Genomic DNA, 68,706 nt, shown 5'->3' with positions numbered 1-68,706 from the left:
TGTGGGCCCTGCCAGGCAAGCCGCTTCCCAGCCAGCCTCTATTTCCCCGTCATGCCAGTGGGCCCAGGAGGATGCTGGAGGAGGGGACAATGGCAGAGACATAGGCCAGGCCTGGTTCCTGGACCAGGGGACCTTGACCTCCGGCTACAGAATTCTGGAGGTGCTTGTTTAAAATGCAGATTCCAACTCCAGGCTCCTTGGGTAGGGCTCAGGATTCTGTCTTTAGGTGATGTTAGAGCCTGGGTCAGACAGACCTGGATCCTGTCCCAGAGTGGTGACCGTCAGTGAATTGCTAAGCCTCTCTGAGCCCCGGTTGCCTCATGTGAGTCTCCCCTTTGTCGGTTGTTGTGGGATTAAGTGGGAGGCTGTGCGATGCCAGGCCAGAGCCAGCCCCGCTGGCAGGCAGTTGGTAGGTCCTAAGCCCTTCGTAAGCACAGAGGAGCAAAGCTTCTTAAAAATAGGAAACCATAGAATTTGGGGCCTGGGATGGAACAGGGAGATCTTGTGCAGGGGTTTTAGTCTTGGCCTGCGGCTGGCCTGCAAAGGCTCTGTGGTTTAGGTTCAATATGTGTGCCAGCGGAGGGTCATCAGAGCCTCTGGGGTGTGAGGCCCAGGTAAGGTTCAGGTGGTGCTCAGCCTTTCGAAGCCCGAGGCCCAGAGCAGTGTGACCTCCAGAGGACACATCATGGGCGTGGATGTTAGTTGGAGTGTTTAAAAATCGCTCACAGAAAAGAAAAGGCTATGTGTGTGTCTGCCTGAGTTTAGAGTCCTGTCTTTGTGCTCCATCTCTGTCACATCTGCCCTCCCATCCCCCGAATCTGGTCGCCTCTCTGACTCTGGCTGCCCAGGTGTCCCTGGAGGGTAGAGCCAGGCAAGGCTTCTAAGGGACCTGGGGGCCTTTCCAGCTTCATCTTCATTTCTGGGTCTTACCATCAGCTTTCTTACCTGGCTCTCCTTCCCTGTCTCACAACAAACGTGGTGGATTCCTCCTTCAGAGTTCATCCTAATGTCACTTCTTCCAGAAAGCCTTCCCTGACCTGCCCCTTGACATCGTCCTTCCTAGTGGAATGCAGATCTTTCTCCCTCACCAGGGCAGGGACCACGTGTGTGTTTTCCAGCTCTATGGCCCCAGCCCTCCACCCACAAGGCCCAGGCCTGGCACAGGGCGCTTGGTGAAGGCCCCTCCATGGAACACCTGGTGAATGGCTTGCTCTCCGCTCCCCTCCCCTCCCCCAGATCAGCCGCATAGAGTACATCCACTCCAAGAACTTCATCCACCGGGACGTCAAGCCCGACAACTTCCTCATGGGGCTAGGGAAGAAGGGCAACCTGGTCTACATCATCGACTTTGGCCTGGCCAAGAAGTACCGGGACGCCCGCACCCACCAGCACATCCCCTACCGGGAAAACAAGAACCTGACTGGCACTGCCCGCTATGCCTCCATCAACACCCACCTGGGCATCGGTGAGCAAGCCAGGCCCGCAGCAGAGCGCACCTGTGGCTACTGGCCAGGACCTGGCTTTCTCGAGCCCTCCCGCCCCCACCTTGGTTGGAGGCCTCTGGGCACTTTTCTAGTGAGCCTCACTGAGAAAGTCCCCTCCCCACCTGTCCCCAAGCCTGGCCCTAATCCGGACCGTGCAGAGTTGGGTCTTCCCCCTCACATGCCTGGCTTCCCCCTCACCGCAGCCCCGCGGGTTGGCGAGGACGTTTCCCTGCTGTGCAGGCTCAGGCTTCACACAGGCTGCCCAAGGTTGTGCAGCTGAGTGAGTGCCAAAGCCGAGTTTGACCCCAGCTTTGATGCCAAAACTTGTGCCCTCTCCACGGGGCGGGCCAGGCAAGGAGGCTGTGAGTGCCCACTCATAGTCATTGAATGGCTAAGTGCCTGAGCTGGAAAAACTAGGCCCATATTGAGTTGAGAAAGCTCTGCCGCGGGCCCCTTCTCCGTAGGAGGGAGATAGTAGCAGTACCTGTTTAAAACAGGGCTGCAGCGAGCCAGCATGTGATGGGGGTGTGGGGTACACAGTGAGGAGCACGACCGGGAGGAAGAGCTAGGGGCCTGAGTGGACCCTGTCCCTCACCTTGCCCTCGATTCTCTGTGCAGAGCAGAGCCGTCGAGATGACCTGGAGAGTCTGGGCTACGTGCTCATGTACTTCAACCTGGGCTCCCTGCCCTGGCAGGGCCTCAAAGCAGCCACCAAGCGCCAGAAGTACGAGCGGATCAGTGAGAAGAAGATGTCAACACCCATTGAGGTCCTCTGCAAAGGCTACCCCTGTGAGTAGCCCAGAGTGGCCTGGGGACCCCCGAGGCCCTTTCTTTGGGGAAGATAAGGCCACAGGAAGCCCGTGCAGGACTACCACAGCCTTGGCGCCAGAGCATTAATCACGGGCTCTCTGCTGCTGCTCAGGCACAGCTGGGAGGCCTGGGCTTCCCTGGCCTGGCTCCTCTGTCCCCAGTGTCCCCAGCCCAGGTTCTTGCCTTAGCTCCCAGGGCCCTCCCCCCAACCCCGACTCTGTTCAGGAGCAAGTGGAAGTTTTCCTCCTGTTGCTTAGGTTGTGTTGGGAGGTCCCGTCAGGCTCCTGAATGTCCTTTGAGTGTATCACAGCCATTGTTCTGTGGTCTCTGTGATCCCCAAAGAGCTTGGGAAGGGCAGGTGAAGGGACTCTTGCCCACTGTCCGCAGGTCTTCACTCCTCCCGTTTTCAGAGGCTCTGCTCTCAGGCAGGCTGGGGTTTTATCCCCACAGGGGACCGTAGTTCTTTTGTCTCTTCATCCTGTCCCCCCTAGACTGAAAGTATTTGCAGGGACAGCGAGTGGCTATAATGGCCCTGCGGGGGTGGGGGGGCCTCTGGGAGCACGGCCTCACGGCAGCCTCCTCTGTCCCCCGTGACTCCACCAGCCGAGTTCTCAACATACCTCAACTTCTGCCGCTCCCTGCGGTTCGACGACAAGCCCGACTACTCCTACCTGCGCCAGCTCTTCCGCAACCTCTTCCACCGGCAGGGCTTCTCCTACGACTATGTCTTCGACTGGAACATGCTCAAATTCGTGAGTCACCGGGAGGCCAAGGCGGGCTTGGGGGACTGGACAGGGAAGGCCCTGCCTCCTAGGGCCAGAGTGACCCGGTGGCGGGCAGGCCTCCCAGCATGCGGGAGGTACGAGCTGGACAGTGCGGCCAAGCTCACTGGGGTCCCAGAGCCCCCTGACCCCAGCCTCCTCAGTGCTGACAGCATGCGCCACCACTGCCAGCAGGGCCCAGGCAGGGTGCTGTCTCCCGCCAGACCGAGGAGGACCTGGCTTGGCCTCGAGTCCCTCCTGGGTGCGTGTGGCGGGGCCTGGCTGGTGCTGGTGGGCCCCCCTGCTGCCTTGGCCCTTGCCTACGCCGCCCTGCTGCTCTTGTTCTGCACGTCCCAGGCGGCTGCCTCCGCCGTGGCCCCTCTGGCCGTCCTGGACCCTTTCATAGTGGTGTCTTTCTTCTTGGTCGTGGGACCCTGGGTCTTGCTAGGCAGCTGTTTTGTCTCCCTCTTTTAAGGGTCCTGGGGGTGGGGTGGGGAGCAGCGTTCCTCAGCCGTGCCTGGAGCTCCGGAATCTGTGAAATTGTATGTCTTGTTTCACGTCTCTTCTGGAAAAGGGGGCTTCCTCGAGCCAGGCTCAGCCCCGTGACAGTGAAGCTATTGCACCATTCTGTCCCCGCCCCTGTCCCTGTGCCGGGCCCACGCTCCCACCTACGTACTGGTAAGGACCTCTGAGGCCCAGCCTTTCCATGATTTGCTACTTGGCCGGTGAGCGCGAGAGGCCGAGCCTCAGCTGTGCTCTCTTTGTCCCTTCCAGGTGCCCGGCGCCCCTGGGCACCCAGGGCCCCCCAGATAGGCCCATGGAGGAGGTGGAGGAGCTGCCCCCCCAAAACTACTGGCCTGTGGTCTGGACTCCAGGGCCCCATTTCTGACGTCGCCAGGTGCGCCTGAGCCCGTTGGGGCCAGGCCTGAGAAAGCGTCCTCTGGGACAATGGGGGGACCCCCTGTTCCCGAGAGGTGGCAGTGCAGAGGAGAGGGCATGGTAGAAAAGGCCCTGCCTCTGGATTCTCGGGAATGAAGCAGCCGCCGCAGGGCCAGGACAGAGCCTGGAGGAGAGGTGACGGCCACTGCCCAGAGGGGCCTGGTGGGAACGGGCACCGGGAGCAGCCTCACGGCTAGAGCCCAGCAGTGGCCTCTGTAATGAACCTGAACTCATTAAACACCTACCCTGCTTCATCCTGGTGTGCCTCTGCCTTCATGCGGGCCGCGGCCCACTCTGCCACGTGCTCAGCAGCGAGGCTTCGTTCTCCTGGACGCTGAGGTCGGCACGCTGGGCTTGGGCTCCTCTTCTCTCTGGGTTTCAGACAGCGGCCTGGTCCTGTTCCCTAATGGGTGGGACAGAGGTTAGGCAGAAGACGGGGGTCTCACAGGCTAAGGACTTGAGGGAGAAGCCTCTGTTGCCCTCCAGTGCAGGAGTAGGGGTGGGAGATGGGCAGGGGTGGGGTGCGCCTTGTCTTTCACCCCAAACCTTCTGGATTGGAGGGTGGCCCAGGGCACCTGGGGCCAGCTCTTCTCACCTTAAGGCATTGGGCGCTGGGCATTTACTCATCGTGAGAAAAAGTCATTCCTGACTCTGATTCTGCGATGGCCTCAACCCTTCGGCTCAGCACAGCTCCAAGAATGGATTTTTCAGTCCCCAGACCTCTGCTGTCCAAAATGGTAGCCGCTGGCTACATGTGGCTAATTTTTAACTAATTAAAATTAACCAAAGTTGAAAATGTAGTTCCTCAGTCACATTGGACACATTTCAAGTTCTCAGGAGCCACAAGTAGCTGACTAGTGGCCACCACGTCCAGCAATGCAGATGTGACCATTGCCTTCATCATCCCAGAAAGTTCTCTGGACAGCGCTGCTCTAGATGCCTCTGTTACGGAGCCTCTCACAGGACTGTCCAGCCACCAAGATCTCTTCTGGAGCCAAGCCAGGAGTACTCTCCCCACCTATTGCTGGCACTGTGACCCCCCTTCCTGGGGTCCCCCTTGGGGCAGGTCCTGGAGTCAGAAGCTGGGCAGCGGCACCTACAGCGTTTTCCTCCACTGTTCTCTGGCCCATCGCTACTCGACCGCTTCTAGCAGCCCCTGGCAGGAACATCTGCAGGACATGCAGTCGGAACCTTCCATGCCCTTCACACCGAGGCCAGAGCCCCCCCATACCACCCCGTCCTGAGGACTCCCTCGCTAGCACCTGGCAGCAAGCAGGACCCTCTGCTGGGCGCCAGCCGCCTGCAGACTCTCCCATGGGGAGGATCCTGCCCTTGACCTCCTTGGAGTGGCTCCCCGTGGTGTTCGGCATCGGGGCACTGGGATCCCTGGAGCCCTGGCGCCTGGATGCTGCTCTCAGCACACACGGCCACCGTGTTCCAAGGTCTGGCCAGTGGCCAGGGAGAAATTCACAGCTGAGGACAGGTCCATACAGCAGGGGCGGATGCCTGTGTGATGTTGCTGAACTTTTGTGTTTTCTTTTGGGGAAATAAAGTCCGAGAAAGGTCCCTGGTGTGCATTTCTTGAGGCGTTGCTTGGGTTGGATTGAAATGGGGAGAGTAGGTTACCTCCTCTGAGGTGGGCATTGGCCTGAGCCTGCTGGAGCCGCAGGGCTGCGCACCTTGGAGCAAATCACTTGGCCTCAGTTTCCCCAGCTTGGGGACGAGTTCAACCTGCCTTGCAGAGCCGATGTGGCCCTGTCCACAGAAGGTTTAATAAGGAGGGGCCATAGCTCTTATTTATCCCTCGGGCTCTGCTGTGGTTCTAGCTGAGTCACCCTTTGCTACCCTCTAACTGAATGGGTGGGATCCCAGGGTAAGGGCCAGAGGTCAGGAGCTGGAGCCCTGGGGCTCCCAGGCCTGCCCAACAGGCTTCTGGGTGGGAGGATAGGGAAATGTGCTCCTAGCATTCTGCTAAGGCAGGTCTCTGAACAGCATCTTGGCGTGCAGAGAGCAGAGTGTGACCAGGTGGCAGAGGCCTGGGTTCAGACCCTGGCTCTGGAGCTGTGTGGCCCCAGGCAGTCATGAGGCTCTCTGGGCCTTGGTGCCTCACTGGGGTTCAGGGATCATCTTGATCCTAGCCACCACTTCCCGGAGTTAGGACGGAGCCCAGCCCTGCCCCATTTCTTGGTCAGTCCCCTGGGAGAGACGGGTTGCAGAAGCCCTACCCCACGGCCCACGAGCAGGCCCCCAACTCAGCCTACAGCTCTCTCCTCCACAGATGCGGCCCCCCTTCTGCCAGCCCCCCGCCCTTCTCTGTGGACGCCCCCAGGACCAACTAGGTAACGCAGCGGGCGCTGCCCCCTTGCCTGCTCTTCTCTGGGCCTTTCTGGTTTCCTCCCACACAGGGGCCCCAGGGGCTCAGGGAACCTCTTCTTCCTCCACGGGGCCCCTAGCCCCATCTTTTTCTCCAGCTCCCCCTGAGCCCCTGTCCCAAGGCAGGTAGCATCTGTGGGTCCCCTGGGCCTCCTGGCTGTGGCCGCCACAGCACCTGCCAGAAGCCATTGCAGGTCCCAGGGCAGGGAAAGGACAGCCCTCTCGTGAAAAGAGTGCCTGGCTGTGCACCAGGAGACCTGGTTCGAGTACCAGCCCCACCTTCAACTAGTGTGACTGGGTCTGTCCCTTCCCCTCTCTGGACACCCCTTCCCCATCTGCCAGTGGGCCTCTGAGCACCTGCCCTGCTCAGTTTGGAAACCCTGAGGGGCTGAAAGCTCTGGGTACACAGAGGGGGCCAGGGCAGGTCCTAGCTCCAGGTCAGGAGGGCCAAGGGGTGTCCTTGGTCATTCTGGAGACATCAGCCCTCCTGGCTCTGATTCCAGCCCCATGAGACGGAGGCAGACTGACCTCCCTCTGACTCTCGGCTGCCTGCTTTCCCCTCCGGGTGGTTGTGTGTCTTCGTTTCTCTGCTGTACAATTGTGGATCATGGTTTTTACTCTGTTGGGAGGAGGCTGGACCGGAGGGTTTCTGAGATGCCCACCCGGCCTCCCCTGCTCTGCCCTGTGGGGTGCTGGGGCCCAGAGCACCCTGGCCTACCAGGGCTGACATCTCATCCCGCGTCCCTGCAGGGTGCATCCCGGAACCCCGAGGACGTGGACCGGGAGCGGCGAGAACACGAGCGCGAGGAGAGGATGGGGCAGCTGCGGGGGTCCACGACCCGGGCCCTGCCCCCTGGCCCCCCCACGGGGGCCACAGCCAACCGGCTCCGCAGTGCAGCCGAGCCTGTGGCCTCCACCCCAGCCTCCCGCATCCAGCAAGCTGGTGAGCAGGGGCCTCGGGCAGTGGGGGGCCCGGGGGGCTGGGGGCTCTGTTAGTGCCCACTCTGAGGGTGGCTTCCCCTGCCTCGTCCTCTAGGCAATACGTCTCCCAGAGCGATCTCACGGGTCGACCGGGAGAGGAAGGTGAGTATGAGGCTGCACAGGGGCGCGCCCGCCAACGTCTCGTCCTCAGACCTCACTGGGCGGCAAGAGGTCTCCCGGATCCCAGCCTCACAGGTGAGCTGCCCCCACCCAGCCACTCCCAGCCCCTCTGCGGCGCATGGCTGAGCTGCAGACCCTTGGCTCTGTTCTGTTCTCCCCTGACTCTCATAACCTTGGAGCAGGCCCCTTTCCTAGAGCCCAAAGTTCGTCTGATTTACTCCAGAGGCCTAATTGGCCCCATTGAGCAGAGTCAGAAATCAGGGTTCAGAGAAGTAACTTGCCCCAGCGGGTGGTGGAGCCGGGATCCAGCCTTCACTGCTGGGGGCCCAGCCCCAGGGGCAGCAGGGACTTGGAGATGAGGTGCTCATGGTCCCTGCCAACAGGCAGCCCCCCAAGAGCCCCCGTCAGCACTGGCGAGAGAATGGGATGGAGGGCTCGGTGAGGGCCCATCCCGTGGCTCTACTTAAGGGCCGTGTTTGAACTAAGACAGTTGGGAACTGGGAAGGGGGCATCCCTGGTTGCCCAGGGTCGGTGGGCGGGAGACCTGCCCTCCTACTGCCTGTGGGGGAGGGGCCTCCACTCTGGTGTGGCCTGGAGCAGTCAGTTGGGCCCCAATCTTATTTACAAAACAGGGACATCCCGGGGTCATGGGATCATACATGCCTTCCCCTGTCTTGAGGGGCTTGGTGGGTGTGGGGTGGAGCGCCACAGTGGGGACAGACTTGCCAAATCACTGTTGTTGGCAGCTGAGGGACTTGACTTGAAGCTTGTGCCCCCATCTTTCCCCCCCTCCCCAAAGACAAGCGTGCCATTTGACCATCTCGGGAAGTGAGGAGTGCCACCATCGGACCAGTGTTTGCTTAGGTGAGTCGGTGTCTGCTGCAGACACAGCCCAGCCTGGCTGGTCTAGAAATACCCATGGCCCCAGGAGGAGACTGGTGTGTTATGGAAAGGGTCCAGGCAGTGGCGGATGGTACCAGGTCCCCCAAAACCACGAGATCTCAAGGGAGGACTGAGGCTTCTTCTGAGCAGGCCTGGCCCCACGCTGATTAATTTCTGCTGGAAAACCCTTTCCTTGCCCTTGGGCCAGTCTTCCAGCCCCCTTTGCCTTAACATAGTCTGGAAAGTTGGTTCCTAGCAGAGACAGGGTCATGGGCCCACACTCTGACCTGCCCAAGGCTCTTACTTGGCCTCTGGGCTGTTACGCAGGTTAATTCATGCAACGTACTTAGAACCGGGCTGTTGACTTAAGAGTTCACCTGCCGTGGGGAAAGGCCCTCATTGGCTTCTGCAGGGCCAGGAGGGGCCCTCTGGCAAGTGTGAGCCTCAGTAGTTCTTCTGTGCCTGCATGAGGCCTTGAGTTGGTGTAGAGTACTTCACTCTGGGGCTGGCTTGGGGGAGGGGTGGTGGCTGCAGGTTCCTTGGGTATGTGAGGGGACGGTCTGAGCGCCTTGGGGAAGAGGCGTGTGCTGGTAGGCAGTAGTTTACACATCAGGGGACTCAGCCTCACGCCAGGACACACTGAGTGTGACTGTCTTCGCAGAACTTCATCCACAGAGAGAGCAGAGGCATGAAGTGGATCTCGGGCGCAGGAACGGGCCGTCCGCAGGGGGCAGCTGTGGCCAGGGGAGCGGCTCACCCGGCAGGCGGAGGAGGGAGGGAGGATCTGTTTCCTTCTCATACAAATGGAGCCGCTCCGTGTCCTGGGCCTTCAGCCAGGTTCTGGGGCCCAGAGAGGACGAACGGGGGACAAGAAGAGAGGAGCTGGCAGACAGGTAGCTAGAGGCAACTGTGCACCTAACCTGTGCTCTCTTCCCCTTCTAGTGTCTTCACTGTATTTTCTTTTTAAAAAAACAATAAAAAAAAAAAGATGGAAAAAAAACCACTCAAAAGGAAAAAACCCAGCACAAAACCGACGATGGATTTTGTTTCTTTGATTTTTTTGCCAATGGCAAGAAGATGGGATGCCCTTAGCACCGAGGATCCTTGCTCCCTGGCATCCGGGCTGCCCAGCCAACACTCTGCCCACGACCCCGGGCCACGGGAGCCAGCCGCCAAGTCCCCGTCCCGGCCACCTGCTCCCCACCACCCACACCTGCCGAGAGAGGAACACCTCAGTACTGCGGCCGGTCCTCACGCACCGTCGGAGATGGCCGGAGTGGCCGGAGGAGTCACGCACGTCAGGAAGTGATGTGGTTGGTCGAAAGCAGGTCCCACTGGGTTTCATGAGCCTGAGAACCGAGGAGACACGCACAGCCCCCGCCTCTTCTGAGATGACAGCGGCCGACGTTCTGTGTTGGGGTTTTCCTGGTGTCTCCTGGGCATTCAGGTCCTCCTGCGCCTCTCCGGGGAGACCCTGAGTGGGTGGGGAGGTCGTGGGGGCCAAGGTGCCTCGTGTGTGTAGCTGTATGTGACCTGCGTTCCCCAGGGCAGCAGGTGACGTGTCCCGCCCCACCTCCCGGGCCGAATTCCTTTCTCCTGTGTCTCCTAACAAGGACATGGGGTGGGCAGTGACGTCGACATCCCTCAGGGCACAGAGGGCCCTCACCACCCCGGTCCCCCCAAGACTGTCATCAGCCTGTGGCAGCCCCGTCATCTGTTCCTGGTCTTGGGGCAGAATCCATGGAGACTACTTCTAGAAACATCTGGCTCTGGGCTATAAATTACTCCCCTGGTTCTGATAGTCACCTGGGGTCCCTCTCCCTGGGTTTCACCTTTCCGAGGGGGACCCAGGTCAGGGCTGAGTGTTGGATTTACCCATCCTTCCTAGTTAACTCCTGTTTTCGTTCTTATTTTTTGTTTTCTCCATGTGTGTTTCCTAATTTATTTACCTCTGTTTCCCCTTTTTCCTTTTTTTTTTTTTTTAATTAAAGAGCAAAGGTTTTTATTACTTTGTAATTTAAAAAACTGAAAAAAAAATAATGAAGAACTTTGGGGGGAATTTTGTACTTTTTTCCTGTGTAAATATTGGACTTTTTTGAGCTTTATCGTGGTTGTTAATTTGAAGTAATAAAGTAGAAAAGGATAAAGTGATGTGAGCAGCCTTCGTCTCTCTCTGCCCCGGTTCCTCCCCGCAGACCCGGAAGGGGCCTTCCCGGGACCAGTGCGAGTCCCTGAGGAAAAGACCTCCCCTCAGAGGCGGGTGTGGTGGGACCGTGTCCATCCATGACACTTGGGCAGCTGGTGTGTCCAGGGGGCACAGGTGCCACCTGGGGTCTTGTTGCGGAGCACTGGGATGGGGCCGAGGGCACCTCCCACACACTCCCAGGACCGCATTTCGGGAAGCAGGGTAGTAAAACTCCTCTGCACAGCATGATTTTGTCCACACAAGAGTTCAGGAGTTAAGTCCTATTAATCTGCCTCCAGATGAGAAACAGTCCAGGGGGAAAATAGTTTGCCCAAGGTCGCAGCTCTGGTGGCACAGCCGGGATTTGAACCCAGCCCATCTTGCCCCAGAGCAAGTGCTGTGACCCTCCACACCATTGGTGCTGGAGTTGAGTTCCAGTGTTGGCCAGGCCCCAGGTGACCCTGGGCAAGGTCTTTCAGTCAGGCCTTGATAAAGGGGCAGGCCTCAGCCTTGCCTGCCTTTGTCTCACCAGCTTGTAAAAGATCAGCCTGCATTTATGCGACACTGTTTACTGTCCTACCTTTCATTAACCCAGCAGCCATTGCCGCAGTCTCAACCCAGAGATGGGAGCCCAGCCCCTGGCTGGTAGGTCAGCCTGGGGGTGGGGGGGCGCTGGAGGGCCCTGGGAGGCTACACCTGGACATTTTGAGATCCTGGACATAGCTCAAGCCCCGTCCAGTGCTGGCATTTGAAGACCCATTGATGTCACAGGTCGTGGGCCCAGGAGAGGGTCTCCTGCTGGCTCCTATGTGTGAGGTTTAGGCAAAGATGGGTGCTTATTCATAGACATCAGGCGTCAGGGTGTGTTACCTGAAGCCAGGAAGTGCCGGTAGGCCCTGGAATTGCAGGTGGTAAGCAGAGCCCGGGCCTTGGGGCTGGGTGGCAGTAGGGAGTCAGCGGTCAGGTGATGCACCCGTGAGGTCCCATTTCATTCACCCGCACTCGGCGCAGTGAGGTGCTGGGGGAGAGAGCCCCCGGCCCCGGCCTGCCCACCCAGGACCTTCCAGGCTGGACGACATCAGATGGTAAGTCCAAAGTTACCAACTATGGGCCCTGAGAGAAAGTATATTTTTTCTTAGTCTTTTTATCTATATGTCTTTTACAGCAAAAGTTATAGTTCCTAGTAACACTGTGTTTATGTATTTGCTGTATCCTACGATTCATGTAAGTTTTAAATAACAATTTTAACATTGCCACTAAAAAGAAGTCTATGGAGTAAAGGCATTTTTTACAGGTTTTGTTTGTTTTTGTACTTAAAATACATCTTACTAAGAGAGCCAGGTGTGGTGGCGCATGCCTGTGGTCCCAGCTACTGGGAAGGCTGAAGGCGGGAGTATCTGTTGAGGCCAAGAGCGCAAAGCCAGCTGGGTCACAGCGAGACCCCATCTCTGGGCTGGGGGGATAGGAATCTATCTCCCTAAGGATGTGTTGTCAGAACACTGTGTGCCCAGCAGTGACATGAAATAATTCTTTGTGTGGTTATTTCACCAATTTTAATAATGAGTTAATACTTCTCTCTTTCCCTCGCTTTTTGGTTTAATTTTGTTTGTCGGATATGTAGGATGTTTACGTACACGAAAATCAAGTGATACAAAAGCTCTCATCCGAGAATCATTCCCATCCTGCCAGCTCCGCCCTGCTCCTGTCCGTCATTTTCACGGCTTCCAGTTTATCTGTCCTGCATTTCCTATTCACAGAGCTAATATATATGGGAGGGGGCGGTGGCTGGCAGCCTGAGGAAGTGACGATTAAGCTGAGGCCAGAGGGGTAACCAGGGTGCGTCAACCATACAGCGTATTAAGTACGCCACACAGTCACCAGGAAACTTGGCCCAGACGAGGAGCCAAACATGCCACCTGTTGAATAATTTTCATTCATGCCACAGACACACTGGGCTTGTGCAGGTGCCAGATGCCAGGTGCCAGGCCGAGGTGGAGCAGGGTGCAGGGGTGAAGGATGGGGAGCAGGGGGCTGGAGTCCAGGGAGCTTTGGGCATTGTCTGGGCCTCGGTTCCCTCCTCTGTGCAGTGGGTGATGAGGCTTGATGCCAAGGGTTGTCGGGATGCAATAAGACCACAGATGAATGAACATAAGGGCTGAGTTCATCGAGGGCTCACCCGGGCCAGGTCATTCCTAACCCCTTGCTCAGGACAAGCCTGTGACGTTGGTGCGTCACAGTCTCATTTCATAGATGTGGGCCCAGAGGCACAGAAACACCTTCCTGGCTCCACCGCCCACACCCTTCACCTTTACGCTTCCAGGTACGTCGCAAGCCGGTGCTCGGTGCTCGGTAGCGGCAACTACACGACGTGTGAATCTTGGCTTCCAGGGGCTCATAGCCTAGTCCGGGGAAAGACTCAGACTAGCAAATGGTTCCTCCCAATCCAGAACCCAGTGTGAGAGGCCCAGTGTGAACTAGGGACAAAGGAGGGAGGGCCTGTGTCTGGTTCATCAGGAAGGTGTTTCCAAGGTGGTGTTTGACCTGAGCCTTGGAACTGAGCAGGAGTTTGTGGGGGCAGGGGTGGGGCATGAGATGGGGAAGGTCATTCCCAGCAGAGGAAACAGTCTATGCAAAGGCCCAGAGGTATGAAGGAGCTTGATCTATTCAGGGAGTTCCAAGTGTGGAGGGGGAGGAGCATCCACAGCAGTGGAGGCTGCTGCAGGCAGAGGCCGGACTGGGCAGAAGTGGGCATGATCCAGAAAGCTCTCCGCCTGCCTAGCTGCAAAAGCTCCTCCCTCTGGAGCCCTGGTTTCCTAATCTGCAAACTGGGAATAACCATGCCATGCAGAAGCTGTTCCTGCCTTAGCCTGACCAGCGCCCACGCGCGTGATGGCCACAAGTCAGCACCTGCACTGCGGGGCCGCTGATGAGGGCAGAAGGCACGGCGGTGTTAACTGAAGGATGTGAGTCTGGCAAGGGTGGGCAGGGAGTTTTGAGGAAGGAGACAGGAGGCAGGGGAAGGCTTGGGGAGCGATGGGCACAACCCAGGCAGGAGGCGTCCAAAAGGCCGTTCAGAACAAGGTCTGTTCTTAGCAGACGGAGGCAGGAAGGGGTCAAGAGGCTCCGGGGGGCCCAGCCTGGGTGCCTCAGCACTGCTGGGGCACTGATGGAAAGCTAGAACAAAGCAAGGTCCGGATGGGGGCAGTGGTGCGTTCTCAGTCCCAAACCCAGGAGGGGCAGCCAGCGGGGGAGGGTCAGTGGGGGGGGGCGTGTCTAGGGTGAGGTTGGCCAAAGAGAGGCTCTGGCTGACCATTTCCTTCCAGGACCTTTTCTTTTCTTTCTTTTCTTTACTTTCCTTTTCTTTCCTTTTCCTTTTCTTTTTTTCTTTGCTCGTCTCTTCTCTTTCTTTTCTTCTTTTTGTTTTTGAGTAAGATCTCGCTCTGTCACGCCAGCTGGAGCGCAGTGGTGCGATCCTAGCTCACTGCAGCCTGGAACTGCTGGGCTCAAGTGATCCTCCTGCCTCAGCCTCTCGCCAGGCCTTCTTTTTTAAGTGAAAGCATAATTTATGTACGAAAGGATGCACACATCTTAAGTGTACATTTCTCCACTGACAACCCAAAATAAGTGACCGAGGCAAAGATCTCAGTCAATGGAGGTTTATTAAGCCAAAGTTTGGAGACACTCCTGGGGAAAACACAAACCACAGATAGATCTGTGGCTGCTTTTCCAAAGGGGAATTTGGGAGCTTCAGTATTTAAGGGGAATAGGGCACACAGAAAAAAAAGAGTAGGAGGGTGAGCAGTGAGGCAAAATGGTTACATTTTTGCTAGGCCCAGGAAATCTACACTTTACGTAAAATAAGGCGAATGTTAGACCAGCAAAAGGGAGGTTAGGAAGCATCGGTGATGTAGATGGCCTTGGGTAGGTGGAAGAATGTCTGATCTTATCTTGTCTCTGCTCTTCACCAGGGAAGATAAACTTGTATGTCATTGTTAGTGTGGAATTGAACAGACTGATGTTAGTTTGGGGAGCTAGACTTAGCCTGCAGACCTGAAGATACAATTTGCATGTCCTTGTTTCTGGGAGGCCAGCGAGGAATTTCCTGATGAATGATCTGTGGGACCAGTCATTTGCAGGTGTCCGTGCCTTTGTTTTGCATAAGGAGTTGAGGGAGGGGGAGTCCTGTGATTTTTATTTTCCTTTAGGCGGCACATGTGTAGCCCTGCCTGGATGAACGTGTAGGCGATTGTCAATACTCCAGCAGGGTCCCTCACGCCCCTCCCCTTCCAGATTCGCTTCCACCCTCAACCCCTCCCACTACGCACGCAGGTAACCACTCTTCTCTGTTCTAGCACAGGTGTGAGGGTGAGGAGGAAGGCCTGGAGCTCAAGAGACAGAAGAGGAACAGCTGAGCCAGGACACTCTCACGGGGTGCGAGGAGGCTGTTGTGAGGGTCACAGAGGCTTGCAAGTGTCTTGGAGGCCGGAGAACTGCTGAGGGGGGGTGTGGAAGACGACAGCAGATGGGCCACAGAAGGATGGGGGAGGGGCCAGGGGACCTTGGCCTGGGACAAAAGAAGGGGGTAGGCTTCCTGTGAACTTGGTCCCACCACTTCCCCTGTGCATCTATCTCATCTCCTGCAAAAATGCAAGCCCCTGGTGTCACTGGCCTGCCCCACTCCGGGGTGGTGGCATCCCCTCTCCACATGCTACCTGCCCCCTCCCTGCCCAGGGCGCCCACACCCCTCACCCCAGGGCCTCCCGTGGCAGAGCAGATCAGGCAGACACTGAAGCAGCCCTGATGGGGGTCCCTCCAGCCCAGCTTTAGCAAAGAAGAATGTTCTCTCCCTCCCTCGCCCCCTGCTCTATTTCAGAACAGACATAGGAATAGCTATAGCTAAGAATGCTGAGTCCCGACGGCCTCTTTCCCAGAACACATGGAGTCATTCGAGGCTTAAACACGGTCCAACCTCCAACCTCGCACTGCCCAATCCCTGCAGCCTTCTCTGGGGCCGGCCGTTTCCCTGCCTACCTGTGGGCTGGGGAGAAAGAAGCCGTCAGGTGCAGCCTAAATGTTGCCATGGGGACACTTTGCCCTCCTCCTCCTTCCTCTGGCCTCCTCTTCTTTCACACTGGCCTTAGGCACCAATGACAGCTCTCTGTCCTTCCAAGTGGCCCGTGTGAGACACATGCCATGGCCTATTGAGGTGCAGGAAGCGGCACACCCAGGGCTTGGCTTCACCAAGGTTGCACTGCCCCTGCAGGAGGGGCTGATGGGGTGGGAGGGCTGCCGGGGTGAAGGGAGGGGGCTCAGCCCAGGGGTTGCAGGGAGGAGCACTGCCCCTTTAAGGAGGCCCCACTAAGGACCCCCACAACGGATGCCTGCAGACCTGCAGACCATCGCCTGGGCTCCTACAGGCCTCCTGGGGAATGGGCTCTCAGGTAATTATGCCTCCCAAGGGCTTTCATCCCAGCATCTTCAAAGCACCTATGATTAAGGTGCGGCCCTTTTGAAGCCATCGGAGCCAGGTTTACTGAGGGCAGGCAGGAGGCCTAATGAGTCACTGCAGCGCTGGCTTCCTCCTCTTCCGCTCTCTTCCCTCTCCTTAACGCTTCCCTGAGAAAACCGGGGATCCAGCCTCCCCAGCTCCCTGCATGCCCCTGCCCCATGGGTGGACCTCCGCAGGAAAGTCGGCTGCAACCTGGGATTTTGTAAAGAATTTGAATGTTCCTAGTGATTCCAAGGAAACAGAGTATATCCTTCTCTTTGGCCTGTTTTTGTCTGTGTTGGGTAGGTAAGGCTGCAGGCGGACTCGTCACACCTGAGTTGGAGGCACAGGTATGTGTGCAACCGACAGAGAGCCGGTAAAGGAGGCTCTTTCTTGTGTCTCTGAGTCAGGCTCTTTTCACAGCAACCTGTGAATCACCACCAGCCGCGTCCCTGAGTCACTCATGCACACATACCCAGACGGCGTCCCCCAGGAAGGGCCGTGTTCTGCTTGCTGATGCCACTGATGTCCTTGGTGTCATCATCCCAAGGGAAGGGCCACGTGAAGTGGAAAGCATTGTCTCTTCCAGGCTGATTTCCACCAGTGGGGGCTGGCACAGGTGCTGGGTTCACTTAACAAACATCATGAGGGCCAGGCTGCCCCGGTGTGACCTTGGCCACGTAACGTGGCCTCTCTGTGCCTCAGATTCCTCATCTGCCAAGTGGCAGTCCCTGCTGCTTGCTGTGACAGTAAAGAGCTTAGTTTACATGGCCGGCCATATAGTGAATGCTCAGTAAACAGCGTTGTGATGAAGACGATGAAGAAGAGGACGCTAATGCCAGCCCCTGGGTGGCAGGTGCTGGGAACACAAAGATGATGAAGACCTAGTCCTTTTTGCCCTATGTTTGTGCGAGCAGCCTTTTCTCCTGACCTCTGGAAACGTCCTATGTACTGAAAATCACACATAGATATTTGTATAAATGAGATATCCAGGGTGTCCTGTGCTGTGTGATGTTTGCTTTTTTCCTCTTAATGACATGCCCAGGGAGAACCAAAGTTTTATCAGGGATCTTCAGGAGGGATAGGAAGTAACTAGGGAGAGGAAGGGGATGGAGTGAGGAGTGAGGAGTGTTTTAGGTGACAGGAACAGCAGCATTGAGACTCTGACACTAGACAAAAAGTTGCTGCTGATAACAGAACCATTGGTGACAGTGTTTGGGGCAAGTTTGCTTAAAAACTGGCCTATTGGGCTTGTTTATGTTTTCACTTCCAAACAGGAACTTCAGAAAGGGCCTTCTTACTCTGCTTATTAGTGGAGATATCAGAAACAACACTTATGAAGTGCTTACAGTGTGCCAGGCCCTGTGCCAACAGCCTTACTTGCGTTATCCCATTTACTCCCCATATCAGCCCTGAGAGGATGGTCCTGTTGTTGTCCCCATTTTACAGATGAAGAAACTGAGGCTTAGGGAGGCTTAAGAGACTTGCCCAAGATCTCATGGCCTGTGAGCCACCCCATGCTGATGGCTCTGTGCCAGTTCCCTACATTTCTGCTCTGGGTGAGATCACACCTCGGCCCTGTCCCTGATATTCCTTTTGGGATGACTCTGGGAGCCACTCAGACTCCCTGAGCTGCAGAACATCTGTGGTTTTTTTCCTCTTTGGCACACTCTTTCCCAATTCTTCTGGTCATGGCACCCCATTTTCCTTTGGGGACTCACCCCTCCTTTTCAGTACATCTGGTTCAGAAGAGGCTGATTCCACCCACTGGCTCCAGGGCTGGGGCCACATGCAGGCCTGGCCAGTTGAGGCACTGCATTTTCTGCCTACAATGATTGGCTCAGAGATAAGACTGTTACCCAAGCTAGGGGCCAATCAGAGGTGATCCTGGGACATATTTTGGAATTCTTGGGGAAGAGGTACTCTCTTTGCTACTGGGGGAAAAGGGCACCTGGGAATAGGGCAACACACACACAGAGAACGGGAGACAGAGAAATAGCATCCAATGACACCGTGTGAGGCCTCAAATCCAGCTCTGCTTTGACCTTCCTAATTAAGTGAGCCCATAATTCTCTTCCTTTGCTTAACTTAGTTGGTTAATTGGGTTTTAGTCTATTGCCAGTGAAAAGGTCTAATCCAGGTAGGAAGTTAGTCGGGTCTTCAGAAGTCACCAGCAGTCACCAGCAGTCACTGTTCTACAGACACCAGCACAGTCACCAGACATGTGCAAAGTACCCTGCCGACATTTTGGCAGGACATTCAGCATGACAACCCTGCCATGTGGGCCATTCTTACACTCCACTTACTTAATGATGGGGAAACTGAGGCTCAAAGAGGCAAAGTTGCATGCCTACGATCATCTCATTAGGAAGTAATGGAGCCAGGCCCGTGCTTCACCTGTCAAACCACATAGCCCCCAGGGCATCCAGCTGGATCTGTCCATCCTTGGGGATAAGTGGGAGACACAGAGGCTGCAAGTAAGTGGGTCAGGAGTGCTCTGCGCCCTGGGCCACTCATCAGCTTGCACCCCTGCTTAACCCACCTCCCCTCAATCCTCCCCCATTTATTTTTATAATTTTTCAAAATATTATGGTTCAAATGTTTTTGGTTACATGTATCAATTTTGTTATGCTTAAGTCAGGGTTATAAGTGTGCCCATCACCCAGATAGTGTTTATTGTACCCACTAGGTAGATTTTCACCCATCCTCCCCCCTCCTGCTTGATTTCCACTGAGTTTTACTTCCTTCTGTGCACATGTGTGCACATCAGTTAGTTTCAATTTAATAGTGAGTACACATAGTGTTTGTTTTTCCATTCTTTAGATACTTCGCTTAGGATAATGGTCTCCAGTTCCATCCAAATTGTTGCAAAAGGCATCAATTGATTCTTCCTCATGGTGCAGTATTCTGTAGTATACATATACCACATTTTCTTAATCCACTCATGAATTAATGGGCACTTGAGTTGATTCCACATCTTTGCAATTGTGAATTGTGCTGCAATAAACATTTGAATGCAGATGTCTTTTTGATAAAATGACTTATTTTCCTTTGGGTAAATACCCAGTAGTGGGATTGCTGGATCAAATGGTAGGTCTACTTTTAGTTCTTCAAGGACTCTCCATACTGTTTTCCATAGAGGTTGTACTAATTTGCAGTCCCACCAACAGTGTATAAGCATTCCATTCTATCTGCATCTATGCCAGCATCTATTGTGTTTGCACTTTTTAACAAAAGCCATTCTAACTGAGATAAGGTGGTATCTCATTGTGGTTTTAATTTGCATTTCCCTGATAATTAGTGATGTTGAACATTTTTTCATATGTTTATTGGCCATTTGTCTACCTTCTTTTGAAAAGCTTCTGTTCATGTCTTTTGCCCACTTTTTAATGGTGGTGTTTATTTTTTTTTCTTGCTCATTTCCTTGAGTTCTTTGTAGATTCTGGTTATTATCCCTTTATTGACTGCCTATCATTCTGTAGGTTGTCTATTTGCTCTGTTGATTATTTCCTTAGCTGTGCAGAAGCTTTTTAATTTTATCAAGTCCATTTATTTGTTTTTGTTGTTGCTGTGATTGCCATTGGGGTCTTGGTCATAAATTTTTCACCTAAGCCAATATCTAGAAGAATTTTTCAAACATTTTCTTCTAGCATTCTTATGGTTTCATCCTTACATTTTAGTCTTTTATCCATCTTTAATTAATTTTTGTGAGTTGTGAGAGATATGGATCCTGTTTCATTCTTCTGCAGGTGGGTATCCGATTTTCCTAGCACCATTTATTGAATAGGGCTTCTTTTCCCCAGTGTCTATTGTCTGCCTTGTCAAAGATCACTTGGCTGTATGTGGATGGTTTTACATCTGGGTTCTATGTTCTGTTCCATTGGTCTATGTCTCTATTTTTGTGGCAGTATCATGCTGTTTTGGTTACTATAGCCTTGTAGTATAGTCTGAAGTCTGGTCATGGGGTGCCTCCTGATTTGCTCTTTTTGCTTAAGATTGCTTTGGCTATTCAGGTTCTTTTCTGGTTCCAAATGAAATGTAGAATTATTTTTCTAGATCTGTGAAATATGATGTTGGTATTTTGATGGGAATTGTGTGGAATCTGCAAATCAGTTTGGGTCATAGGAACATTTTAACAACATTGACTCTACCAATCTATGAGCATGATATGTTTTTCCATTTATTTGTGTCATCTGTGATTTCTTTTCTCAGACTTCGTAGTTCTCTTTGTAGAGATCTTTCACCTCCTTGGTTAAGTATACTCTTAGGTATTTTATTTTCTTTGTATCTATTGTCAATGGTATTGAGTCTTTGATTTGACTCTCAGATTGACTATTACTGGTGTATAGAAATGCTACTGATTTGTGTACCTCAGGTTACGTTGTAACCTGAGACTTTGCTGAATTTATTTATTAATTCCAGGAGTCTCTTGGTGGAGTCTTTGGGGTTTTCTAGATATAAGATCATATCATCAGCCTCCATTCTGTTTTAATTAGCTTCTCCCTAACAAAAAATTGGGAATAGGCTGAGTGTGGTGGCTCATACCTGTAATCCCAGCATTTTGGGAGGCCAAGGTGGGAGGATCACTTGAGGCCAGGAGTTCAAGACTAGCCTGGCCAACACAGTGAGACCTTATCTCTACAAAAAAAAAAAAAAAAGAAAAAAGAAAAAAGAAAGAAAGAAAGAAAAGAAAAGAAAAGAAAGAAAGAAAGGAAAGTTATCCTGTGGTCCTAGCTACGTGGGAGGCTGAGGCAGGAGGATCGCTTGAGCCAATTGCATGCTGCAAATGAGCTATGATGGATGGAGCCACCACACTCTAGCCCGGGTGGCAGAGTGAGACCCTGAGACCCTGTATAAAAAAGAAAGAAAGAAGGAAAGAAAGAAAGAAAAGAAAGAAATGAAAGGTGATATCTGATTTGATCTTTGGAGAAGGAGTAGCTGTTTGCTGGGTAGAAAGTGGTGGAGAAAAGCATTTTTTCTTCATTAGCCAGTGGCAGGTGTAAAGGTGAGGCTGCAGGCTGGGAAACTTAAAGCTGTCCAGAGGTTAAGGTGGCCTAAGCCAGGGCAGTGGCCACTGGCATGGAGAGGAGAAGGGACAGGAGTGAGCAGGATCTTTGAGGCTGATTAGAAGGAAGGGATGGGCAGGTGCATGGGGGGAGGGAACCAAGGGCAAGGAGGTAGGTGTTTATTTTCATGTTGGAAAGCCTGAGCTAAGGCCTTGGGGGGGCTTTTTCCTCCCACAGGAAGCACTAAATAGGGCCCCCAGTACCACCTGCTGATCTGCCATGTCACTCAGGCCAGGTGACTTTCTGTCTTTGAGCCCCTTTCTGGCAACTCAAGCCTAAAAATACCCACCACCTGCCTCTGTCCTCACCAGCCTGGGGCCTCTGTAAGTTGAGACCCAAACGTGCCCTTGAGGAGCAGGGACTATTAACCTGAATTCGGGTATAGTTTGGCCTGAACACTCAGAGGCTGCAGTGATGTCAGATTGGGCTGGTCTGTAAGCTTTCTGTATTAAGTATTGCAGGTATGGTGACAATTAGGACAAAGACTTTGCCCTGAAGGGGTCAGTGTGAAGGGATAGAGTTGGGAAGTCAACAAATGATTACAATGCAATTGATAAGGCTAGCTCTTGTTGGGACAGCACTGAGAACATCCTACCTGGGGCTGAGAAGGAATTTTTCTACAGGACTTTGCTGTTACTGGGTCTTTGTTCATGTTACAAATACTTTTGGGGGCATGTTTTCTGTGCCAGCCCCTGTACTGAGTACTGGGATCACATGAGGAAACGAAAGGACGACAATCTTTGTCCTCATAGAACTTAACAGTTTACTGGGAGAAGACAAGCAGTAAAATAGTCAAACTATATATGATAAAAATTAAGTGATATGGGGGAAAATAGAGCACAATAAATGGGACATAGGGAGTGCATATGTGGGGTTTGGCAATTTTAGGGTGGTCAGAGCAGGCCTCCCTGAGTGGGGGACATTTGACCAAACTCTTGAAGAAGGTAAGGGAGGAACCATTCAGGTATCTGGGGGAACAGTGATCTTGGCAGAGGGAACAGCCAGTGCAAGTGACTTAAGGCTGAGCGTACTTTGCTTGTTCTAGGAACAGCAAGGGGTCAGTGTGGAAGGACAGAAGAGTAAGTAGGAGATGAGGTCAGGTTTGCCTGGGTGCTGAATTTCAGATCAAGGCTTTGTAAGGACTTTGACTTTTTCTTAGAGTGAAATGGGAGCCAGTGGAGGGTTTTGAGCAAAGAAGTACCATGTTTTGACTTAGGTTTTAAAAGAATCTCTCTGACTCCTATATTGACTGACTGGATCAGAGGACAAGACTGGAGAAAGGGAGAACATTGCAATAACCCTGGGCAGAGACGGGCCCAGGGTGGTGGCCGTGGAGGTGGCACGGGAGAGGTCAGAGTCTATGTCTATTTTGCATGCAAAGCCAACAGGATTTCCTGCCCGCCTGAGTGGGTAGGGGACACGAGGGGGATTCAAGGATGACTCCAAGTTCCGCGTGGAAGGATGGAGTTGCCAAGAGCTGGTGGAGGGAGAGCGGAGGCGAGCAGGTTCCTCTGCGTGTGGAAGAGGAGGTGGGCTCAGTTGTGGACGCGCTGGCTTTGAGATGCCTGTTGGGCCTCCAAGGCAGAGGGGCCTTGAGTAGGCAGTTCAGGGGAGAAGTCTGAGCTGGAGACATAAGTACATTCTGGGATCTTGAGCACGTCACCCTCCAGAACTTGATGGCATTTTGTTTCTCAGTGAACCCGGGTGAGGTGCGGACCAGGCGAACAGAACTGGGCTGGGCGGCTTGAACGGTATCCGAAGACGTGTGCTAGGGAGGCCGCCTGGAGTGCGGTGGGCGCTGCTCAGTGGAGCGGGAAGGAAAAGCCCCTGTCTGTGCTTTGCAATTTCATCTGGAATAACTACACACAACACCCGCTAGACATTCATTCCACAATTCCACTCGCGTCCTTCGCTTGACAAATAGCCATTGTGTTTTCCCTCATCTTTAAAACAGGCTCAAATGGAGGAAATTAGGGTTAAGAGAAGGGAAGAACCACACAGCCAGCTAGGGTTAGGGACAGAGATGGGAGCCCAGGCTCAGTCCCTGCACCCCAGGAAGCGCTGTGGTGGGTGGGGTTGGGGGCCGGTCTTGGCCGGTTTTGCGAGCAGCAGAGCACCGGGTGGGCCCCACCCGCGCGCCAGCGGGCTGGGGTTGGGGCGCGGCCCCTTTAAGGCCCAGCCGGTGATCTCAGCCGCGGGCTCGCGGCCCCGCCCTCCTCGGCGGCACGCCCAGTGCGCAGGCGCGTCGCGGCGGCACTCCGCTGGGTCCGGGACGCGCCGGCGGCTGCCCAGACACCGGGGCTGCGGCGCCGCCCGCCCGCCCCGCCCGCAGAGTCTGGCCACCGCGCGTCGCCCGCACACGCCGCCGCCGCCGCCATGGGCTCTTGAGGTATCCCGCTGCCCGGCCTCGCGCGGGAGCCCCGAGGGGGGCGGCTGCGGACTCCTGGGCGCGGGGGGCTGCTGGGTTTGGAGAGGCCGCTGCGGGGGACGCCCCGCGGTTGCATCGTCCGCCGGTCCCGGGCGCGGAGGGTACGGAGACGGCTGGCCTGGCCGAGCAGGGAGGAGGCGTCCCTCGCCCAACTCCCGCCCTGTGCCCCTTCCTGCCCTGCGGGGTCGCGGGGCGGCCCGTGGGTGTGCCCGCTCCCTTCCACGCCAACGTGGCGGGGGCCGCGCCTGGAGTGTAATCGGATCTGCCCGTGGGGGTGGCAGGGGAGAGGGGAGGTGGATGGACAGGCCCTTTGCAAGTGGGGTTGTGTGCGCCCGGGTGGGTGTGCTGGCGCCTGGCACGGCCGAGTACGTGGGGGAGGCATCGGTGCCCTGTGCGGGTGGCGGTGACCTGGAGGGTGTTTGGCGGGGGAGGCTGTCGGGGCTGCATCGTGAATGGAGGGTGTCCACGCCTTGCACACAGGTGAACGTGTTTGGAGGGGGATCTGCTGGAACCTGGGGCTCCAAGGATGTTTGCCTCCAGAGGGACCATAGAGACTGGTCTTTAGTGTGTGTATCCTTTCTGTGGGTTTTACATTTCCTCTCTGGGCACACCGCTGGGTACCTTGCTTGGCTCTACTTGAATCTAGGTGCTTGGTGGCTCCAGGCCATGGCAAGGCAATGAGGCTGGGGGTTGGGCATGGGTTTCCTGTCTATATCTCTTCTTGGGGGCAGGCGTTGTATAAGTCCAGACATTTCACCCCTCCCTCTCTTCCAGGGCATCTTGGGGCAGAGCAGGTGTTTGCATGCTTGATACCTGTGTGTGAGGTGGAGGCCATGTATTATTTATCTGACTGCCTGGTGCTATTGTAAGGAAAGAAGCAGCAATCTGTGCCCTGGAGGCCTGTGCACTGCAGAGTCAGGTAGGCAAACGAGCTCACCTGCACCTGCAGAGGCAGCGCAGGTCTCAGAGGTGTGACTTCCTTGACAGGTTATGTTTGCAGTGTCCCTGCCCACCTCCCTCTTTAGCATGTTTGGTGGGTCCCCTAGGCTCTGGCACATCTAAGTTTGGGACCTGGGGCTGTGGGGTGGCAGAGCCTCAACAGCCAGGCCTTTGTGCCCACTTGGACATAAACACTTGGTACCCCAGGCATCGAGGAGCTCTCAGGCCATGGGGGAATCAGCCTTGGACACAAGTGATCATAATGATGTGAAACAAATAAAACAAAGGAACAGAAGGAGTACAGAGGTGGGTTCCGTGCTGGGGAGGGGGAATGTGGCCAGCAGAAGAGACTCCAGTGAAAGAAGACAGTTGAGTTGAAGTTTGAAGGATAACTGATGATGTTTATATGAGGCTTTATGTGAGGCTTTCCACATGTATTAATATTTTCCCACGTAATTCTCACAGTGGCTGTGTAAAGAACTGTTATCCCTCTTTGCGGATGAGGAAAACTGAGGCCCAGAGGAAGTTAATGACTTGCTTGTCTACCATTCCTGGCAGGCCTGGGTGTACTCATTCTTGAACCAGGACCTCTCTCTTGTTGCCAGATCTTCTTGCCTTCTAACTTATTGAGCATCTACTGTGTGCCAGGCCCCATGCTAGGGACACAGAGGTCTGGAGATAAATGGGACCATGTGTCTGCCTTCTAGGGGGTCCCAGTCTGCTGGGGAGATGGACATTGGTAGCGACCCCAATCCAGATTCGAGGCCCAGATAGCCAGTGTGGGTGGAGAAGGCACTGTGAATTCTCCCCAAAGCCATGGGCAATCTGAGGTGCCTTTGTGTGGTCCTCAGGGCTCTGGATGTCTTGTAAGTTGCTCCCATGGTGGTGGCGAGTTATACAAGGAGCCCCTTCTAACTCTCTCCAACTGGGTGGGAAGAAAAGCCTCAAGGCAGCATGGGTGTGAGTGATCCACTTGTCCTAGTTCACGTGTTGCCGAGTTCTGTGAGCTTGGGCTTCTGTCTGGAGGCTGTTTTCTCCCACTCTGTCTTTGAGGTTTTGCTCCTGATATCTGGCTGGCCTGCCCAGCCCTCTCCCGGAGAGGGGCTCAGTGCTATTTCCAGTCCCTGCTGTGCTCATTTCTCTCTGTAAATTCCCTGGAGTGGAAACAGCCTTGGCAAGGCAGGGTACAGCCCTTTATTGTTTTGAAAACGAGTCACAGCAAATGCTCAGGGCCTTTAGAAGGGAGATTTGGTGTGTGAGTTCTGGGAGGCCAGCAGCTGGGCCCTGGGAGAGCTCTGTGTGGGGTCTGCCAAGGTGCTTGCATGCAGTAGCACTTACTGAAGACTAACTGCTGCCCTCCATATGCCGGGCCTCAGGGAGGAGAGGCCAGGGTCATGCCCTCTAAAAGGTTGTGGTTGGCTGAGGAAGCCCAATGTGTAACAAATATGTGCAAGACAGTGCCCTAGTTGTGGTAGAGACAGAGGGCCCTACAGGGGCCCAGAGGACAATAGGAACAACAGCCCGTTTATTGAGCACTTACTGTGTGCCAGGCACAGTTCAAAGCGCTTTCATGAATTACTGTGTTTCTTTCTCTCACCACCCAATGGGGTGGGGGCTGTCACCTTCTGCATTTTGCAGAGGAGGCAGCCAAGGCTAAAACAGTGCTGAGGTCACAGTGGAGCCGAGTTTTGAACCAGGCAGTCTGACCTCAGAGCCCATGCTCTTCTCCCACTAACCCTAGGGCATGCCAGAAGTCCTCCCGGCCCTGAAGGGTGAGGGGTGCTCAACCCCTGGAGGAAGAGGAGGGCTTTCTAGGTAGAGGGAACCCCGGGTAGACGTGGTGGCCTGGAATGCCTCACCTCTTAGATGTGGCTGTGTTGGGCCTGGGTCATGAAGACCTTGAATGCCCACTAAGGAGTTTGAACTTGATCCCAGTGTGGTCAACAGGGAGCCCTTCAAAGTTTCAGAAAGGAAGTGCTCAGCCACGTATCACAGGGCAGGATTATCCTTCACCCTCCTTCCTTCTTCCTGCAAGTAACTCCTAGAAGACCCAGCCCCCCTCGTGTGCTTTCCCTTAGTCCCTCACATTCTTTTAGTTTCTGCTGCCTTTGTCTTTGTCTAGCAGCTTCTGGTCTTGAAAACCCTGGGTGACCCAGGCCAGGCTCTGGAGCCCACTGTGGTAATGTCATCTGCTCTATAACTAGCCTCTTTCGCCAGCTGACTCCACTGAGCTGGAACTTTTTTTAAGGATTAACGTTCTTCCTGGTTCTCCCAGGTCTTGTGGCGCCTCACCGGCTTCTCATGCCACATGGAATGCATTTGAGCGCTGTGGTGGCTGCCTATGATCCGTACCCCTGAGTCATCAGCTCTGTAGATAACAGGCAGAGGGGAGCGGGGGACAGAGCAGGAATTGGAGCCAGGGAAGCTGGGTTTGACTACTGGGTCTCATTTGTGAGCTCGTTGGGGAGTTACCTGCTCTATATACCTACTTTGCTGGGTGTTGGGCTGGCCAGCATTTGATGCACCTACGTGCTAGTCACACCAGAGTGTGACGAGTAAGACTTCATCCCTCCCTGCAGTGCTGAAGGCTGTGGGCTTGGATGTGCTCCACTTGGGGTCTTTGCAGAGTACTGATGAAGCACAGCCAAGGGGGACATGGTAGATGGAGTGTGGGAGATGATGGGGTGTAGGATGTGAGGGGAGCAGTCGGGGGAGACTTCTGAATTGGGTGCCTTGGGATAGAAGGCTGAGAATTCAGGAAGGGGTTAAAGATGGTCACCAGGAGCATGGGAGAAGGAGGGAGAGGGTAGGGAGTGGGCTTCTCAGTCCTGGTGACCTGGGGAGGGAATCCTTGCTCATTTTAGGCCTGTGTCCTTGGACAAGTTCTTTAAAAATAGGGGGGAAATGCACTTTCCTTTATCTGTGAAATGGGATAATAATAGTGTAGCCATTATGTGGCTGTCGTGACCTAATGTCTGCATGGAGCTCAGCACGGTACCTGGCACACAGGACATGCTTGTGTTGTTACCTTACAGGCTGTTTAATTTATTCGAGAAAGAGCTGTTGCAGGCCTGTGTGCTAGGCAGTTCGTGGGGAGCTGCCTGCACGAGCTGAGTGCAGCTGGGGAGAGAGATGTCAAACACACCAGCAATTATAATTGTCACGGGGGCTCTGGGGGAACATCAGGTCATTCTCACCTGGGCAGGCACGTCTCTGACGAGGTAATGCGTTAAGCTGTCACCATGTGTGCAGGTGGAGGAAGTGGGTTCCAGGCAGTGGGAACAGCATGTGCCGAGCAAAGGTCTGAGTTCGTGTCTTAGACATTGTTTGGCACTAGGACTCAGCACCTAGTGGGCCCCAAATAAATGTTCATTGGGTGCTGTTTTCTTGGCCTCAGAGAGCACAGAAGGGGGGAGAAGTAAAGTGGGAGGAGGCCATGGAGGAGGAATTGGATGGCCACCCAAGTCTGAGATTTTCTCATCCTTCCCTCCCCATCACCTCCACCTCGCCCAGTGGGATGTACCTTAACACGGTGCAGCCGAGCCCTCCAGCACTCTTAACAGGTGGCATTCCCAGACTCCACTTTTCCTAAGGCCTGGACGGGTGAATCTAAATGCAGAGGTAGTCGAGAAGCTGGAATTAGTCTGGACACCCAGACAGCATTTGTTCACATGTCTGCTCCTGTTTTAGCGTGGCCGGGCCCCTGTGCTTCGGCAGAACATAGAAGGATGGCGTGTGCCTTCTGGTTGGTAATTTTTCCAGTCTTAGATTAATGATGGCTCAGTGTCTGGCAGGATGCCTTGCACGGAGTAGGTGCTGAAGTAGTTTTTGACAAAGCAAATGACTAGCTGGATAGGTTCATGGCATTGCCACTCAGGAGAGAGCTGGAATTATTCCTGAAAAGCGATGGACACCAAGGCTGATCGGAACAGGGTTGTTTACTAGGCCTGAGCTTGTGTCTCCAGGAGCCAGCGGTGCCCATTAAACAGCCGTGAGTCTGTCTGGAGGGCGTGGGAAGTGTAGGCCTGTGATGGGAGGCAGGAAGCCCGGCAGACACCTCCTTTTCCTTCTCCTTTGGGCGGAAACCAGAGGGGGAAGATCCCACCCAGAAAACCTTTGTGCCTAAGGTGCGTCACTTCCAGCTCTATGTTTTAAAAAGTTGCACACGACTGAGTATTTTTTTAGTGAAAAGTTTGCAATATTGATCTCAGTATTACACGTTTAAAAAAATAGGCTTCTCTGATATATAAGTAGTACTTGTTGATTATGTTATAGTAAACTTGGAACACAGAAAAGATAGGGGATAAGAGTAAAAATTACCCCAAATTTCATAATTAGGAAATAATCCCTGTTGAGGTTTCAGTGGATGTTCTTTCTAGACATAAACATATGTTATCTCATTGTTTACTTTTCACCAGATCGTAAGCATTTACCCATGAAATTAAAAGTTAGCTGTGGATAGAAGAGGATCGGAGAAGTTCTAAAACAGAGCCCTGGTGCTTTGTTTTAAGTCCCCTGGGGAAAAGTGGAGGTCGCTGATGTTTGAGCTGGATGGTACCACGGCGTGGGTGCTGAACCTGGCAACTGGACTGGGTCAGAAACCTGTGTGATGACCTTGGGCGAGTCACTCGCCCTCTCTGAGCTTCACTCCTTCTAATGGGGTCATTCAGACCCCTTCTGCCCACCTCATAGGCTCAGGCGAGGTCCTAGATTAGAAAGCCTTGAGCCTCCACGGGGAGGGGCATGGTTTGGGGCTAGAGCAGGTCATGTGACTCTGGAGACGGAAGGAGAGGTGTGTGCACAGTGTGGGCATGTGCGCATGTATGTTGCTTCTCTCCCAGCCTGAAATGTTTGGTGATCCTCCTGCAGACTCCAGTCTCCTTGCTGGGAAGCCGTGATCTGTGGACCTTTAACCTGTGGGTCACATGTGGTCCCAGGATGGCTGCCCCCCAGCCCCTCACAAAGGGGGTGCAGCGAGACCTCTGGAAGTCACTGCCTCTGTCACTCTGAAAGGGATTTTCAGATCAGACAGCCTCCCCACCCCAACAGACACGTGTGGAGTTTGGTACCTTTATTTTTCCCCTGCTCCAACCCCTGTGGACACCCTGTACCCAGGGGGGCCCTGTCTTGCTAGCAGAGGCTGAGAACCTCCATGCCCCTGGGCGGGGCTGTTCCCCAAAGCCCTCTGGGTCATCATTTACTGAAAAGCTCAAGAGAAAAATAACTAACCCCATGGCGCTGTTGTAGCTACTGGCAGAGCCTCTTGGTCACCACCTCTCGCACCTGTGGTTTTTCTTCCGTGTAGAGTGGGCAGCGAATCTGGGGTCCCATCAGCAATCAGTTCGGGTGCCTGCAAGGCACAGTGATAGCTGTTGATGAAGGGGTGTGCGTAAGAATATTAATTACTATTAGTATATTATATTAATATTATTTTCCTCACTGGAAATTACTTTGTAATTACTTTTCACATATATTGTTACATGTCACGTATGTTGTTTCATTTAAGCTTCTCAGCTGCCCTGGACCCTTGTAATTATTGAGCCTGTTTTATAGATGGAGAGGCTGAGGCTGAGGGAGGTGAATTGCCCAAGACCCTGGGGAAGGAAACACCTGCGTTTTCTGGTTTTGAGTCCTGTGTCCTTTCTGCTCTGGGTGGCCACCAGCACAGCTCTGCCCTCAGAGAGCTTGCAGCCTACGGGGAAGCCCAGCGAGTTGCACTGCTGTTTAGACTTGGAAAGCGCGTTGATAAAGGTTCAGTTTGAAACTGGGGGGGTCTCAGGAGGCAGCAATCTGCTCTGCCTTGGGGTGGGCTGAGGAGCCAGTGCAGCCTGGAGGGGGCGCAGCAGGCTGGGGCTCTGTGGACAGTGGGGGTTGGCCAGTGAGAAGTGAGGCCACCTCGAGCACATACAGGCATGAGACACAGGCAGGTAACTGGAGCCCAGGTCGCATGAGCCTTCCTGGGGTGCTGGGGGTCCCAGCCTCACCTGTAGGAGGAGGAAGTGCATCTAATACATGAGTTTGTCAATGGGCTTTACACAAATTGGATGTGTGAAAATCTAGGTTTACCAAAAGAGTGCTATTTGCTTCATGAAGAAAGGTTGATGCACTGTGCATTGATTAGCATATTAATTTTATATGATTTTAATAGCAATAATCTCAGAGCATTTAAGTCCTATTTGATTCGCCGGAGTTCCTGGCTTTCTCGGTCAGTGGGAGCAGAGCCTGGGCTGGGAGACGGGCTGACGGGGGCTCTTGCTCTCGAGCGCTGCCTTTGGTTTGCCAGGAGGTATCCCCATGTGGCTGGGGGCAGAAGACCTTCTCTTCTCTTCACAGTTTTCAGTAGTAGGGCCAGATTTGTGGAGGTGGGAGGAAGCCCTGCCCTACTTACCACATACACTCCGCTGTCCTCGCTTGACACTCTGTTCCTTCCCGAGACCCGCCTCCATCTCCACGTCGCTGGCTTGGTGCTTAGGTAGTGATGGCTGTTGGGCACAGGGGTTATGTAAGAGGCCCGTGATGGACCCAGGAGCAGAGCTGTTTAAGAGTGAGTGCTGTGGAGCATGAGTGTGTCCTGCATGGCCGAGGCGTCCCCTGCCGCTTGCACAGGGGAAGTGACAAGAGGTGCCCGTCGCTCATTTGGGGTGGCTAGACTGAAGTGCTTGCTCAGCCTTCTCGGGCTCTCCACCCCCACCCCATTCTGCCAGGCCTCCGCCAGGCCTGCCCCTCCTCTGTGCACTGGCACCTTCACCCAGGGAGGCCACTTATGGCCGGGGGTAGTGGCTACTTGGTCACCATCCACCCTTCCACCTGCCCTGGACCAGAGCATCAGAGCTCTGGGAAGGGGCAAGGGAGGGGCTGAGTGGGTCTAGCCTTTTGCTTACGGTTGAGGAAATGCACGTTTGTGGACCAGAGCTCTGAGTGAGGTGGGGCTGATGGGGGTCCAGCACCTCTTCTGACCCAGAGCTCCGTTTGCCAAAAACTGAGCTTTTCTCTACCGTTTCTTGACCTGGGCACCTGAAAACTGCATGTTGTCAGTATTTTCCCAATAAATTCTTGGATGAACAACTTAAATGTATTCTGCCTCTCCGGCTACGTTTTCCAAAATTACAGATGTTTGTACGCTTTCACCAGCAGCTGCACCTCTAGGGATTTATCGAACAGATGTGTTAACACGTGTGCCAAATGACTTATTTGCAAGATTACTCATTGCCGCCTTATTTGTAATAAATAGCAAAAGATCAGAAGTAACCCAAATGTCCATTAGCGGGGAGGCACGAACACATTCTGACCTGTCCAAACTCCGGGATACCGCGCAGCCATGAAAAATAGGATGGGGACTCCACGCGCTGAGACGGAACAGTCGCCAGGGCAGATTGCTGAGTGAAGGAGCAGCTGAGGGCAGCGAGTCTGAGCGCTGCCGTCTGTGTAAAAGCGCAGGGGAGTAAGAAGCGCCTCTGCTCGTGTATCACAGAGCGTCCCTGGGCATCCACAAGAAGTTGCTGACTATGATGCCTCTGGAGGGGCCCTGGTGGCCGGCAGTTGTTGGCTGGAGACCCCACGTGCCTTGTGATTGCCGAATCATGTGAATATATTAATTAATTTTCAAAAAGTTAAATAGAAAAACATAAGAACTATAATCTCACCTCTTGCCCAGTGTAGGAAGGCCAAGGCTCTGCCACCCCACCAAGGACAGCCAGCCTCACTCAGGCCCTGACTACTCACCAAAAAATGCACGCTTGGTTCTCACAAAGGAGACCGAGTGTGAGGGTTTGGGTGCTCCTTGGTAGATATGACCCCCAGACCCAGCCACCTCTCTGGCCCCTCAGAATCACTGCTGTTGGCTGGCTTTGTCATTTTATTTATTTACTTATTTTTTATTTTCTTGAAATGGGATCTCACTCTGTCACCCAGGCTGGAGTGCAGTGGTGTCATCACAGCTCACTGCAAATGAAAGCTCCTGGGCTCCAGCGATCCTGCCTCAGCCTCCCAAGTAGCTGGGACCACAGGTTTGTACCACACGCCCAGCTAATTTTTCTATTTTTTGTAGAGATGGGGTGTTGCTGTGTTGCCCAGGCTGCCAACTCTTGGCCTCAAGCCATCCTCCTGCCTTGGCCTCCCAATGTGCTGGGATAGTAGGTGTGAGCCACCATGCCTGGCTTATTTTATTTTATTATTTTTTTTGGAGACAGAGTCTTGCTCTGTTGCCTGGGCTAGAGTGCCGTGGCATCAGCCTAGCTCACAGCAACTTCTAACTCCTGGGCTCAAGCGATCCTTCTGCCTCAGCCTCCCGAGTAGTTGGGACTACAGGCATGTGCCACAATGCCTGGATAATTTTTTCTATATGTTTTTAATTGTCCAGCTAATTTCTTTCTATTTTTAGTACAGACGGTGTCTCACTGTTGCTCAGGCTGGTCTCGAACTCCTGGCCTCAAGCCATCCTCCTGCCTTGGTCTCCCAGAGTGCTAGGATTACAGGCGTGAGCCACCGCACCCTTGCTTCTGCCTCCTTGACTCCTGACTTTCTTGCCTTTGCTCACACAGTTCCTGCCTTCCCCCCCAAAGCAGTCTCCAGGTGCCCAAATTCTATCTGACTTTCCAGGGCCAGCCTATTGTCCACTTCTGCACTGCCCTCTGACCTCTCCCACTCCTCTTCCTCTCTGCTGGCACTTGGGGCCTTTTGTATTGTGTCCTAGGTGTCTGATTACTCACTGGACCCCGGCTCAAAGGGGCAAAGTCCCTGTACTGATCACAGTCCCTGATTTGTTAGATGTTTGCTGAGTGATGAACGAGTAGCTACCCTCTTTGTGGCAGGATTGGAAGCTGTGGAGGCCAGGGCCTGTTTGACATGTGTGAGTGTACCCCAGTGTCTGGCATGGCGGGCCTGGCCTCGAAGCAGGAGTAGGACATCCCACGCCTTCAGGCCAAGGCTCTGCGCTGAGTGCCTGGTGCGGATTCCTTGCATCCTCGAGAACCCAGGACACACAGCCTCTGTGATTCTCTCTTTACAGATGAGGAAGCAGAGCATATACCTTGTGTAGGTCAGACATCAGCAGTGGGATTTGGACACGGGGCTGGCTGCCTGCTGCATTTAAGCAGTTTGTTCTGCCATCTCCCCCAGGTCACACGTAATACCGATACCCTGGACTTGCTCTCATTACCTGTCCCACTGGCCACGGACAACCTTGTTATTCAAGTGGATTTTCTTCCCTACTAGACTGTAAGCTCTTAAAGGATCAGAGTCTTGAGATACCCTTTGGACTTAGCACATAGAAGGTACTCAAAGGTATATATTTATGTTTTAAGAAACTTTTTATGGAAGTGTAACTCACTACAGTAAAGTATACAAATCTTGGATGTGCAGCCTGGTGGATTTTTGCATCTGTGAATACCTGTGTACACTGCCCAGAAATAGGTGCACAACCGTCCCTGTTCTTGTCTTGGGGCGCATGTGCACTCACTGCTGGCCGTGCACCCAGGGTGGGTTGCTGGCTCGCCTGAATCAACAGGTGTTTGTGTGAATGAAATGCAGGTTGGGGTTCCTCACCGAAGCATCCCGGGCTGGAGCCAGGCTTCTTGCTGACAGGGTCTCAGGGGACGGGGAAGGTGCAGGGGTCTTGGCTTAGACATCCTGCTCCCAGGGGGCAGTAGGACTGGTGGGGTTCAGGATTCTGCATCTTCAGGGCATCCATTTGCTTGGTGTTGTGTGGGACCTCAGCAGTCTGGAAAGGTGGTCAAAAGCCCAGCTAATGAGGCTGAGCATTGGTCTATTTGTTCTCAGTTTGGGAGAAAACTGAGATGATCAAAACTAGGACTGGTATGTATTAAAGAAAAAGACCTAATTACAAGGCTGAGTTGAGTAAGCCCTCGCTGGAGGATTTGGGACTTCTTTGTTATTGTCCTTTATTTCTGTACTCTGCCCAAGTGACAGAGAGGTACATGATTGGATAATTTTTCTCTCCTGGTTGAGAGATTCGTGGGAACTTGGCCCCAGGAGAAGGGGCAGAAACGCGGAGCCGCTAGAGGGGCCTCAGCTTGTTTGTGCGGATTGAAGGGGAGTGGGACGGAGAGATTTGGACCCTGCCCCCATGAGGGCATGTGATCCTTTTTCAAAAGGCTCAGCAGGCAGAACTGCCCAGCCACGGCCCCGCTCTTTCCCTCTAATCCCCTCTGGAGGAGGGCCAGGCTGTGGGCTGCTGACCTGCTCTGATGTGGGTCAGTCTCCCCGCAAAAGGCAGCCACCCAGAAGCTGCCAGCCCAGACAGCCCCCCGAGGCAGGAGGGCTCGTCGCCATCACAGGCGCTGAAGCAGGAGCACAGTGGTCAGTTCAGATGAATGATGCTCAAGTCAATTCTGCCTCTCAAATTTCTCCGTATATATTAAATAAAAGAACACAAACCCTCCTGGGTTGCATTAAGATTCCAGAGACATACGTGCAATGATCGTGTTGCCAGTTTAGCTCGGCCTATGGGTGGCGGCTGCTGGCCTGCCTGGGCGCTTCATGGCTGCAACGCAGAAGGATTTGGATCTGAAACCAATGAATGAAAATATGACCTCAGAAGGTGTCAAAGTGAGCAGACAATCAGAGACAGAACTGGCCTGGGTCTGCGAGACTGTTGGGGATGTGAACTCCCAGCCTGACCAAAGGATGAAACAACTGAAATGGGAGAGTAATGCTCACGGAGAACGTGACCTAGTGCCAGGCCCTGCTCGGCGCTTTCCTGCATTAACTTGTTATTCCTTGCAGCGCTCTCTGAGGTAGGTGTGGTGCATCCCCATTTTACAGATGAGGAAGCTGTGCAAGGAGCTGTGCAAGTTCTGTAACTTGCCTGGGGACACAAAGCTGCAGAGCCCCAGGCAAAGCTTTGGAGGACTTTGGGTTGGGCATGTAGCGGCATCGCCGTGCCCACTGACTAACCAGGTGACCGTGGGCAAACAACTTCCGCCTTCCAAGCCTCTCCTCGTCTGCAGGCTGTTTGCTGCTGTAACGAAGTATCAGAAAGTTAGTGACCTAAAACACAAAGATTATCTTACAGTTTGGGAGATCACAAGTCCAAACTGTAGTTCACTGGGCTAAAATCAGGGTGTCAGCAGGGCTGTGCTCCTCCTGGAGGCTGCGGGGGGAATCCATTTCCTCTCCTTTTCCAGCTTCGAGAGGCCGCCTGCAGTTTTGGCTTGTGGCCCCTTCCTCTACCTTCAAAGCCAGCAGCGTAGCATCTCCGTCTCTCTCCTCTCTCCGCTTCTTTTGTCCCCTGCTGTCTTCACACTGTCACCCTCCTGCCTCCCTCTCCTGAGGACCCTTGTGATTACCCGGGGCCCACCCCCGTAGCCAAGATAATCTCTCTCAAGATCCTTAACTGAATCACTTCTGCAAACTTTCTTTTGCTGTGTAAAGTAACATAGTCTTAGGTTTGGGGAGTTAGGATGTTGCCATCTTTGGGGGTGTCATTACTCAGCCTACCACATAGGGCATAATAAAATCTGTGATGGGGGGTTTGGCAAAAATCAGGTGTCCCTTGAACATGAAGTTAAAACGACTCAGGATAAAATCTGGGTGAGATGCTGAGATGCTCTCTGAAGTACTTAAATTCCAGGGCAGGTGGCCGAGTTTAGTGACTGCACTAGCTATAGCTTCATCGCCTGTCTGAAAAGAGGGTGTCTCCAGAAGGGGGTGAGCCAGCAGGTGTCCCTGCTAGACGAGGATGGGGGCGGGGCTGTGTTGGGGAGAGTGCGAGTGGCTCACAGGCAGCTCCTGACACGTTCTGCGTGGAGTTCAGGTCGGGAGGAGGGATACCGTCGTGTTTGAAAATAAGTGTAAAGATAAACCACGCTGAGGCTCGCTTCCGCAGGCAGCGGCTTCCCCGCCGTTCTGGAGATCAGTCCGGGCTCACGGCCCTTCCTCCACTCCGGAATCCCGAGTGCTCAGAAATCCCAAAGGTTCTTCCTAAGTCTGCAGCAGACTCATTTCATGGCAAAAATCTGACCTGAATTGATGTGAAACTAATTATGGTCTTTAAAAATATCTCACCCAGGGCAACTAGCCATACATTTCTCTATGAAAATACTATGTGTTTGATTTTGGGGTTGGTTTTGCTGCCCTTTCCCCTCCTGGGGTATCACACCATATCTAGTGGCATAATCCTTTCTGAAAATCTGAAAAATTCTGAATTCCTAAACTCATTTGCTCAAAGGCCTTGACTATGGGACAGAGCCACCTGGCTTCTTCCCTCCGAGAAACACAGGTCCAGTCACCTGTTCCAGGCCCAGTCAGGTGATGGCACCGAGGTTCCAGCTCAGTTCCCTGACTCAGAGCCTGGGACAAAGTGCCGCCTGCGTGGCCTGGCCTCTTTGCAGCCTGCCGGGCAGCGTGTGGATGGGAGACGGGCGAGGAGTGACTACACTCCTCGCTGGCAGTGGGCTGGGTTGGGGGGCAGTACTTGACTTTGCTCTCTATCCCATCTGCGGCCTGGAACTGAGCAAACCTGGGGGACATGTCTGGGCAAGAATAAGGACAGAGAGGCAAAGAGGAGAGGGGAGTGGCATCAGCGGCCAGTTCAGGAGCCTTTGGCCTTTGCCCATCGCCACGGCACTGCTCTCCAAACTTTCTTTGATCACAAGTCCTTATCAGTAAGAACCCCCCCCCCCACATAACCTTTCTGAGCACGTACCAGTATATGGCTATTGATGTACAGTTATGGGGTGTATATACATGTAGTTATAAGTATCCATGTCTTACTATGTTCATAATAAAACCTACTCCAAAAAACAAACCAAGGGACAAGCTAAAGATGTAATAATTTTACTTTGTTGATGGTACAGAAACCTTCTGGCTCCATATGCTTGGTTATTTTTGGAAAGTGTGTTTTAATGCTCTATGAGAGAGCATTTGGAAGGTCTGGCTCTATGTTCAGTTTGTTTACATACTGGTTTTGATGGCCGCCCTCCCTGCAAAAGATCCCTGTCTGGGCCACGAAGCTGCACACGGAGCAACCACATCGCCGCTTTCTTTCTAAATCGGGTTCCTCATTTTTCTGTCCTGCCCACTGAGTATGCGAAGGATTTGTTGAGATTTGGCTAGTACATTTCCATCCTCCCTTGTGCCAATCAGATGTTTCTGTAAACAAAATAGAAGGTACTTTATTTTGAAGTTCTTAACAGATGAGTCCAAAACCCACTTAAATGCTTTGGAAATTTTTTAACAGACTAGAAAATTCTGTTATGTTGTTTTTTTTAGGAGTTCAGATATGAGAGGGTTTGTGGTTTTTAAAAAATCTGTGACAGACATATTGGTTTTGGTAATAGAACCCTATGACAGTGGAAACAGTTTTCAAATATACTTTTTTTCCCCACCTCCCATCAAATATACTTTTCTTGAGCACTCTGCCCTAGCCACAGTGTCTTTCAAAAAGCAGTGTCTCTCTCACTCATTGTGCTACATGCCTTTCCTGTGAAGGGACATATTAAACGTGTGTAAAGATATTTTGGAAATCTCACTGGGAAGATACCTCTGACAGCCAATCGTCATTGGAAAAGATGGGCAAATTTGGAACCATTTTTTTGTTTTGGTTTTTTTTTTGAGACAGAGTTTCTCTCTGCCGCCCGGGCTAGAGTGCCGTGGCATCAGCCTAGCTCACAGCAACCTCAAACTCCTGGGCTCAAGCGATCCTCCTGCCTCAGCCTCCCGAGTAGCTGGGACTACAGGTGCACACCATGACACCCGGCTAATTTTTCTGTTTTGTTTTTCTTTTAGTAGAACTGGGGTCTCACTCTTGCACAGGCTGGTGTCAAACTCCTGACCTCGATCCTCCTGCTTTGGCTTCCCAGAGTGCTAGGATTACAGGTGCGAGCCACCACGCCAAGCCATGGAACAACTTTTTTTAATAAAAGAAAAATATGTAACTCCATTGTTAGGCTTGATAATTGTTTTTGATTGCTTTATCTGCAAGACAATCAAGAAATCTTGGCCGGGCGTTGTGACTCACACCTGTAATCCTAGCACTCTGGGAGGCTGAGGCAGGAGGATCGCTCAAGGTCAGGAGTTCAAGACCAGCCTGAGCAACAGCGAGACCCCCATCTCTACTAAAAATAGAAAGAAATTAGCTGGACAACTAAAAATATATAGAAAAAATTAGCCAGGCATGGTGGTGCATGCCTGTAGTCCCAACTACTCGGGAGGCTGAGGCAGAAGGATTGCTTGAGCCCAGGAGTCTGAGGTTGCTGTGAGCTAGGCTGACGCCATGGCACTCTAGCCCAGGCAACAAAGTGAGACTCTGTCTCCAAAAAAAAAAAAAAGTCCCCCCAAAAATAAAAAAGAAATCTCTGTTACAAACGATTTCCTGTGTCTCTCCCCATTGCATTACAGATTTTGTAGAAAACTCTACTGTTCTACTACTGTCTAAAGCTTTTTAGTAGGGAACATTTCAACACACAAAAATAGAGCAAATGGTGTAACAAATGTCTCCCTCTCTGTCACTGAGTATCAACAGTTAGCAACATTGTGTGATCTTGTTTCATTTCGCTCTCCCCCTTTTAAAGAGTAAATCCCCCGACATCATGTTATTTTTTCACCCTTAAATACTTCAGTTATGTATCTCTACTTGATAAAGACTTAAAAACTTTCTATTTTGAAATAATTGTGGGCTCACGGGAAGTTACAAAAAAAGAAGAAATAAATAGTACACAGAGTCCAGTGTGGTGTTCACCCAGCTTCCTCCGAATGCGACATCCTATCCAGCTGTTGGTGTAACGTCAAAGCCAGGAAACGGACATTACTGCAGTACTGTTACTAGAGTACGGACCTGTTTTTATATATGGAGTGTGTGTATAGTTCAATGGAATTTTTTTCGGGTATAGATTCATGTAGCCACCACCACTATCAAGATACAGACTATTTTATCACCTGAAAAAAAATCCCCCGCTACCCTTTAAATGTACACACCCCTCCTCCTCATCGTCACTGCCTTTTGCCAGCCACCAAACTGTCCTTATTTGCCATCATGTGTCTGTATCTGTTCTTGATTTTTGTTGTTGTTTTTTGTTTTAGAGATAGGGTCTTGCTCTGTCACCCAGGCTACAGTGCAGTGGCATCATCATAGCTCACTGCAGCCTTGAACTCCTGGGCTCAAGTGATCCTCCTGCCTCAGCCTCCCCAGGAGCTGGGAGTACAGGCACCCCCCCCCCACCCCAACACCTGGCTAATTTTTCTTATTTTTGTAGAGATGGAGTCTTGCTATGTGGTCCTTGTTGGTCCTTGTTGGTCTAGAACTAACCTCAAGCAATCCTCTCGCCTTGGCCGCCCAAAGTGCTGGGATTACAGGCGTGAGCCACCCTGTCCAGCCCCTGTATCTGTTCTTTTGTGAAATATTTGTTCATGTTTTTTGCCTATTTTCTAATTGGATTTTTTCTCTTTTTTTAACCATTGAGATGTTTGAGCATTCTTGATATATTCCTGATGCCAGTCAGTTACTGCCTCTGTGGCTTACAAACAGTACTTCACTCTGTGGCCTGTCTTTTCATCCTCTTAGTAGACTCTTTCACAGCGCCGAAGTTTCTACTGTTCGTGAAGTTCAGTTTATCAGTTTTTCCTTTTAGGGATCATGCCTCTGGTGTCTAGTATGAGAACACTTGACCTAGCCCTAGGTTTCAAATGTTTTCTCCTATGTGTTCTAAAAGTTTTATATTTTACATTTAAATCCGTGATCCATTTGCAATTAATTTTTGTATACAGTATAAGGGTTTAGGTTAAGAGTCAAGGTTGAAACTGTTTTTTGGCTTCTGGTTTATCCAGTGGTGCTGCGCCATTTGTTGAAAAGCTTATTCTTCGTCCACTGATAAGGAATTTTAGTTTTGCCGTCATCACCCTAACAAAATTGACAGGAATTCTTGTCTGTTCTTTATTTCTAGGATGTCTTTTAATTACTGGTTTTTAAGCATCAGGACCCAGACACATTGTGTTTAGTTGTGTCTCTTATTCCGTAATAGCCATTAATTTGTTGGAGGACCCAGGTCATTTGCCCTGTGGACTGACCCACAGTCTAGAACGGCTGTTGCTTCCTCATGGCACCACCCCACCCGTTCCTCCACCCCCTCTGTGTCCTGGATCCCAGCGGCTAGTTCTAGAGACTTGTTTAGGTTCCAGTTCATGTTTTGGCCGCGAGTCCTTCCTAGGTGGTGCTGCCGGCTTTCTGAGCGTTCATCGGGAGGCTCGAGACATCTGGCCGCCCCATTCTAGTGGCATTGACACTGACTGTGGTTCAGGGGGTGCCACCTGATTCTTTTGTTACCAAGTGTCCCATCAGCCTTGTACCTACTGGTTTATCATCCGTATCTACATCATTATTTGAACTAGGAATTGCAAAATGGTGACCCTTAAATCTGTTATTCCATCTCCATTTATTAATGGAAAGTCTGTAAACTAGAACTTTCCCTTGTTGATTAAGTAGTTTCCCTGAGATATTACAGATAAAGAAACTGAGGCTCTGAAAGAAGTCACTTGCCCAACTTTGCAGGTGGTAGAGTCTGGTGGGAGTCCCATTGGGTGACTTCAAAGCTGATGCGTGGTTACACTCCTTTGAGGCTCTGCCCCAAAGCCCCACCACGTGGAAGCCTTCCCTGACCCCCTCCCTAACCTTGGCCCAGCCATTTGATGCTCGCCCTGGGCTCCTGTCGTGCTGGGCACTCACCTCTCAGCAGTGCGAGGGGATGAGGCCTCCAGGTTACCCCTGCTGCACAGAGCAGTTGCCAAGAGCAGCTGGGAATGCCTCAAAGCCCAGGGCCCAGCACCAGTCCAGGGGCCTCAGGACATGTTTGTTAGAAAGATGATTCTGCCTAACACTTTGGGAGGCCGAGGTGGGAGGATCACTTGAGGATAGAAGTTTGACACCAGCCTGGGCAATATAGCAAGACCCCATCTCTACAAAAATTAGAAAAATTGCCGGGCATGGTGGCCTGCGCCCGTGCTTGAGACCAGGAGTTGGAGGTTGCAGTGAGCTATCATGATGCCATTGCACTCTAACCCGGGCAACAGAACGAGACCCTGTCTCAAAAAAATAAAAAAAGGTTATGGCGTCTCCCCTCTGGGCCTTCTGCCATGTCCCTGGCAGAAGTTTAGCATTTGTTCAATTAAAAAAATAACAGGGTCCTCCCAGAGCAGTTGGAATTCCGAGCCTCATGGGTGCATCTCCCACCCCCCGCCTCGGGTGCATGGGCTAACTTGGAAAAGGGGTGACATGGAAGCCCTGCCCCAGGGGAGCAAAGGGGCTGCACCAGGCAGCACTGGCCCTGCTTCTCCAAGGTCCGGGGGCTGTGCCAGGCCAAAGTCCCACTTGCCTGTGGGGCCTGGGCAGGCCAGAGAGCCTTCCCACGTAGGTGCCTGTACTAAGTATGAAAGGGTCAGACTCCAGTCTCCACCCTACCCGCCCGTGGTGAACATTGTACAGGGTCTAGCACTGTGCAGACTGGCTCCTGGGAGGACAGGCTTTGTCCTGCAAGGGGGCTCTGGAGTGGGGGAAGGGGCAGCTCATCCAGGTCCCCCCACTTGGTGGGAGGTGGGGAGACAACATGTTTGGAGGACCTGGCTTTGATTCCTTGCTCTGCTTTGGGTAAGTTACCCGCTGTCTCTGGCTGCATTTCTTGTGAATTAAGTGACCTACATAAAGAGCGGGAGGAGCTCTGGGAATGCCCTGGGGGCATGTGAGTGTGAGTGAGCAAAGCCCCAGGAAGAAGCTGGCCTGGAGCCTTTATCCAGATCCCAGCCCTGGTGGGGTCTGTTCCCTGGGCTTGCCCCTCTGCTGGGGACTCTACACGAGCCTCTCAACACTGCCTTTAGTCAAGGACAAAACAGCCTTTGACATGCCCCCGCCCTTGCTTGGAAGGTGAAGATTTAGGAGTATTTGTACTTCCTTTGCGCCGCCCCCCCCCCCCCCCCGCCAGCTCCCCACCATTCCCCGTGTTTATTCATTTAATTTGGGATGATAGACAAAGTTGATGGTTTACAACCCAAATCTTCTTTTTCAAGAAATATTTCTGGCATTGGTTTTCAATTTTGCAGCCATACTTACAGGAGCTATTCTTGGACTTGTCACTGTGTCTCTTTTTCAAAGCTTGCCACCAGTCTTTATATAGACACCTTCTCCATTTTTGAGTTTCTTTATATAGACACCATCTCCATTTTTGAGTTTTTAGTCTAGATGCATCTCTTGGTCGGTGTGTTAGAGACCATTTATATGTAGGAAAATAGAAACGTAAAGGGCTCTCCAGGGTACACGCTTACAGCTAAGAGCCGATGTGGCACACACGGTAGCAGGGGTGCTGGGCCGTTGGCGAGGACTCGGGGCACGGGGAGTGGTGTCTGCAGCGGGCAAAGAAACCTCTTCCTCATGGGGCCAGGCTGTACCCCAGGAAGGCCCAGGAAAGCCTCCCATCAGCGTCACTATGTTTTGGCTTGAATACGAGCTCGCAGACTTGGAAGGGACCATGAGAGTCATCTGGGCTGACCTCAGGGTTCAGGCCAAGAGGGTTGGGTTTGGGGTTTGTCTGTTTTCTGGATCAGGCAGCAGAGAGCCTGTGGGGCCCTGGGAATCACACCAGGGCACACAGCTGGTTGGCGGTGGCGTTAGCAGTGGCGCTGGAACTCGCGCTCCAGCCCGGCTCTTCCCACGGTGCCCCTGCTCTGCACTTTGCATCTTTGGCTACTGTCAGATGTTCCTCTGGTTGCACTGCAGGTTGTTGCCAGAGGTCGGCAGGTGGCCACGGGACCAGAGTGATGGCTGGGATTGGGGTGAGCCTTGGCCAGAGGTGGATGTAGAGACCTGGAAGATTCTTTCCGACGCTGCCATGCACCTCAGGAGACTAACGTCGTGATTTCTTCCCTCTAGGCTAGCTTGTCACTTCCTGCAAGGGCTTCTCTCAGGGAGCCTCCTGCTAGGCACCATGACAGTGAGGGGGGCTGCGCTGGCCCCGGATCCAGTGTCGCCCACGACCGCAGCAGCTTCACCCAGCGTCTCTGCGATCCCCGAGGGCAGCCCAACCGCCATGGAGCAGCCTGTGTTCCTGATGACAACCGCCGCTCAGGCCATCTCTGGCTTCTTCGTGTGGACGGCCCTGCTCATCACCTGCCACCAGGTACCCAGGCCCTCTGGGGGCCCTCTAGAAGGATCCTGAGTGGTTTTAGTCCAACAGAGTATTAGGCTTGGCCTAATACTACAGTATTAGACAAACCCTGGATTTTCAGAGGTGTCGCCCAGTAGAAGTTTATCTCTTGCCCACGGTCCCAGCTCGGCCCAGGGCAGGTCAGGTGCTATCTTCCAGCATCGAGCAGCTTCGAGGTTCAACCCTCTGACAGCTGGGGCAGTAAGTGTGAGGAAGGCAGATATGTAACCACCGCACTCCAGAGATGACACCTGTCACTTCTGCTCACCATCCATTGGTCAGAATTAGTCTCATGTTCAGCTGAAGCTCCAGGGAGCTGGGAACTGTAGGAGCTCGTGGGTGGCAGGGGCCCCTTTGCAGATGGAAAACTGAGAGCCAGAGCGGGAGGAGGGGAAGAGCCAGCCTGGTCACTTGGAAGTTGGTGGCAGAGCTGGGGAAGAAGTCCAGTTCCCCGCCCCCGCTTTGCTCGCTGCCCCGGAGGAGGCTGGTATGGGCCGGGACAGGCTTGGGGCCTGAAAAGGAAGGTTGAAGGTGACCAGTGAAGAGGGACCGGGTGCGTCCACCCAGGTTCCCTAGTCAGCCCCACTGGCCTGTGTCCCCATCCCTTTTAGAACCCCCTTGCACCTAAGGCGGTTGCTCATAGCAGACGGAGGAATATTTTGTTCTTTTCCCCCCAGCCCAGGGCTCGGCAAGCCAAGTGTGCTGTCAGGAGAGCTGGGACAGGACACGCGGGGGCTGCAGGACTGAGGGCTGTGCTAGAGCAGCTCTTGGCATTTGTGTGGCTCTTATTTTTTGTCCCTGCTTTCAGAAAGCAGTACTTCATTGTCCTAACTTCCGGGTGAGGCCAGTGGCGCTGCCTTTGTTTAACAGCCCAGAAGGCCCAGTGTGAGGAGCCACTATGGCCGCTCAGCCCGGAATCTTGTCCGCCTCCCTCAGAAGGGGGCCCCCCACTCTCTCACCCCCTGCATCGTAAGTTAGGGGACAGGGTAGGGTGAGCTCCAACTCAGGTGGCCGTGCCTTAGCTCTGTGCTGACGCTTTAGACCCTCTGCCCAGAGGGGAAAAGGGGGACACAGGCTGGGGGGCAGAGCTGCCTGTGTGAGCTCCTGGGGGCTTGTTAAACTGGATTCCAGGCTCGGCCTTGACAACTGGCCTGGGGCGTGGGGTCACAGTCGCAGCATCTGCAAGGCCGCCCTGGGGCACGCACGTGTGCTCCAGGAGCTTTGTGTGCCCCGCTGGTCTGAGCCTCGCGACAGCCTCCGATGCAGGTTTTATCTGCATGTTATAGAGCAGGGCTCTGAGGGCAGGGGTCAGTGCCTCGCATCAGGTCCCAGACCAGTAAGTGGCGGAGCTAGGAGTCCACGTCTGCTGGTCCCGGCTGACCCTGCCCCTCTGCCCCCAGATCTACATGCACCTGCGCTGCTACAGCTGCCCCAACGAGCAGCGCTACATCGTCCGAATCCTCTTCATCGTGCCCATCTATGCCTTCGACTCCTGGCTCAGCCTGCTCTTCTTCACCAACGACCAGTACTACGTGTACTTCGGCACCGTGCGCGACTGCTACGAGGGTGAGGACGGGTGTGGGTGAGGGCACGAGGGAGGGCCTGGGGCGCTGGCGGGCCAGCTGGGAGCCCCTCCCACGCTGCTCCCTGAGGGGCCTTGAGCCCCACGAGGACTGGTCCTAACCCAGCCCTCACTTCTTCACTCATCCCAGGGTTTCTGTCCCAAACCGACAGGTAACAGCACTTGTAGCGGAGTCACACGATACAGACACCTGGAGCAGGGCCCCTCCGCCTGGGTCTCATTTCTCAATTCTGGCATCTCCCCCGGGGGTGGTGGGGGGGGACATTTGTAGACAGAAACCTCAGGTACAGCTGGGTAGGGCACATCCAGGGATCTGCGGCAGGGCGGCAGCAGGACCAGGCCTCCACCCCCGGGTGTCTCAATAATAAGAGCTTTGTCCCATGAGGTGCTCTGCTGTGCCACCTGAGCAGGGGCCTCCCTTCCTTTCAGTTCTGTGTGTGGAGTAGAAACGTCACCCACTCCCGTACTGAGCTCCAGCCACGGGCCAGGCTCTGGCTTGCAAAGAGGAAAAGCCAGCCCTCACCCTCCCTGCCCTCCGGGACCTGTGGCCCCTAAACAGTCACTGCAAGGAGACAGGGAACCTGCTCTGATGGGGAGAGAGGGATCCACACGAGCCTGGCCGGGAGGCTGTTGGGGGTAATGTGTTGGGGGCCAGCCTCAGCCAGAGGAGAGGTCAGCGGCTGGAGAATGGGTTGCACCGAGAGGCAGGGAAGAACAGGGACATACGCAGCCCTGCAGGCCATACAGAGAATTAGGTTTTGTTTTTTATGGTTGATGCACAAAAATGTGACAAGATTAGAAATTGCAGGTTAGACAGATCTCCACGTGGAGGGTGGAGGAGGAGGGCGAGGCCAGTGATTCCCCGGGGCAGGCAGCAGGAATGGAGAGGGGGATCCCTCGATTCAAGACCCCCACTTTGATGCCCACCCTGCTCTCAGGGCGCATGGTTTCCTGTCTCTTCACTGTACCTTTTGCTGATGATTTTGGATAAAGTGACCAGATGTGGTCCGAGCAGCCCCAGGCACGCCCAGAAGTTGTCTGCTTCCCTGACCTGGGAGGCCTGGGCGTCAGGGGTATTGGGGTGCATCGTGCTCATTCCCCAAGCAGCTGGAGTCTCCCTTCCTGTCCCACGTTGAACCTTGTGTATCCCTGAGGACTCACAGGGCACAGGAAATGCCTCTGGGGTGGGAGGAAATGGAGGCGCCTTAACAGGAGTCATCCTCCCCCACCCATGCCTCGCCGTTGCCCGTCCCCAGCCTTGGGAGCTTGGTGTGTGCCAGTCCCCCCTGGCCTGGAAAGCTCTTCCCCTGCTCTGTGTGTGGCCTCCCCTTTGCTCTTCCCCATCTGTCTGTCCGTCCTCCAGTGTCTCCCAGGCCTTCCCTGCCACCCGTGCTCCCAGCGCCTGTCCAGGTCCTGCGCGCTCTCCCGTGGTTTGCAGCTGCCTTGCTCACTCGTCTTCCTAAGCAGACTGTTACCCTCGGAGCAGGGTGGGGGTGTAGCCCACGCCTAGGACATGGGAGGTGTTTACTCTATAACTTTCAAACAAATAAGGGACTTTATTAAGCACCTGCTGTGTGCCTTACATTCTTCCACGTGGGGCCTCATTAAATTCCCAGGCCTCCCCCAGCCCCCAGCTGGTGTCCTGTCCTGCTCTTCCAAGCAGGAATACTGGGGCCAGATGGGGACCTGTTCAGGGCCTAACTGGGGCCCTGGTGTTGGAAGTTCCTGGAAGTAGCTGGGTCCCCAGGGAAACCCCTGGGTACCTGGGCAGCTGTAAAGGCTGAGATTGGGTTAGGCTGGGACTGAGGATCCTTTTCCAGTCAGCTGCCAGCCTTGCACGGGGGCCCCGGGGCAGCCTCTACCCACCTGGTTCTTCTGAAGCAAAAAGCTGTTCTTTGCCAAGGGGCCTCTCCCTGTGTGGTCGAGGGGCAAGGGTAGCCCCTCTTCTTGGCTAGGCCCTGAAGACTGGGGCACGTGGCAGAAGGTGGGGGGGACACAGCCAGGGGAGCCTCCGCTCCGCCCGTGCCCCAGAGGCGGGAGCAGATGGCTGGCCGTCACCCCCACTCCAGAAGCCTCTTTGTTCAGGCCCCGCCTGTCCCAACCTGCCTCCCACCCCTGGTAAAGGTCCTCTCAGGAAGTCTGTGCCCTGGGAAGCACATCTCCTAGCAACGCTATTGTCCCCTCAGCCTGGCCTCTTGCAGGGAGTTTACAAACAGCACAGCAGCTGTCGAGAAGTTCAGGCTGCCCCAGCGTTCACCAGCATCTGCGTCAGCGGCCCGACCCCACGCTGCCCCCTCCCGCACTGGCCCAGGGTTGGTGATAGGGAAGTCCTGTAAAATTCAAAAAGAGCCCCCATTTGTTCCCCCTCCCACCCTTCCTCCTCCCCTTCCTCCTCGGTGCCCCAAGAGCTGAGGAGGGCGGGGAGGGAGTGGGAGGAGCTGGGCCGGCTGGGAGCTGGGCATTGTGCAGATGTTGCCTTTTTTTTTTTTTTTAAACAAAATTCTGCTTTAAAGAAACACCAAAAATTATGGTTTTATTAAAGTAAGAAAGGCATGTGGTTGAAACATAAAACTGCCCTGGCTCCTCTTCACTTCCAAGGTCACTGCGCTTTCAGCTCTTCTAACTATTTCTCCCTAGAATAACCTAAAAATATGCTTGTACTGTTGTTCTTTTGGCTTTTCAATTTTATATAGTATTACTTTGGGACTTCCTACTATAGAAGGTTTTGATTTAGGTGTCAGTCCCCTGACCCTGTGCACACACACACTTTCCCTCATCTTCTCAGTGTGACTGTATCACAGTTGTTACTTTCTCTCCCTCTCTTTTTTTTTTTTTTTTTGAAACTGGGTCTCACTTGCCTCGGCTGTGGGCTGGAGTGCCATGGCGTCATTGTAGCTCACTGCAACCTCTAACTCCTGGGCTCAAGCCATCCTCCTGCCTCAGCCTCCTGAGTAGCTGGGACTACAGATGCGCACCACCACACCCAGCCAATTTTTCTTATTTTTTGTAGAGATGAGGTCTTGCTATGTCGCTCAGGCTAGTGTCAAACTCCTGGCCTCAAGTGATCTTCCCACCTCGGCTTCCCAGAGTGCTGGGATTCCAGGCGTGAGCCACCGCGCCGGCCTGTTTTTCTAAGTCTGCTTTCAGGGTTTGCGTTATGTGTGTCTGTAAATGTTCCTCAGAGCTGAGCCTTGTGGTGTCCCAGGGCTACATTTCCTTTTCTTGTATAACTTTTTGGTTTTGTTCCAGGTATTATTTGTTTTGCTTTTTAGTTTGTTCAGTTTTTTATGTATCTTTCATTAATCTATTCCCAAATGCTCCAATTGAATTTAAAAAAAAAAAACTAACCAATCCTGTGCTCAGTAAAGTGGACTAATCCAGGAACCCTGAGCTCTGCCTCACCACCCCCCCCACCCCACCCCCACCTGCGACAGGCGACATTTCTCCGGGAGCCTTGTCCTCTTTTATTAGGCGGGACTTCGGCTTTGCAGGCCACCGCTCAGCTGTGGCTCCAGCTCTTTCATTCATCCTCAGCCTGGACAGTCTGCTGCTCCGCCTGTGCCAAGTCACCTGTTCCCGTGGTGCTCATGGCTTGCGCTCCCTTTTGTTGGAGCACATCTTCCGGGAGATTCCTGAGAAAGAGGGTGCATGGGAGGTCTGTTTTTTGGAATCTGAAAATATCTTTATTCTATTGTTCCATTTGATTGGTGTTTGAATGGGAATATAACTCTAAGTGGGAATTCATTCTCCCCTTGTATTTTGAAGACATGTTTTTATTGTCTTTTAGTTTCTGGTGTTATTTCTGGAAAGTCTGCTAGGTAGATCCTTAATTCTTCCTTCCTTTCTTTTTTCCTTCCCTCCTTTTTCTTTCCTTCCTTTCCTTTCTTTTTTTTTTTGCCTTTTTTTCTTGTCTTTATCCTCATTTTCCTGACATCTCATAGGAGCGGGCTGGTCATTGTGCAGGGCAGCCTGGTGGACCCTTTCAGCGTGGAAACTTCGGTGCTGAGGTTCCGGGACATTTTCCTGCCTGTTTTCGTCGATCATTTCTTCCCTTCTGCTCCCTCCCTTCTCCCTTCCTGCAATTCTTGCCAGTACGATGTTGCAATTCTGGATTGAGCCTCAAATTTTCTCTATAATTTTCTGGCTCTTTTTTTGTTCTGCTTTCCAGGGGTTTTTTTGTTTTTGTTTGTTTTTTGAAAAAAATCTTTACTTTTGAGCTTTTCTATTAAATGTTTTATTTCCTTTATCGTGTTTTAAAATGTCAGTAGCTCTTCTTCATTCTTTTTTTTTTTTTTTATAGCCCCTTGGTGTGGGAAAGAATCCCTCTCTGTCTCTGGGGATGTTAATTACAGTTTTCTTCTGTCCCCTGCCCTATCTCTACCTCCCAAGCCCCTTTCATCTGTCTGCTTGCTTTGGTCTTTGACCTTGGTGTCAGAAGCACTCCTCAAATGTCTGGTGTCCTTGCTATTTTTGATATTTAAGAACAGGGCTTACCATTGCCGGGCCTCCCACCTGGGCGGTAGAACACGGGTGTTTCCTCTGCCATTTTTGTGCAGCAGTGGGGGCAGGTCCTGAATGAAGGGTTTTGGATTCTCAGCCTGTTTCTCCAGAAAATAATTTTCTCATCTTCTGCCTGGAAGGAAGCACTGGACAGGCTGAGCTGTGGGTGCAGAGTGGCAGAAGGGACCTGAGGGGACCTCTCGCCCTTCACATTCAGGCTTGGTCTTCGTGTTTTCTGTGCATCTCCCCATTACTGCCCTCAGCTGGGCTAGGTTCGAGGACAGAGCCACCTCAGCCTCCCTGGAAAGTAACAACTTAACCAGTTTTCCATCTGCACGCTCACCCGCGGCCCTCGGAGCTGCGAGGCACACCTGGTGGCACGTCCAGTGCTAAGGTTTGCTGGGGTTCTCCTTGGCCCCCACAACTCAGTGACCAGGCTGCATTGTCCAGAGCCTTCGATGGCATCTCTTGTCTGTTGCCTCTATTGCCAATCTCCTTGTCCTGGAAGGTTTGCAGCCCAGCCCCATCTGTTCTCCTTTCAGTGGCATCTTCCTGGCAAGGGAGGGGGAGATCGTGGAGATAGGTGTGTGTTCAACACGTGAACGCCTGAATTGGAGGTAGAGTTCCCACTCTTCAAGGAAAGGGCTGAGTCTCAGAGCAGTAGAGTGACATGCCCAGGGTCCCACTGCTTGGCGTCTGGTGAGGGTTGTGATTCACACTGTGCTGGCATGCGCTGCTCGAGGGTGTCCGGGGCAGACGGAGGCTGGTGGGAACCAGCCCCCCACATGCACTTAGTGTTTGATTGGGGTGGGGGCTGGGGGGTGGCTCACAAAGATGACTCTGGCAGCCCTGGGGAGCTCGTGATCAGAGAGGCGCAGGGGGCCCAGTTCAGAGGTGGGAGACACGGCTTCCACAGTTGCTTTCTGCGGTCGCTGTTGTGTTAGGAATGTTGTGTGGCACTTCACAGTTTCATCGTGTGTTTTTCATCACTGTTAGCTCATTCTCGCCTCCAGGCTATCTGCAGAGTATATATTATCATCCCCGTTTTACAAATGTGGGGAAAAAATTTGAGTAGGCTACGAAACTTGCCCAAGATGACCCAGATAGTCTGGCCGGAGGACAGACTTGCACCTGGGTCTCTGAATCTGGGTCTTGCCCTGTGCCAGGATGGCGAAGGAGGCTTCTCCCCTGGAACGTGTGGCCTGCTGTTTGGAAAGGGAATTTTACGTGCTTGGAAGAAACAATTAGAGAGTGATGCTTCATTCACCCCGTTTCCAATTTTGGGCAAACTTAGCTGCCTGGCGTCTGGCCTGAGGTGGAACATCTTCCCCGGTAGAGTCCAGCCAGGGTGAACACAGCTGAGGGCCACAGACACAGGGCCACCAAAGGGCCAAGGCTGGTTTGTTGCCAGAAGGACTCCCTGGCTGGCTCTAGCCGTCAGAGCCAAGGATGACAAGAGCTCGGTCCACCCGAGTAAGGAAAGACAGAAGGAGCCAACAGAGGAGAGATCAGAAACAGCATTTGGGTGGCAAGAAGCAGGAATCAGCAGCAGCAGCATAGGACAGAGCCTGGAGGGAGGAGCAGGGGAGCCACGGGGAGTGGCTCAGGGCTTGGGGTCATTTGCACAGGCAGGTGCCCGTCCAGGGTGATCACCAGTCACTGGAAAGGGGTGAAAGAATGTTTTGAGGCCCCTATTGACTAAGCAGAGATTTCTGTGCAAAGTGGTCACAATTAAAGTTTTCAAGGCTCATACACCAGTTATATGAACTATGGAATGCCCCAAGTCTTCCCAGATAACCAGGGCGTTTCAGCGTAGCAGGGTGGCGTCCTGAGGCCAGCTTCAGTGCCAAAGGTGTGCACAGGAGGTGAGCGCTTAGAATGGTCCGGTGTGCCCCAGGTCATCAAGGTCCCCCACACAGTGCATGGGGGACTATAGGTGCCCAGTGAGTGTTTACTGAAGGAACAGAGGGGCGGGTCTGCCTCCTCACCCTGGGAGCTGCTGGCAGAAGCGGTCCTCTGCCAGCCCTGGGGACCTCAGGGCAGTGCGTTGCAGTGGTTGGGTCAAGGCTGGGAGGCGGGGCGGAGAGCAGTCTCTTGGATTGCAACTTCCTATCCAGGCAGCTCCTGGTTAGAGAACTGCTGGTGAGGAAAGAAAGCCTCACGTCTCGGGGTTGGAAGAGACCCCTTTAGAATGTCTGCTGGGCAACTGCCCAGCCTCGGATTGCTTCTTCCGGCAGGGAGCTCACACCTTCTGTCCCTGGAGACTCTCCCCATTAGAAATGGTTTCTTATGTTAGGCTGAAGTTCCGGGATCTGCCCCTGGGACCATGTGGGTCCTGTCTGAGCCTGAGGACAAGGGGCCTATCACATCTATGAAGAGAAGGACCCCTAATGTCTTCTCCTCTCCAGGCCCCAAGCCTCCAGCACAGTCTTCGTTTTGTCTTCATCCTGAGCCTTCTCTCCTGATCATGTGCATTTGTCTCTAGTTTAAGATCTGGAGCAGAAAGTTCCAGGTACCTGATTGTCCAGGGCAGGAGGAACAGAGGCCATCCCATGCCCCACATGCTGGTTGCTGCCCTCTGGACTGACAGGCCTGGCCTGCAGTCCCTTGGTCACTTGTGTGTCCCCAGAGCCTGGCACACCAGTTGTGGTGGATACTAGGAAGGCATAGAACCATTTTGTGTCTCTGGGGACTCTTCAGGGGGCCAGAGCTGGAAGGGTGACAGGAAGGTGGTCTCGCGATGCGTCTGCAGCTAAGTGCCTTCCTCCCGCCTTCTTCCCGCCTCCTCCTGCCTCCCTCCCGCCTCCCTCCTGCCTGGCCTCCGCTTCTCTGCTCTTACGTCCAGGGCACCAGTTCTTTGTGTTTGTTTCCGGTGTGTGTGGAGTTTTCCATTTTAAACACCTTTGCTGGGATGTTGGGGTTTTACGTGGCTCTGTAATTTCCTAGGAGGGGGATCGATGTGTCCAGATGGTCACTGGGTCCTGGTTGGGGCCGGCTGCGTCACATCCGAGGACATTCTGTCTCATCTCCCTTCTCGGAGAATCCGTGAGTCCATTATTGACTCACTAATGATTCTTTAGAGGAAGCCGTCAGCAAACGGGTACTTTACAGACTGCCTGGCCCCAGAGCACCTCAAAGGTCAAGAATCTTGAACTGAGAGAGACGGATGAAATTTGATGATTCTGACGCGTCGAATGCAGAGCTGGGTCTGGGCAGAGCTCGACCGCGTCATTCAGGAGTGTGCCCACGTGTGTTGTGACACAGGAAAGGACGGGCGCTCAGGCACTAAGCCGGTCCCAGGAGCAGGTTCAGGGTGGGCTGGCTTGGGCAGGTGATTCCAGACGGAGGGGCTGATGGACCTCAGGCTGCTGTGGCTTCTCTTGAGGGTTTCGTCTTTGGTGACTGAAAGACTGATTGCCTTGAGGAAGGCGCCAGCCTCCGAGAGGAGCTCCCCCAGCTCCCCTAGCTCTTCCACCTCCCCCAGCTCCTCCTCCACCTCCTCTTGTTCCTCCACCTTCTCTGGCTCCTCTAGCGGTGAGACTGAGAGTAGGTGGCACCCACCTGCCCAGGCTTGCGGAGTGGGGTGATGGCGCATATCTGTCCACGCATTCCTTCAGTGATGACTAAGTGTATATGGCGCCAGGTCCTCTGGGAGTCACTGGGGGTGGGTTCCTACCCACAAGAAGTCTACAGTCCAGAGGAAACAGCAGGCCACACACTGTGGGCTGTTCCCTGAGCTCAGCCCCGTCTAAGGGTCTACACATTCAACCCCCTCCTGACTGCACCCCTGCAGGAAGGAGTTATCCCCAGCTTGTAGATGGGGAAACTGAGGCATGGAGCACTTCAGAAACTTGCCTGAGGCCGCACAGCTCCTGAGTGTTGGAGCCACAGTTCACACCTAGGCAGCCTAGCTCCAGGTCCGTGGCTCTTTGCTCTGCGTTACGCTGCCTCTGTACGGGGAGGACCAGGCACGTCACAGGGACAGGCAGCGAGTGACATGAATGAGCATGGTGACGGGACAGGCGAGGTGGCGTCTCAGCTGGGTCTGCCTCTGGGACGTGGCCGGGGATCAGAAGGAGACTGCTGGAGGTGTGAGAGATCCTGGCACATCCTGGGAACTTAACCCTTTACTGTGGTTGAGTAAATAGTCGTGCTACCAAAACATACTAGTGTCAAGCAACTGATAATTTTGTTTGCGGATACTGTGGGTCTGGAATTTGGACAGGGCACAGTGGGGATTTTTTTGTCTCTGCTCCATGGGGTCTGGGCCTCAGCAGCACTAGAGGCCGGGCAGGGGTCATCTGAAGGCTCACTCGTGTCGGCAGATGATGCTGGTTGGCAGCCGAGAGCCTCAGTTCCCTCCACGTGAGCCTCTCCACGTGGTCTCCACAGGGCTAGCTTGTGCCTCCTCCCAGCATGGCGGTGGGGTCCCCAGGGGAAAGTGCCAGAGGAAAGAGGCCTTTTCTAACCCTAGAATGGATGTCACGAAACGCCACTTCTGCTGTGGTCACCCTGGTCCATCCAGATGCAAAGGGAGGGAACGAGACCCTGCCTCTCAGTGGAAAGGTGTCAGCATCCCGGGGTGTGGCCATCTTTGGGAAATCCCATCTGTCACAGTACAGCTCCACCCAGCTTAGAGTGGGCACATCCATTCCGCTGGGTCTTGTGTGATTTTGACAAAGGTCATTATCGGGCTGACATCAGATGGCTTGGTGACCCCCTTTCCTCTGCTCCAAAGTTCTTGCCAGTGAGTTGTGATCTGGAGCTTAGTGGACATTCCTGCTGTCACTAGACATCTGAGCTGCCTCCAGTCCAGGCAGGCGGGGCCCACGGCCCTCCACCCATCCAGGAGCGCCTGAGCCCGAGCCAGGCAGGGAGGGAGATGGTAACGGCTGGGATGGTCGGCACTCAGAGAGCTCCACTGAGCGCGGGTCACCCTTCTGAATACTTTGCCCACTCCATTAAACCTCACAACCCCCTGGCAAGGTGGGTGCCCCTGTGATCGCCATTAAGAGAAGAGGAAACTGAGGCCCAGAGAGGCTCACATAGTAGCCAGTGGCAGAGCCACACCGCAAACCCTCTGCTATGTAGGTGTGTGTGAAGGGACAGTCACAGCAAAGCGTGGTCAAGTGCTGTGGGTCAAGTGTGTGTAGGAAGCCATATATAGATTAGAGCAACTGTGAGTGGCGTGAAGTACCCCAATTATTTTCCTTTCCGAATTGCTGAAGGCCAGTTTTGCCTAAAAACATATTGCAGGGCTGTCTGTGCTCCAGTTCGAGGCAGTTACACGTTCGTGGTGTGCCCTGTGTGTGCCGTGTGTTGTGCCAGCATTCTGGGGAAGGAGGAGGCTCCCTTGCAGGGGGTCACCGTTGGCCAGTATGACACAGGGAGGGAAATACCGGAAAGTGTCTACAGATCAGGTTCCGTGGGTGAGAAGGCACTTACATCCATGCCAGTCACTGGAGACTCCTCCGAGTTTGCCACTCCCAGCTGGGTTTGAAGGGTCCTGGGAGTGCAGGGGGAAGGGCGCTCCATGCAGCGGCTCAGGAGTGCTTCGCAGGAAGGTAGAGAACCTGCCTGGGGGCAGGCGGGCTTTTAGTGCTGCTGCACAGAGACATAAGCGTGGACAGGGACCAGGTCACCCGTTGAAAGACCAAGTGCCAAGCCAGGGGACAGCACCAGGGAGCCTCGCAGGGCTCTGCTGCAGCAGGTGGCAGGATCACATGGGAAAGAGCCTTCTACCTGTGGGGCCACTGAGGCTCCCTTGCCCTTCTGTTCCCCTGATCTGTTCGTTCCTTGCGCCTTTGCTGGACATCTCTGCTGGTTCCCATGTCCTCTCCCTCATCGTGCTTCTCTCTGTACTTGCCCTCTTTCCTCGATCCTGGCACACACGTGTGCTTTAGCACTGTGCAGGCAGCAGCCTTCGTTTTGCTGACCCAGCAGAAATCCTCTGGTCAGGAGACTTGTTACTGCAGATAGCAGTATTTATAGCGTCAATGTTTACAGCGGACTTTGACCATGCCGTGGCTCACTGTTACGGATTTTGGGTCTTCGTGGTGATGTTGAGCGTGTCCCACCCCTGAATGAGCGGCCGAGCTTCCCGAGACATTCACGCTATGTTCTGTGCACTCTCACGTGTTTCGTTACAGTTTATAGTTCGGTGCATGAACCATGTACCTGTAGGTGCAGGTTGTCGAGTGGGTGAAGGTTCCGCTCTCTCATTCTTGCTTAGAATTTCTCCCAAGGTCCCTCTGGAGAATGTTATATCGTCGTCTTGATGTAAACTCTGTAACCTATAACACACAGACAAGCGCATAAAACTAATCATTATAAAGCCAGTACCGTTTCACCCCAGAATACACTGTGCCAGCCCCCCGAACCCCGCAAGCGCCCACCCCGATCTCAGCCTCGCCACACCGTCCTGCGCTGTGGCAGTCCCCTCCTTGCCTTCCTTTAGGCCTGACCAGCAGTGCAGATGTGCACCCTGAGCACGGCGATTTAGCTGCGCCTGGCTGTGAACTTACAAATGCGATGCTAACTGCGCGTTCTGCGGACGGGCTTCTTTCGCACATCCCTGTGTCCCGAGGCTCTTCCTGATGCTGCGTGTGGCTGTGGCTCCTTCACCTCCATCGCTGCTTAGAATTCCGCCGTCTGGGGCCTGTTCTGCCGATTTCAGTGGTTTTCTCTGGGCCCTTTTCGCAGCTTTGGTCATCTACAACTTCCTGAGCCTGTGCTACGAGTACCTCGGGGGAGAGAGTTCCATCATGTCGGAGATCAGAGGGAAGCCCATCGAGTGAGTATGGCCAGTCCTGGCAACGCCCAAAGCACCCCTTTTCCTGGGCCTGGCGTTCTTTGAGCTGCCCTGGCATCAGCTGGGCACACAGACCACCTCTGCCTGTGACCATGACCTACTGTGCTCTCCCGCACTTCCTGAGCAAGGCCGTTCATCTGGCCTCTTGGGAGGGCCTCTCTGGCTCGTTCTCCTCTCTCTTCCTGTCTCGACCTCAGTCCTTTCCTGTTTATTTCTCTCTCCTGCAGTTTTTCCATTCAGTGCCCTCCAAGTTGGTTTGTCACCCAGGGCCAGAGCAGCCCTGCATCCCTCACGTGCGGACACTCTGCCCTGCCCGTCCTGTGCTTGGCCTTGGGCTCCAGGGCCGCCCCAGACCCCTGTCCCCGCTTGTCTGCACGTGCAGGAGGGCAGCTGTGCCCAGCCCCACCTTTCCCACGCCCCAGCTCTTGGCTCACCGGCCCCTTCTGCTCGCTTGTCTCTTCCAGGTCCAGCTGTATGTACGGCACATGCTGCCTCTGGGGAAAGACGTATTCCATTGGATTTCTGCGGTTCTGCAAACAGGTGTGTGCCCCGCAGCCGCCAGGGCAGGAGGAGCAGGCTTGGCCCCGGAGTCTGGGTCTGTGCCCTGGAGCCCCAGCTGCGGGGAGCAGGGGCGAAGCTGCCTCAGGCTGCCCTGACCCCACCTGTGGAGGTCCCCTGCCCTGCGAGGCACCCAAGCCCCAGCACCCACCTTCCCAGACTGTTAGGAAGGTGCGTTAGCAGGTGCTCAGAGGGGCAGTGACCGGCGTCCTGGGAGTGTCTGGGGCAGCTTTGGGCAGGAGCTGATCTCAAACTCTGGCTCATTTTGATCAAGTCTTGGTGTGTGAGAATCAGAGGAAATGCATGGAGATTCTAGAATCTCAGTTTGAAAACTTCTCACCAGCTGCGGCTAGAGGGCAGGAGGGTTTCGGCATCAGAGACACATGACGGAACCGGACTGTGCTGTCTCTCTGGTCTCTTCCCCGTTTCCCATTTGGCAGTTCAGATGCTCCGGTTTCCTCGGCTGCCCTCCCTGTGGTCCGAAGTAGCCTGGGTGGCGGCCGTGAGCTGCTGTTAAGTGCGTGGGCCTGGGTGTCTGACCGTCCAGTCTGATAGCCATCTTCTCTGTATGACCTTGGTGATGTACTTAGCCTGTCTGAGCTTTAGTCTCCTCTTCTGTAAAATGGGCGTAATGACACTCATCGCCAGGGATGGCTGAGAGGAACTGATGCGGGAATGGAGGTAGAGCGTGTGACACAGCGCCCGCACAGGGCCTGTGGCCTCCGGTTCGGAGGTGGAGGCCGAGGGGCCCTTGCAGTCTTGACCTCACGTTAGTCCGCTCTGGGGCTCCCCAGGCCTCCGGCAGTCTCTCCAGCATCGCCGGGAGTAGTCGGCACAAGAGGAAACCAAAGCCACAGCCGAGTCACTGTGGCCTGCAGAGGGCCGGCCCTTCTGCTCCTTCCCTGCAGGCCAGGCCCTCAGTGTGGGCACACCCGCAGGTCTACCTGGGCGGGCCAGGCCTCCACTTCTGTTTCCAGATCTTCCTTCCCTAGTGTGTTTCTAAATTCAGAATCTCACCACTGGAACTGCGGGGAAAGAGTTAAAACTGTCCTGGGCGCAGGGTGGGGCATTTAGAGCCATTGTTTACCAGGCCAGGTTCCGGGCCAGCTGTGACTCACTGCCTTGTTTAATGATTATATTGTCTGGGAAGTTTTGATCTCATGGTCGCTAGCTAGCATGGCCTCCTTATAAATTATTCCCCAGCCCCACGGGCTAGGTGTTCTGCGGTCGGTCCTGGAGGTGACGGGAGAGGCAGTAAGAGGAAAGAGAACAAAGGAAGCCTCTTTGTGCCTTTGCCACGCCAGGCACAGGGCTGGGCCTGAGACATCCTCGGGCCAGTTCCCAGTGTCTGAAGCTTCTGGAGAGCTTGTTAAAAGCAGAGATTCCCAAATCAGCCGCCCCCTCTGCCCCAGCCCGATTGAGCAGCTCGGGGACCTGGCACTTGATGAAAGCTCCTTAGGTGACCCTGGTGTCCAGCCCAGCTGGGAACTGCTGATTGGTCCAGGGTGTGGCTCTGGGGCCTGCTGGCTTGGGCTCTGATGCCCCCTCTGCCTCTTCAGCTTCTCCATGCCTGTTTCCTCGTCCATAACACGGGCACGGTGATGGTGGCCATGTGGGCACCAAGTGAGCTGGCGTGGAGCAGCCCCCGCCCATTGCCAGGCTCATAGCGAGAATCGCACAAACTGCCGCTCTTCCTGTTTCCCCAGGGGGTGCCGGTCCCACTTCCTCCAGGTGGGGTGATGGGGCCAGGGAAATTCTGTGGGGCTTTCTGAGAGCGGGACCACACCTCTGCCCATCCACGCGCCTCTCCGTGTGGCAGTCCCGTGGTGCGGGCCGCCTGGGTGCCCCTGCAGGCCTATCCCAGATCCCCACTCAGGGCAGGGACGGGGTCCAGCAGGCCACTCGCTCTGTCCCAGGCTCCTTGTCCCACTTGCAGCCAGGCTAGTGCAGCCTTGCTGATCGCCTTGTCACCACTGCCTTGGCTCCTCTGCAGGGGGCTGTGGCTTAGACTTACTTGTCTTCAAGAGAAGGCTGATTCTAGTGATTTTCATGGACACCCTGGATACCCCTTGAGTTTTCTGGGGCCTCTGTAGGGAATTGGGAAAACCTGGCTAAGGAATCCATCAGCAGTAAGCAAGCTCTCAGGAGCCTTCGCTAAACGCACAGAGGTGGGCTTCTTCCAAGAGGCACCGCTGTGTCTGGCTCTGCTGTCCCCACAGCAGGGACCCTGGGAGGTTGGGGCTGGCTGCGTCTATTTCAGAGGCCAAGGACTGTCTGGGCTGCTGCAGCTAGGAGCATGCCAGGCTGCAGTTCAAACTCAGCTCCAGGACTCCGGAGTCCGTGTGCTCTGGGTGCTCCCAGCTCCCCACCTGGTGTTCCTGTGGGTCATCCCATCCTCCAGGAGGCCCCAGCTCACCACAAGCCCTGGATCCAGGCCCAGAGTGTGGCTCAAGGAACCAGAGCAGGGGTGGCCGGGACGAAGAAAGGAGGCCCTCGCCCACCTCCACCCCCCGGGTGGCCAGTTCCTCCCGCAGGTCCCAGCCCCTCCCACCTCTCCGAGGCTGCCCCTCAGCAGCGCTCAACCCCTCGCACCCATCCGCCCTCTGCCTCTGGGCCCAGATGGAAGCCTGGTGCGCCTCTGGTCTCCGGCACGTTCCTGACACTCCCTTCCCCAAGAAGCCTTCTCTGCTGACTGTCTCCTGGCCTGTTGTGCCCTCCGTTGTTGGTCCTCCTTCCTCCTTGTGTCTTCTCACGTGAGGACATTGCACTGTCATCTCCCACACATTCTGCCTGCCCCTCCGATAGCGGTCCCCGTGCGAGCAGGACATGGGGCCAGCCCCTCCATCCCTGTTCTCACACATTTCCCGTGCTCTCCTCGACTCCTGACCGTCTCTCTCCCGAACAGGCCACCCTGCAGTTCTGCGTGGTGAAGCCCCTCATGGCGGTCAGCACCGTGGTCCTCCAGGCCTTTGGCAAATACCGGGACGGGGACTTTGAGTAAGCAGCGGGCCCTGCCTTGGGCGTGGGGGAGGAGTGCGGGTGCAGGGTGGTGTCCTGCCCAGGCTGGTACCCTTGCTCAGGGCAGGAGTGGCCAGATGGGCCCCGCAGCTGTGACCTTCTGTGGGCTGTGGTGCTTGTGCCTCCCTGCGCCTCTGAGCCTGACCCTGGCAGTGGCCACCCTCGCCCTTGACCTGCTGCCGGCCCAGGAATGAGCCCTTGGTGGCAGTCATGTTCACATGCAGGCTGCAGAGTGGTGCCACGAAGGGATAGGCCACGAAGGGGCAGCGACCCCTTCTGAGGCGGGGAGTGAGAAGGGCCGGGCCGGCCCCAAGCCCAGGGCATAAAGCCCCTGCTGTGTAAACTGTCCACACACACTTCATCTGGGGTCAGCAACAGTAACCGCGTGTCTGCTTCACACACTTTCTGTGACCCACACGAGTAGCCCTGCCAGGGCAGGGGAGCAAACTGAGGTCGGGGGCATGACTTGATCACGTCACCTACTTTGGTGCCTGTCATTGGACTGTCAGGCCGTGGCCTCCAGCATGGCCCTGGCTTCCACACTGGTGTCCGCATCAGGGGTGTGGGCCCTGGAGCTTAGGCACACCCGTGAGTGAAGCAGAGGCCGCAGGGCTGGCTGTCCTGGGGCGCACCCCTCCCGACCCACCCCACGTCTGTCGCTTTGATCGCCTGCCCCTCCTTCAGTGGCTCGCTGAGGTCTGCTCGACGAGCACAGCTAAGAACCGTGGGGGCCACACACGGGAGGGCGGACAGAGGTGGGCCCCGTCCCTGCAAGGGTCTGTCCAGCCAGAGGATGTTCCATCCCACAGCGTCACCAGCGGCTACCTCTACGTGACCATCATCTACAACATCTCCGTCAGTCTGGCCCTCTACGCCCTCTTCCTCTTCTACTTCGCCACCCGGGAGCTGCTCAGCCCCTACAGCCCCGTCCTCAAGTTCTTCATGGTCAAGTCCGTCATCTTCCTCTCCTTCTGGCAGGGTGAGCCTCTCCCGGTGCTGCGAGGCCGCCTGTGCTCCTTGTCATCTGAGCCTCGGGCTCTCCCTCTGCTTGCTGTCCCTGGTGGCCGTGGGCTCGGGTGTGGGGTTGTCCTGGGTGAGCCTGGCCTGGAGCTCCAGGGGCCTCAGTCCACTGGACACTCTTTTTACAGGGGGAGCTTTGAATGGGGGAACCCAGGAGACCCCACATAATCAGTGATGTCTCAATTTCAGTAGCTGGCCAGGAACTGGGAGAGTGGGGTTTCCGGAGGCCAAGGCTTGTGTCGCCATCCCTGCCCTACACGGGCCACTGTGATCCCACTCCCATCCTCACTGGGGCACACGGGCATCTGGGCAGAGCTGTGTGGAAGAGGGGGCCTGGGAAGGGGTCCAGTCTGGGGCCAGATGCCTGCGCTCCCCGTCCAGGCATGCTTCTGGCCATCCTGGAGAAGTGTGGGGCCATCCCCAAGATCCACTCGGCCCGAGTATCGGTGGGTGAGGGCACCGTGGCTGCCGGCTACCAGGACTTCATCATCTGTGTGGAGATGTTCTTCGCAGCCCTGGCCCTGCGGCATGCCTTCACCTACAAGGTCTATGCAGACAAGAGGCTGGACGCGCAAGGTACGAGCCCGGGCCCTGGGAGACGCCCCAGCAGGACTCTCCCACCTCTCAGCGCCCTACAGGTGTGGTTGGGTCAGGTCATAGGATCCCCAGCTTACACGTGGGGAAGGGGCCGCAGAGGTCAAGGTGGTGGGGCAGGGCCAGGAGGGACTCGCACCCCCGCCCCAGCACTAAGGTTGGTCCTGGGGCTGAGCCCACCTGTCTCCTGCAGCAGGTCCGAGTGTGCGCACCCAGAGGTGACATAGACAGTGGGGACCGAGACTCTAATGAATAGACAGATTCCTGAGGGCGTCTGACACCCAACACTGTGCGTGGTTACCCACTTTGTCCTGTAATTTCCTCATCTCTAAAGTTCATTTTTTTAAACAAAAAACGTAATTACTTCTAAGAAACAGACTCAAATGGTAATAGCATTTAACAGCTTTCTTTTTACACCTGCTGATCTTCTTCCTTGCCAGAAGCGTGGTTAGCAGCCCCAGTTGTGTAGGAAAGTGCCCTGGAGAGCTTTTGAAAGTGCCGTGTCCAGCCCCGCCCTCAGAGGTTCCTCAGTAAGGTGGCTGGGCTGGGCGGGGAGAGCTCTGTGCTCTGAGAGCTCCCAGGGTGATTGCTGCGGCCAGGGAAGCGGTGGGCCAGGAGGGCGGCAGCTGCCAGGCAGTGTGTGTGGTGGGGGGACGGTTCTAGCAGGGTGAGGAAGAGGAGGCTGGGAATGTCTGAAACTGACTTACCGAAGGAGGAGGCAGGAGGGACTGGGGAGAGGGCAGCCTCCTGGTCTAACACTTCCACCCAGGAGTCTGGCTGCTGCCAGCTGTCTTCCCGAGTGACTGGCAGCAAGAAACCCACTTCCCCAGGGCCTCCCACCAGGCCCCCGCAGGCCCTGTGTGAGTGGCGTGGCATGTAGCAGGCCCACTTCCTTCCTCCCTCCCCCCCGTACCTTCCCTGGTTGGGAAGAGGCCCTGAGATGCCTGTGCTGGTTTTGGGAGACCAACACACTCGCTCGCTGGGGGCCCTGGGTCACTTTTTCAGTCATTGGTTGCACACCTACGCTGTGCCTGACCCTCTGCTGGCCAGGGCTTTCAAGCTGGTGTGCCCAGTTGGAAGCAGCTAGCAAACACCCACCCAGTGTTGAGGGCAACCTCCCTTGGACCTGGTCTGGCAGAGCCTGTGCCCATGGCAACATCACCTGTGGGCCTGGAGCCTGGGGCCACCCCAAGGAGCAGGCGGGGCCATTCAGAGACCATTTCTGCAAGGTGGGCTCTGCAGAGGTTCTCTGCTGTCGGCCTGGGCTGTCTCCACACTGCCCTCAGACAGACACACCTATCCCGGCAAGAAACAGCGTGGCCAGAGTACAGCCCGCTGCTCGCCCGCGCCTGCCTCCCTGCTGTCCTTGGCCCTTTGGTCACCTTCTACCGAGGGGCCCAGCCCCTCTCAGCCCTCAGGTTAGCCTTGAGTGCAAAGCCAACTCTGCTGTGATCTGCACAAGTAACTCCTCCCTCTGAGCCTCAGTTTCCTTGTCTGTGAAGCGTTGTGGGGTTTGTAAAGCACGTGGTGCACACGTAGCCCAGCCACGCCTGAAGAGAAGGGGAATGGGGTGTCCTGCTGAGGCCCACAGGTGGAGTGCTGGCCGCCAGGCCGGATAGCCCCTGTTGGCGTGAGCACGTGGGAATCGTCATCCCTTGGCAGGCATGGCAGGAGTCATCCCTAGAGGGACGCCCCCCCCAGGCCCCAGGGGGCACCTGGAGCTGCCTGGGTGCCCGGTGGGAGAGGGGGGGAAGGATGCGTGGTGTGGTGCCGGTGGGCCTTGGTGGTGGGCGCGCGTTGTTCACTCAGCTGTCTCTTGTCTTCTCTATTTCTCCGCTTCTCTCCCCGCCCCCCTTGCCCTGCTTTTGCCTCGGGTCTGGCCGTGGGCAGTGCCAACGTATGGCCCTTACGGTAGGTCCCACCCTGGGTCTGCACGTCTGTCCTGCACGTCAGTTCTGGTCACTGTCACTGGCATGTCTCTCTCTGTACGTAGTTCCTTCTCTGTGTCATCTCCTCTGCACGGAGCACCCGCCTGCCAAGGGCCACCCTCCGTAGAGCCTGCTGCTTCCGTCCTGCTCCCTCGTTCTGGAATATGCCCTGCTGAGTCCTGGGGGCGCAGTGCCGTTCACGGGATCTCAGGGGATTTAGCGATGTTTCCATGGCAGACAACATGGGGGGCAGAAAGAGCTCACAGACCTGGGTTCCAGGGTTGGAACCTTCCATCTTGGCTTTGCGGCCTGGGCCGTCCCCTCTGAGCCTGTGGGGACGATTCATTAGCGGATGAGCAGGAAGCCTGCCAGGGCGGGGAGGGGAGCCCGTGAGTCCTGTCTGCTCCCTGTGGGTGTAGGCCAGCCTGGGCCCTGGGCCTCTCCTCGGCTGTGGGGGGCAGGAGCCTAGCACCTGTGGAGCCCAGGTCCTCCTGCCTGCCTGGCCCTCGTCCCCAACACCCCCGACTTGAGTCAGCGCCGAGCCTGTCTTGGTCTTTCTGGGGCATCCTGGATCCCTTCCTACCCGCCTGACTGGGCTGCCAGTGACCTTTTGACACCTGGCCACCCCCTCGGGGCTGCCCTCCACGCCTGCTCCCTAGCCAGAGGAGTCATTTCTTTGTCTGCCCCTCGTCTCCTCCTAGACCCCATTCTCTGCCCCTGGAGGAGGGGGTTGAATGGCAGCCTGGGGGTGGGGCGCTGTCCCAGCACGAGGGGCAGGGGCTGAGCCGCCTCTCTCTCGCCACCCCTCCCCCTGCAGGCCGCTGCGCTCCCATGAAGAGCATCTCCAGCAGCCTCAAGGAGACCATGAACCCGCACGACATCGTGCAGGACGCCATCCACAACTTCTCGCCCGCCTACCAGCAGTACACGCAGCAGTCCACGCTGGAGCCCGCGCCCACCTGGCGCGGAAGCACCCACGGCCTCTCACGCTCCCACAGCCTCAGTGGTGCCCGCGACAACGAGAAGACTCTCCTGCTCAGCTCTGACGACGAGTTCTAGGTGCAGGCTGCAGTGGGGGGAGTGCTGGCGCCTTGGCCCGAGGCAAGCTGTTCCCCACCCCAGCCTCACAGCCAAGCCAGGAGGCGGCTGGCACAGCTTTGGCGTTGCCCTTTATTTATTGGACCAGAAACACTCACATATCACTTCCAGAGGAACGGCCACATGCTGTCTGCCCAGGGGGACCGCCTAGGCTCACCCCCGAGCCTTCAGGAATATTCCTGCATGGCCGCCCCTGCACTACCTGGGCAGGGGGCAAAGGACAGTGGAGCAGTGCCCACGGCCCTGCTGCTCGTGTTGTGGTGGGGCGTGCCGGGACCAGCTGTGCCCAGGCCAAACGCTGCGTGTGGACCAGCGGCTGCAGCCTTCTAGACACCTCTCCCCTGCGAGACTCTGGGCTGAGGTTGGCAGGCCCCAGCCCACCCCCTACACCGTGCAATACTCTGCTCCCCTCCCCTGTCCACCTTTGTCCTGTGCTAGATTTGCCTCACCCCAGGCAGGAGGAGGAAACGGGGATGCTCTGTGGACCCCCCTCCTGGCCCAGGCTGACCTGGCATGCTGCAAGGATCAGAGCCAGACCCCAAGAGCCATGGGTCCCACCTAGGGAGGGTGCTCAGGGGCCTCCGGGCCCTTCTGTTGAAGTAGGGGCCTCCGGCCCCTGGGTGCCCTTGCCGTGGCTGCACCTCTGCCCACCTCATGCCCCTCCTGGCCTGCCAAGGACAGCCAGCAGTCCGCACTGCCCTCTTGCTTGGGTCCTTCCTCTTGACAGAGTTCTGGAGGGAGCCCTGGGCTGCTCAGGGCCTTCCCACCTGCCTTCCCAGGCCAAGCAGCCAGAACCTGTGCTGGACCCTGGTCTCTCCCTGGGGCTTCTCACTCCCATTTCAGGGGAAAGGTCTGAGTTGCCACATTTCAGACCAGCGTCCGGAGGCAGACAGTCCAGTGGGGAGGATGGGAGGGATGGCCATGCAGCTGGGAGGTGGCAGCAGTGGCCCCAGACCCCTCTCCCGGGGCCCTGTCCACACAGGGTCTCCTCTGGTCCCCCCGGCTCCTCTCTTCTGTGCCTTAGTCACATACAAAAGCTCCCTCCTTAGCCCCCGTCTGTCCCAGACACTCCCTGGGGGCTCCTTGTTAAGCTGCTGGCACTCAGAGGGTCCTGCAGTACTGGGCCAAGGGCCCTTGGACAGGCCTCTGGAGTGGCCAGGACCACCAACTCCCCTTCGCTCACCCCTCCATACCCATATACCTGGGGCCTCCCAGGGCTGGACCCCCAGGCAGGCCGGGCTCACCTGGCTCCTGGCTTAGGAAGAGGCTGGGCACAAAATGCATGTTCCTGCAGACACAGCTTTCTGGCATTTAACAGATAGTACTGGGTTGGGGCTGCAGTAGCCTCTGGAAGTGGGTAGGGGGAGGGAGAGGGGCCCCTGCCTCTGGCATTCACCATGGAATCTTTCATTTGGTCCCTCCTGGAATGAACAGGGTCCCTGTCGGATCTGTGATGAGGGTCAGGTCCCAGCAGTCTTCCTGGCCTCCCTCCTGCCCTCGTGGCCAAGCCAGCCCTCAGGGGCACAGAGGCCTCCATGTGGGTTACCAGAGGTCAGTTCTGAACGCCTGTCGCCTGTCGGAGGGTGTCTGGCCAGGACGCCCCAAGCTGCCCGGGAGGGCAGGGCAGGCACGGGCTGAGGAGCAGCCCTGGCTCCCCCTGCATTTGCTTTCTGAATCCGTTTCTCCGACTCGTTTTCCTTTCTCCTTCAGGCCAAAGTGTGTTGCTGGTTCCCGGCCCCCTTGGTCCCTGCCTGCCCGGCACTGTCTGCTCGCATGGTAGGTGGGGGTGGGGAGCTCAGTGGCAGGGAACTAGTGGTCCCTGGGGACACGGGGTCGGAAGCACCTGCCAGACCGCTCCATCCCCTCCTCCTTCCTAGGATGCATAACCTACCTTGTCTTTTTTTTTTTTTTAATTTTTTTTTCCAGATAGAGTAGCTCTTTGTACATAAAAGATACTTGAAAAATTAATTGTATGATGTATGAGAAGACAGAGTCCCCTAGTTTTGTATCTCGTTGTATGACTGCCATGAGTTCCACCAGAAAGCCGCTCTATTTTGGTCTCTGTGACATTTTAAATGCGTGACAGAAGTGAGCAAATAAAGTGAGGAAGAAATATATATATGAGATAATATAGATTGTACTGAAATCTCCTCTGCCTGTGGGTGAGGTTTTTTCCTTCCCCCCGGCCCCCCGAGTTTGTGTCTGGACGCAGCTGCAGTGGTTGTGGGCAGGGCTGTCTTAGGGGATGCTCTCCCTTCCTGTGTGTAACCTGCATGCTATGAGGGGGCTCATATTGCCAGACTAAAATCAGGGTCCAGGCCCCCTTGGTCAAAGTGCCTCTCCATCTCCCAGCCAGCCAGTCCCAGGGGCTCATGCCCCCATCACCTGAGGGCCATGTGAGGGGCTCTGTCCACCTAGTGGGTGGGGCTTGCACTCTGGGGGCTGAAGTTCTCCCTGGGATCTTCCAGACTCTCCCACCTCCCTGAGCCCGTCCTCCCCCGGGACGCAGGGGCAGCTGGGCGTGGACAGTGTCTGCCCACCAGGCCTGGTGCCTGCCCTCCAGGGCACTTCCCTCCACTGCAGCCTCCCTGGGCCTGGCCTCCTGCTGACAGGAGCGCTCAGGAATGCAGCGTGGGTGGGGGACAGTCCCAGCCAGCCTCTAACCTTGAGGTAAATAGCAGGCCCCTCCCGCAGCTTCCTGCCACCCTTTCCGCAGCCTGAGCTCAGCATTTCGGGATCTCTGGGCCTGGCGCGGAAAGCACCAAGGCCCAGCCTGAGTTGGGGAGAAAGCCCTGTGGACCCAGCCAACCCACGCGGTTTGGCCGGTTCCCAGACGCAAATCCTGCACCTTCCATCGACCGCCCCCCGCCCCCCCCCATCTTGCCGTACCCAGCCACATGCTTGTCCTCACCTCAGTCTGTGCTGCTGTACACGTGGGTTCTACATGTTAAAGCTTGCAGCACCACAGGTCTCTGGGCTTTTCATGCCTCTGACCCCATAGCACCTTTATCTTACAGATGGGTAAACTGAGGCTGCAAGAAACGAAATAAGTACCAAAGACCCCACAGCTAGGAAAAGACACGCCTAGATTCAAACCCTGACTGTCCTGACCAGCAGACCACAGTACACTCGGCTCCTTTTCGGCGTCCCCCAGAAGGGCTGGCAGGTTGCGTTGGAATTAGTGAGTCTGGGGCCCGGGATGAGATGCAGGGTTATGTTTTAGGCCTCCAGGCTGGGACTGAGGAAGCCACTTGCTCCCTATCTCCCTGGGCCTTGTGGAACATGGGGAAAATATTTCCTACTTGGCTGTAGAAAAATCAGACCTCAATGTGAAAGTGCTGGAAAGATTACTCCGAAATCTGAGGTTTTTCTTCTCTGGGTGGGACTGTTTGTTCACTGAAGAGAAGCCCAGAGAATTTAACCCTAAATTTCATTGTGCTAGTGGCTTTGCTGTCCCCAGGGAGGGTCCCCAGCTCTAGGCAGCCAGATGGAAGGACCAAAATTCAGCACACTATTCCCTGGCCCGCCTCTACCCCAGCCCGTGCCCCTGCTCAGCAGCTAGTGATGGGGACTCACCCTCCCACCCCCAGAGGTCCTGACTGGGGCTGGAACAAAACCCCATCTTAGGCCCCTCATTCAGAAGGCCCCCCCACAAAACATAGCCGAGAACATACACTTCTCTGTGGGAAAAGAATTTGACTTTATTCAGAAAGTCTACAAAATACAGAAGGCGGATAACTCGCTCACTGTAAGTCAGGAAATAAATAAATTTTAGGGCCCGGGCAATTTTTTTTTAAACTTTTTTTTTGTGGTTGCCATCGGTTTTCCCTAAATATAAGATAAAATGTGATTTATTTGCAGATATAAAATATAAAGTCCAGCTCAGGGCCACAAGCCACTTTTCCAGGGAGTGGGATCTAGGGCTCTGGCTGGGAAGAATAACTTAGATTCGTGCAATAAATAGTGGGGAGGGGCAGCTGTATACAGTGTTGGGGG

The 68,706-nt window shown here is 54.8% G+C and overlaps 2 protein-coding genes across 9 annotated transcripts in view; both read left to right on the top strand.

Annotated features, from left to right (window-relative positions):
- Window positions 1-10,501, top strand: part of CSNK1E (casein kinase 1 epsilon) — a 23,801-nt gene extending 13,300 nt beyond the window's left edge. Inside the window, exons 5-12 of one of the 7 annotated variants that reach the window (XM_069489424.1) lie at window positions 1,237-1,465; window positions 2,103-2,273; window positions 2,898-3,046; window positions 6,273-6,333; window positions 7,118-7,310; window positions 7,404-7,543; window positions 8,268-8,332; window positions 9,293-10,287. In XM_069489424.1, the coding sequence (XP_069345525.1) occupies window positions 1,237-1,465; window positions 2,103-2,273; window positions 2,898-3,046; window positions 6,273-6,333; window positions 7,118-7,310; window positions 7,404-7,543; window positions 8,268-8,284 (960 nt within the window). In that variant the 3' untranslated portion in view covers window positions 8,285-8,332; window positions 9,293-10,287. The other 6 variants (XM_069489426.1, XM_069489421.1, XM_069489425.1 and 3 more) reach the window with 6 other exon arrangements.
- A 12,881-nt stretch (window positions 10,502-23,382) lies between these two features.
- On the top strand, window positions 23,383-64,796 carry TMEM184B (transmembrane protein 184B). Of its 2 annotated transcripts, XM_069490136.1 has the most exons (11): window positions 23,383-23,478; window positions 23,998-24,083; window positions 43,328-43,574; window positions 45,002-45,167; window positions 56,386-56,476; window positions 56,959-57,034; window positions 59,958-60,049; window positions 60,880-61,049; window positions 61,472-61,666; window positions 63,575-63,595; window positions 64,430-64,796. In XM_069490136.1, exons 3-11 carry the CDS (start codon window positions 43,383-43,385, stop codon window positions 64,669-64,671), a joined length of 1,245 nt encoding a protein of 414 aa, XP_069346237.1. In that variant the 5' UTR covers window positions 23,383-23,478; window positions 23,998-24,083; window positions 43,328-43,382; the 3' UTR covers window positions 64,672-64,796. The 2 variants fall into 2 exon arrangements, with proteins under 2 accessions (XP_069346237.1, XP_069346238.1); XM_069490137.1 differs by lacking the exon at window positions 23,998-24,083.
- The last annotated feature ends 3,910 nt before the right edge of the window (window positions 64,797-68,706 follow it).

The sequence above is a fragment of the Eulemur rufifrons genome, chromosome 16 (assembly GCF_041146395.1).
Source record: "Eulemur rufifrons isolate Redbay chromosome 16, OSU_ERuf_1, whole genome shotgun sequence".
Classification (NCBI taxonomy): Eukaryota; Metazoa; Chordata; class Mammalia; order Primates; family Lemuridae; genus Eulemur; species Eulemur rufifrons.
The sequence above is the reverse complement of the archived record's forward strand: the minus strand, read 5'-3'. Positions and strand labels throughout refer to the sequence as shown.

What these genes read in the sequence shown, in the direction of transcription:
- TMEM184B (XM_069490137.1), top strand. Translation starts at nt 43,383, where the DNA reads ATGACAGTGAGGGGGGCTGCGCTGGCCCCGGATCCAGTGTCGCCCACG. An exon ending in CGTGCGCGACTGCTACGAGG is followed by an intron (nt 45,168 to 56,385) that starts GTGAGGACGGGT and finishes CCCTTTTCGCAG; the next exon opens with CTTTGGTCATCTACAACTTC. An exon ending in GCCAACGTATGGCCCTTACG is followed by an intron (nt 63,596 to 64,429) that starts GTAGGTCCCACC and finishes CTCCCCCTGCAG; the next exon opens with GCCGCTGCGCTCCCATGAAG.